Genomic DNA, 72,089 nt, shown 5'->3' on the forward strand with positions numbered 1-72,089 from the left:
ACCAACAGTAAAAAGGAATCCCTCCTTCAGCTAAATTAGTTTCTGCTTATCTTCCAGACAGTTATAGGCCAAAAAATCAGTCGTCAGAAGAGTCGATTCATATGCTCAAGAGATTTAACGCCAGCCAGGATTAGAACTACTGAAAGAACCCTCGGTTTCCAGAAAGCCAGGGACGATCTCATCTACTTGGGTGCCCCCCTATGTAAAGGAAGAATAAAAACTACAGCCTTTCAATCCTTGTTAGACAAAGTGGACAGGAAAACTTCAGGTTGGGTGGGAAGACTGATTTCTCAAGCAGGCAGATTAACGCTTATTCGTCATGTTCTAAGCAGCCTTCCAATCCATATCATGCCAGCAATACATATCCCCTGACAGGTGATGGATAAATTGGAAAGCAAGTTTTCAAATTTCTTTTGGGGCTGGGCAGATGGAAACAAAAAGCTTCATTGGATGCCTTGGAAAAAAATTGCCAGACCCACCGAGGAGGGAGGTCTGGGTATCAGAAGATTGAAAGATGTCTTGATGCTCACAGTCTTAAATTAGCATGGACGATCAAATATGGGGATCCTTCCAGTCCCTGGACGAAACTCATGAAAAGCATACATGCCAGGGAATCCACATTACTGATCAGATGCCAGCTTCACCAAATGCTTCTCCTCTTTGGAAGCAAGTTCGAGAGCTCTTCCCTATTCTCTCAGAGCATATTCAGTGGTCAGTCGGCAATGGGGAGCTCAATTTCTGGTCTGATAACTAGATGGGTAGGGGCCCTCTCCAGCGCCTACTCGAATGCCCTGTCCCCTCTAAGCTCCAGCAGCTGAAAGTGCGAAATGTCCTGGGTCGTTCTGGACCCTTCCCTCCATCCCAGGTTTTTTCCTTCCTCCCCCAGCACCTAATCGACGATATAATTAATGGAGAATTTTCTATTTCTGAGGAAACTCCAAAGTGCATATGGCCGCACGAATCTTCAGGCCGATTCTCCTTTTGCTCAGCCTGGACAGTGCTGCGCCCTCCCTCCCCCTCCAACCAGTGGTCTAAATGGATCTGGGTTCGTATTCTCCCTCCAAAATTCTCCATATTCATGTGGAGGGCTCTTCAAAATGCGTTACCCATCGATATTAGGGTCCAAGAGAAAGGCGTGGCTATGACTTCTATGTGCAAATGTTGTCTACAAGGTATGAACCCGTCGCCTCAGCAGGAATCACTTCCCCACCTATTTCTTTTTGGTCGCCATTCGCAGGCCCTTTGGACAGTATTCGGCTCGATGTATGGCATTCCTCCGTTACTTCACAATTCAATTGCAAGCAAAATGTGCCATTGGAGAAATGCTTCAGCTCCTGGCGCAGCGCATCGTTCGGTCAGATTTCTGTTGCCCATACTTATTCTTTGGGAAATCTAGCGAGCCAGAAACATTACAGTCTACGATAATATCCCGATGACCTTGAGCACTTCAGTAGCCCGAGTTAGGTGGTGGGCAAAATTGGTCCTAGGCGCAAATTTAATGGAAGCTGTCAATGGGAATCACGAGCTAAAACCCAGGAAGTCGACTGTTCATCATAAACGAAATGACTTTATTCTGGTGAAATGGAAGCAGCCCTCCCCGGGATGGGTGAAATTAAACATGGATGGATCGGCGATGGGTAATCCGGGTCCTTCGGGTGGGGGAGGCATATGTAGGAATGATAATGGGACATTTCTGTTTGGCTTCTCCATGGGATACGAGGTTGGATCTAATAATATGGCGGCACTTCGCCCGATTCACGATGGGATGCGATGTGCTTGGAAAAAGGCTTCGATAGAGTTATAGTGGAATCTGATTCAAAATTGGCTATTCATAGCCTCTCTAATCAGTCCAAGACCCCTTGGAAGTGGGATTCTTGATTGTCTCGTATTAACCGCTTACGCAGCCTGGGTACTTTTATTTTCACTCACATTCTCAGAGAAGGCAATGAGCCAGCGGATGGTTTGGCTCGGGAAGGGAGTCTTCTTCAACAGTCCACGATCTACCTCCATTACAAGTGCCTTCCTCCTATCATCCGTGGTAGGATCCTTTTTGGATAAGGTCGGTTTAGGTGTGCTTAGACCGATGGATTAGCTCCACTGCTTTGTTTTGTTTTACTTTTGGTGCGTCTTGTACATTTCTGCTTGCCTTCACTGTTGTCGATCGGGCCTGCGTTTTTTGTTGAGGTCTACCCTGATGGTGGAGAGCCTTGTATAGCCTTTTTCCCTGTGGAATGAAAGTTCAGTTTTTTTAAAAAAAACTGACGTAGGAAAGAGTGTGAAACAATAAGAGAAAGATCGTCGTCTTCCTTAAGTGATTAAAAACTCGAATGGCCATAAAGAAAGTTCTCGAGTCCATAAGAAAATACGAGAGAAAATTCGGGTATTTTATTGAATACGTGTGTATGGTTTCTTAATTACATAACTAACAAAAAAACCCAAACCCTAATTCAAAATTACAAAAAATAATAAAATTCTAGTTTTCTAATTTATTTAAAAGCTATCCCAAATAACAAAACTCTTCTAAATTAAGCTTAAATTTTTAAAAATAAAAATGTCCAGATAAATTTTACCAAAGCATTCCTAGCATCATTATAAACAATTTGATAAAAGACAGAAATCTTAAAACTCTAAAAATAAAGAGATGTGATAAAAATATGAATTATTAAAAATAATAATTTTTCATAAAATCACAATTTTAAACTAGAAGCGTACATTTTCTTGCAAAACAGAGGTGCATGCCCTATTGTGTAGGTTGGTTGACCCCAGAACCATCGTTACATAAAGATCGATAGGTTGTGCATTTTGTGATGATACTTGGATAAAACATTATGATTCTTTTACAATAAAAATTCAAATGATAAATTTTTCATATCCAAAATGATTTTCTTAAAACTGGATATGCCTAGGACCAATTACATTATGCCCTATGTAGGACTATGTTCGGTTTTGATGGACTACTTTCACTTTCGTTTGGGCTTCTTTTGGTCTAGTCGTGCTAAGAATGCATATGTGGCACATTTTAGATTAGTCCCCTCCACTTGGCAAAACTTGTCCTCGAGTTATCTAACGGACTTGACTCATGATACTCATGAAGGTCTACCAAATTGAAAGTCTATGAGATCTCCATGTCCTCGAGGAGATCAATACTATATGCATTATCATTGATTTTCCTGAGGATCAGAACATAGCCCATTTTCTTATTCCTCATTTTGTTGTCCCGGTTGAAAATCTTTCCTTGCGCAAGTGAACTAGTATGTTATTACCCACTTCAAACACCTTCTGGTGTGGATGTTTATCAGCATCTTCCTTATATTTGGCATTGGACTCTTGTAACTTCTTAGGCATCAACAAGGCTAGCACGACACACGAGCTCGTGGTCTCCCTAATAAGATCCATAAGCATCAATTCCTCCACTTGTTCCTATAAGATCTCGCACTCTTTCAAACTCATTTGATAATGTGAGTGATTAGACAGGCTTGTCCCTAAGACAAGATTAATATGGTGCTGGATATCTAGCATAGGGGACAACTCGTCGGGAAATCCATCGGTCATAATTCTCTCAAACTTTTACAATACTGGTTTCAACTTCTCTGAAATGTTTGTAGGTTTTACTTCTTTTTCCTTTATAATTAATTCATTAATCTCTCTTATCTTCTCAAATTCTTTAATGAAATCTTATATGGTTATGAGACACTGCTCCTTAACTTTATAAGTTTTGGTGTAAGACCCGTATCCTAGACCGTACCGTTCCATAGGCTTCCGCGGTCATCCCGGTCGAATTTCGGCAACCCTCAACTTGTATCCGACATTTGCGCGCGATCCTAAGATGAGACCTACATACCGAAGTGGGCTCGACCCGAAACTTGTACCCTAGCGACCGCGCCTTCGCCGCGATTCCAACGCCGTGACTCGCGCACCAATCCGATACCCGGGTCAGGAGATGTGGGCCCGCATTCATTCCGAAGAAATGCCGTGTGTTACGAATTTCGAGAGAATCTCTACAACATGTCTTATCAATCAATCAATCAATCAAGTCAAGTACACTCCATACCACAAGTATAAACAACCCATTCCTTCCCATTCTCAAAGTCAACTCTCTCTCTCTCCACCCATCCCTTTCTTATAACCCCATCACTCCATCTCTTATCAACCTATCACTTCTCCCTCTCTCATTTCTCAAATTCATTTTTCAAGAAATAAAACATCCCACGTCAAGCCTCCCAAGCTCTCAAAAACAACAAGTATGGCCCATCCTCTCATCTCTCATCCCCACCATCAAAACTCCATTAACCACCATCAAAAGTGAAGGCAAGGAGCGTAGGAGTCTAAGGGATCAAGGAGGAGTGCAATAGGTGGGTGATTCATCATCGATTTCGATTCCTTATGGCCCATTTATTGTGGGACCCACTTGATGTATGCATTGTATTTAGGAGGGCCCAATAGTGGCGGGGTCCCTCCCCTTCACGTGTTATCTTCTCTCTCTCTATCCTCCCCCTAGAATGAAGTGGGCCCCACCGATTCGTGTTAAATCTACTCCATCCATCAAAAGGTGTGGCCCACCACATTTTAGACGAAATCCACCGTCCACTGTTAGGACGGTGGGAAGTCCCACATGCTGGGCTAAATGATATATAATATATTATATTTATATTATATTATATATATATATATATATATATATATATATACATGCATGGTGGGCTACATCCCTGTGGGACCCACCATGATGTCTGTGTTGTATCCACTGTCCAGCATCTAGGGACGCTGGACATGGCTCTACAGTGAAGTGTGAACTGACGTGGTGTGTGTGGGTAGCAGTGAAGTGTGAAATGACGTGGGTGGGTGGCTAACAGTGAAGTATGGACTACTTATGCAGGCCCCACCATGATGTACGAATATAATCCATGCCGTCCATCCTATTTCTCAGCCCATTTCAGGCGTTGAGCCGAAAGACAAAGCTAATCCGATTTTCTTTGGCAGGCCATAGCTTAGAAATAGGGATTCTACAGTTCAAATCACCTTGATGTTTCTACCCGCCAAAATATATTGCATATTGGGCTCGTTTGGTCCGTCATGAACCATAGAACCCAACTAGTGGGTTAGATCTCTCGGATGTGGACCCCACCTAAGAAAAACCATCGGAATACAAAAAAATAAAAATAAAACAACAGCAGACGCTGCTGCTGCTGCCATCCAGAGGACGGTGCAGCAGCATCCTCTGCACGGTGGACGGTGGCCAGGGACCCACGGTCCCAGCCGTGGGCCCCACCGTGATGTGTGTTGACATCAACACCTTGCATTTGGTGGGCCCCCCCTTAGGGCAGCGAGCCACCCCAAAAATTAGCCGTGTACGTGACTCAAGTGGCCCACGTCACAGGAAACAGTGTATTGAACATCTGCCATTGAAACCCTTTTGGGTAAGAAGTTTTGGATTATTATGAAGTTTGTTTTTCCTCTTTATCCAGGTCCGTGTGACCTTATCAACTGGTGGATGGAAAAAAACATTATGGTGGGCCCCACGTGGGACCCAATGATATATGTGTTCTATCCACACCGTCCACATCACTGGACGATGGGACCCACCATGATGCATGTGTTGCATCCAAGCCGTCCAACCACTTTGAAAGCTCATTTTAAGGCTTGAGTTCAAAAATGAGACAGATCTAAGATCAGGTGGATCGCATTACAGAAAACAGTGGGTCTGAATGTCCACCATTTAAACCCTTGAGCTACAGGGTTTGGACCAAAATGATGTTTGTTTTTCCTCTAGATCTAGGCCCTTGTGACCTTATGAATATGCTGGATGGGAAATAAACCCTATGATGGGGCCCACTGGAATTTAACCGTGGAAAATCATTATCTCCACTGCTAGTTATTGTATGGTCCAGTTGATCCTTTAGATATGATTCATTTTTGTATGCTCCATAGTGATCATGGATGAATGGTGTATTGGACTTAGCCCATTCAACTCAGTCCATTCAATTTGGCCCAGTTGATTCGGCCCATTTGAATAGGCCCGATGTGATATAGGAGGCCCAATGTTGAGGCCCACTTGGATATATATATGAGGCCCATATGATGCGGCCCATTAGATGTATTTGGAGCCCTTGGGTCGACGCCCAATGGGATGTACATAAGGCCCACCTTGATGTTTACGAGGCCCATTTGTGCGGCTCGTTGATGCGGCCGACTTGATGTATATGAGGACCATTAGTGCGGCCCATCCATGAGGTCCATCGTGATGTATTTTGGCCCATGAGCGGGGCCCACCTGTTTGTATTGTTAGGCCCATGTAATGAGGCCCACTTGATATATGAGGCCTGGTATTGAGGCTCATGGGCGAGGCACATTGTGATGTATTCGAGGCCCATTGCGATGTATTCGAGGCCCATGGGCGTGGCCCATTGTGATACATGTGAGGCCCTTGTATGAGGTCCATCGTGATGTATATTAGACCTTTTGTGAGGCCATGGGCCCACTATATGTTTGGCTTTATGTGGGCCATTCCTTGGGAGCGATGTTGGTTAAATGACCATGTTGATGGGCAATGATGGTTGAATGTCCACATTGTGACCTTCCCTTAGGCCTTGATAGTCTCATTCTCATCATTCTCTTGTGGGTTAACCCTAATCAGTGGGCCCCATTCGCCATAGATGGATGGCTCCGTGCTATCGGATTTGATATAACCATGGTCGAGGGCCGATCTTTATATTATGGTTAATCGACTATTCATTTATGGACCCAGCCTAGTTTATAGTTTGATTATCGTGGCTGGTTACCGATTAGCAATCGAGCCCGATTATCATGTCCGATTGCCGATTCTGATTTTTGAGGCCGATTCCAATTTCGATTGTCGAGGTCAATTATCGAGGCTGATTCTGATTGTCGAGGCCGGATATCGAGGCCGATTGACGAGGCCCAATGTGATGTATATGCGGCTCGTATTTGAGGCCCATTGTGATGTGCATTCGGCCCGTGTTTGAGGCCCAATGTGATGTATATGTGACGTGTATTTGAGGCCCGTTGTGATGTGTATTCAGCCTATGTTTAAGGCCCAATGTGATGTATATGAGGCCTATGTGATGAGGCCTATTGTGATGCATTTGAGGGCCAGGCGATGTAGGCTATTGTGATGTATGTTAGGCCCATGTGAAAGGCCCATCGTGGTGTTAAGCTCTTCAGTAAGGCTCATGGTGTTGTATATTTGGCCCTTGTGTGAGGTCATGGGTTTACTATATGTTAGGCTCTATGTGGGCCATTCCTTGGGAAAAATGTTGGTTAAATGTCCACATTGTCAAGGTCGATTATTAGTGCCGGTTATCGATACTGATTATGAGTATATCATCCGATACCAATTATAAGTATGTGACAGTATAGCACCATGATACATGCCCATACGCATCATCTGCATGTTTGTTATGAGATGTAATTGACCATTGCATATGTCATTAGGTAGGTTGATGTAAGACTCCCTGATAAGTGGAGGTTATCTCATATAAGCGCACGGCATGCACATGATTGATGTATAACTGAATTGTATGACTCATGCATCTTGCATTATGTGTTGTGATTACTGTACGCCTTAGCGGCATCAGAGCTGTAGCCTTCACAGGCATGTCATAAATGACTAGATGGGATACCGAAAATGTTTGGTTCGAGCATCTGGGCACTTTGGATGTCCTTAGGTGAAAGTTCCTAAACCTCCGTGGCCAGGAGACGCCCCAACATCGAGACCAAGTAGATATATGAGCACCCGAGTGCCGTATACTAGTAGGCCGCATCTCCCACTATGTCGTGATCGGTTGGGAGGGGGTGTGACCTTACCCGCCTGAGTGAGGGGGCAATATCTAGGTTGAGTCTAACCAGCTTGAGAATGAGTCCGCTATCGACGAGCTGGGCCCAATATTGGCAGGCGGATAGTGAGGTCTCTTCCACTTACCTAGGTGTGTGCTCGGATAGGGGCGGCAAGCTGGCGTAGATTGTAATAGCCCCCGATGATGATCCTAGAGATGAATCGTACTGATATGTGAACTTATTGAGCAGGAGTTACATACTCATTCATTCATTCATTTACTATCCACTCGGGCTGGTGGTGCGTAACTATTTGTTACGTGTACCTTCGCAATGGCCAAGATTTCGGTTAGGGCGCGCGACTAACCTGAGATCAGGAGTTTACCACGTTGAGTCTGACTATCCAAATTTAGGTATGAGACTGGTTTGTATAGAAGTCCTTTGTGGTGGACCCCATAGCCTACGATACTACGTACTATCATCCCGATTTCACACTCCAGCTTGGTTATTTTATTCGTATCGCATATTGCATTGCATCTTCTGCACATAGTATTTGGCTTACTATCACCACATTGCATAGCTGATCTATATTGCTTTCTAAGTATATGATATTGGTTTATTATATTTTTGCATCGCATAGCCTGGATAAGGCTGATGGTATTTATGGGCCTATAGTATGTTTTTATATTATTCTGATATTATATAATTATGGGCTTATCAGTATTTTTGCTTATCCTGATTACTCTGATATTGCTTACTTGACACTTACCTTGTGCACATACTTTCACCACCCACTAAGCTTTCTATAAGCTTATGCACGATAAATGCGTGTAGGTGGCGTTAGGTTGCAGCAACGTTGAGCTTGGAGCATGCAGCGGACTTCTGGATATTTGATTTTGACATATATATTTCCCTTTCAGCATTGTATTCAAATGTTTATATTAGTGGATATGTGATGATGATGTTACCTTTGTGATTTGGGTAAACTTGTGATTATACTTTTTACGAGATAAATGTATGTTGAAAAATCCTCATTGTAGGATCCCAGGATCGGAACCTAGTGTATGGACACTGGGAGCCGAGAATGAGGTACTATGGAAGCTGTCGGCACCGGATTCTGCGATCGAAAATTTTGTGAGCCCGGTTACCGAGTTTGGAGCGTGACACTTGGGTTGGTTATTTGTTCTCATATGGGTAGGAATAAATTTTCTATCATCTTTAACAAAAATAAATATTTTATCCTGGCCTCTATGCGTGGCATCAATATCCTACTGCCATGGTCGACCAAGTAGCATGTACAAGTATCTATATCAACCATGTCACATATTACTTCGTCCTTGTAATATTTACTAATGAAAAAAAAAAGAAATATGATACCATTTAGTTACCTTTGTTTTATTAATTTTCTCGATCCATCCAATCGTGCACGGAGAGGGGTGCTTCTTTGTTTTCAGTTGCAACTTTTTCATCATAGTCTTCGATGCGATGTTCTCACCACTCCCACAATCTATGATCAGATCACATTTAAAAAAAAAATAATTTACGGTGTACTCCTTTCGAATGATGTTGCGCCACTGCAAATCTATTTCTTTCTTCAGTGTGTGCAACAACTTTTTTACGATTGAAGTGGTTGGCTGCAATTCACCATTATCAGGTAAGGCTTGAGATTCGTCACCGATGTCGCACCATGAACATGATGACCACGAGCTCTATTGTTAATCTCAGATTGCTCATTATTATAGCCACGAGTTTGTCCTGAGGCCTCCATCAAATGGTCGATTGCTGCCTACAGTCCTTGCATGGTTCGCAAATTCTCCCATTGAAAATCTTTAAATGTCGATGCTATCATAGGATTATTCCTTGGAGCACCATCTATGAGGTTGTTACTCAAACTGTTCTTAAATACCATTGAATTTAGAAAAAGCCTCACTTTGATACAAACTGAAGTAAGGAAGATCGTAAAACAATAAGAGAAAGATTTCCATATTTCTGAAGTGATTAAAACCTTAAATCCACAAGGAAAGTTCTTGAGTCCACAAGAAAATAAGAGAGAAAATTTAGATGTTTTATTGAATAACTTGTGTATGATTTCTTGATTAGACCACTAAGAAGGAAAATTCAAATCCTGATTTGAAATGACCAAAAATAACAATACTCTTTTAAAGTCTAATTTCCTATTTTGTTTAGAAGTTCCTTGTAATATCAAAACTCTTATAAAGCTTAATTTTTCAAAAATAAAAATGTTTAGATAAACCTTACTAAAGCATTCCTACCATTATTATAAGCAAATTAAAAAAAAGGGAGATAAAAATCCTAAAACGATAAAAGTAATGAGATAAGACTATAATAGAAATTACTAAAAATATATAGTAAATTTTTCTTAAATTACAATTTTGAATGGGAAGCGTGTATTTTCCTTTGAAATAAAAGTGTGCAACTTGCTGTATAAGTTGGTTGATTATGGAACCATCATGACATAAAAATTAATAAATTGTGCATTTCGTGACGGTTCTTGGATATCAAAAGTTAGGATCCTTTTATGGTCAAAACTTTATATGATAAAATTTTCATATTTAAAATAATAATAATAATAATTTTTTTAAATTGAACATGTTTGGACTCAATTAGGTCGTGTGCTCTGTAGGACTGGTCGATTCCAATGGACTATTTTAACTTTCATTTGGGCTTCTTTTGGTCTAATAGTGCTAAGAAGACATAGGTAGTTCATTATCCAAAATAATCCAATAATCAAATGAGCAGGGGTGATCACGAGAATCCATTTTAAAGCTTAATACCAATTGAAAGCATTCTTTCAACGGTCATTGCTCAAATGTAAATGCGGATGGCAAAAAGCTGTCCATTCAGCTTGAGTTGTGAACTGTGTCAGATCCACACAATAATCTCTGGAAGGTTGGACGGTTCCAATCATTTGGACATTGTTTTGTACGCCCGGCAGATGACAGATGCTCATAGGTACAAACTTAATCAGAAGCAACCCCCACTTGCAACTTGTCTCAGTGAACATGTCAAGAGGGCCCCTCATGAGTGGTGGAACACGCGTTAGATATTCGGGCCATTCATCAGGTGAGGTCCCCCGTTAGCATGCCATCAACAAAGATAATCTATCCATAACGTTGGTTTGCTAATCGGGCAGGTCAAACTCAATGAGAAGGATGGCAGGATCACAGTGCCCCTGATGAGTGACCCAGATCTTTGACACGAATACCTTCTGCATTATTTCCCACACGTGTTCCGGCCCCTTGGGCGGAAGGCTATAGCGCATTGAGTAAACTCTGTGGGGCCCACCGTGATGTATGTGTCTTATTCACTCACTCCATCCGTTTTACCAGCTCATTTAAAGGCGTGGGCCTAAAATTGGAGCGTTTCCGAAGCTCGAATGGACCACACCATGGGAAACAGTGGGGATAATGACATCCACCGTTGACCCTTTCTAGGGCCCACATTGACTTTTTTTTTTTTGTCATCCAACCTGTTGATAAGGTCACTCGGACATGGACGAAGTTTTTTTTCAAAAAAACATATCAGCTTATACGAAACTTCTGTGGTCCCGAAGAATTTTTCAACGGCAGGCGTTCAACTCACGCTTTTTCCTGTAGTGTGGTCAACTTAAGAGTTGGATATTTTTCAATTTTGGGCTCATGCCCAAAAATGATCTGGTAAAACGGCTTTACGGTGTGGATAAGACACATACATCAGGTTGGGTCCCACAGAGTTTACTCGGTAGTACTGAGATACTCAATAGGCCATCGGCTTCCCTCGTTGAGTGAGTCACGACTAGGGGTGTACATGAAGTCGAACCGGCCTCAGCTCAACTCGGCTTAGCTTGGTTGTCGAGCCTGACTGGCCAGCTCGGCTTGGTTTAGTCAGCAGCTTGAGCTAGTTCGAGCCGAGCTCAAGCTAAGATCGAGCCGAGTTCGCCATTGCGGCATTTTCACAAACACTTGGATTGCACCTTCAAAATCTCATTGTATTTGAGACAGCAGAAATGGTTTTACAGGTATTTTATCAAACACCTTCTAAGCAACATAAAAATCAAGAAAAAAAGGGTATTGATTTTATATACATACCTTCCTTGCCACCAGCCACACTTTTTTGAGTTGTTTCGTCAAACACTTCGTAAGCAACATCAACATCAAAGTAACTGAGTCACCGAATTGGTTCGATCCGAGTTTGATTCAAGCTGGGTTCGATCCGAGTCGAGTCGAACTGGGGCTAGCTTGAGCTCGGCTCAAACTCATTTTCGAGCTAAAAAAACAGCTCGACTCGGCTCGAACTCAGCTTCGAACCGAGTTGAATCGAGCTTTTTCGAGTCGAGTCGAGCGAGCTATTCGAGCTAGCTCGGTTCGTGTACACCTCTGGTCATGACCTTTGACCACATGGCCTCGACTCTTCTGATAATTCCAAAAATGGTGGTGAGCATTAAACTATACACATGACTGTCTATACTTCTTAAACCTGCGAACACAATTGCTACCGTCTGATTTCCATGGGAATTTTGGCCACTCACTATTTTACTTCTAACCATTCATTTGAAGGCCATCAGTTGATATTCACCATCCACAATCTCCCCCAGAATCTGGATGGCTAGGATATTCAAACACGAGTGTCAGGAGTGAGGAGGACGGGTCTCACCACTAGAGGTGGGCATCGAGTTGAGTTGGACTGAGTTAGGTCCAACTCGACTCGATCTTGTATTGTGAAACCTTTGACCCGAACTCGATCTGACTTGGGATTGAGTCCAGCGGGCCTGACTCAATCTGAACCGGATCTTGGCTGGGCCGATCCGAACCGAGTTCGACTCGGTCAGAGATACCGAGTTGGATCGAGTTGGCTATGGTTCGGATTGGGTCAAAAGCTCAACTAGATTGGGTCAAGGCCGGCTGCACCACAAAGCGAACCCATGCCGATCCCGTGTCGGCTCGGATGAACCGTAGCGGTCCATGCCATTCAAATAAAATAAAAATAAACATAAATTACATGTATGTTAATGTCGCTGTGTGGACGGGTGGTCAGACCTGGGCTGGTGCCTGGGCAGACGGGTGGCCAGACCTGGGCTGCTGCCTGTGTGGACAGGTGGAGGAGAGAGAGAGAGAGAGAGAGAGAGAGAGAGAGAGAGAGAGAGAGAGAGAGAGAGAGGGTGTCAGAGTCTGGGACTCCGGGATAGAGTTGGGTGTGGCGGCCAGTTGCTAGGGTTAGGGATGGGTAAGTTTAGGATTTTTTTTTCTTTTGAATATATACCACCCTATTATCGGTCTGAGTCGGGTTTCAGATAAGATCGAGTCCGATTGGATCGGATTTCGGTTCAAGTTGGGTCAGGTTACTGTGTAATCTGAACTCGACTCGGTTAGAATTCGGATCCGCGTGGGTCTACTCGATCCGATCCGAAACAGGCATTTGGTTCAGGTCGAGTCGGATTCGACCCATTCGGTCGAGTCGGATCCAACCGAGTCGGATCCAACCGAGTCGGTTGAGTCAGATCCGCCGAGTCGAGTCGGGCCCAGCTCTACTCACCACTATGTCAAACGGTGGTGAATTAGGACAGGATTGTAATCCTTCCTATTAATATCCACACCCACCTTGATTCGAAAATACACCTCCGTTTTACTTTTTTGAAGTACGATAGTACACTTGGTACTATGGTACTATTTTATTATGCTGAAAGTAGAAAGAAAGTGTGAATGTATCAATTAGGGAAAGTGTAAAGATGAGCTTCCTTTTACCGTTCTCAACAGGGAAATGATCTGATTTTGAAATCCCATTTCATCCCATGTGAATCTCATCCTCTTTTGAACAACGATCAGAGGGTCATCATTTTATACGATGCAGATCACATCAGATATAAGAAGCAAGTGGGGCCCAGTTGCCATTATTGGAACACATCATGATTCACCCATTTTCACAGGGCTATTTCAGAAAAAAAAAATGATTCCTCTTGTGCAGCGTTTCACCGTTGCATGTGCCACCGTGGCACCGGTGTGAGATCTAGGCTCATCACGTGGGCGGATCTGTGTTGTCTGGCCTAAAAGATCGGTCACCTGCTCGTCATGAAATGGTCAACCCCCAACATTCCACGCGTGCCTCTAACAATGTATGATGCATCAGGGCTTGAATAATGAACATGCTGGATCTAAAACATGTGTGCCCACACGTGGGTTCGTGGGAATCCTTTCTAACTATGATAGCTGACCACCATTTCAAAGATAGCGGACGCGGACTTCCTGTTACCCCCGTCCTAAGGGAGGCCTTTCAGGCAGAATTCTGTGGGCCCCACCGTGCTGTCTGCGTAACATCCACTCCGTCCATCGGTTTTGCCAGCTCAGTTTAGATCATGAGCTTAATAATGAGGGAGATCAAGACCTTCAACCGGGCAAGACCACAGAAAATAGTAATGGGATTGAACGCCCAAAATTGAAACTTTGTGAGCGGCGACAAAAGTTCATCATTTTTCGTTAGTCCTAGTTGGAGCTGCTATGTCAATTCAAATAAACACGGGGGCACATGTGTGATCAGCATGTATTCAAATTTCATACGCACAATGCCATGTATGTGTCAGAGTCTACTCAACGTAATGTTTACTCAGCTTAATGTTTGGTTGAACTGGTGGTATCTTTCTTGTTAAGCAAGATTGATTATAAATTTCATACGCACAATTAATGTATGTGCCAGAGTCTACTCAACTTAATGTTTGATTGAATTGGTGGTATCTTTCTTGTTATGCAAGATTGATTATAAATTAGGCTCTCTGATCTAACCATCTTCTCAACCACCGCTTACTATCAGTGATTAGGAGATTTATGAAAGGGCAAGGGTTAGCTCTTCCGAATGGATTCTTTTTATCATATGTCAATGGACTTGGACTTGAAGACTTGTTGTTTCACTACTACTTTAACTTGATATTTCTCAAAAGAATAAAGATAAATAGATAAAATAAAAGGAATGCTAAACAATGTCGATATTATTAATATTTGAATGTATGATCTATTACAATTGACAAAGTATCAAATAACCAAATAAATAAAATAAATGAGAGATAAATATCTGTTTCATTTATAAGACAGATGATCGGGATGGATGGTCAACAAGATGTGAAGGGATTTGTATGATTACCTAAATTGGAACTCGGTTGATCATAATCCAACAACTTAAGGTTGCGAATATTTAATTTATTCGAATGATACTGTAGTGGGAATCATTAAGTAGGAATGATTTAAGATAGAACTAGACTAGGCTATATTATGTTAGAATAAAAGACGATAAATAAAGAATAATTTGAAAAGTAGATATATGTGTTTGGTATAGAACCTCAAACTCTTCATCGTATTATTTTTTTATAACTTGTCGAGGTGACAAAATACTTATTGGGTTTCCTTGCTGATCCTAAATCCTTTCCATTTATGACGTACTTTACGGACAAGAAAATCTCCCGAGTGAATCCAAAACTGCTGGCTTTTAGGATTCTCTTCTCGTAGATGATCCATTTATAGAGACATTCGTAGCCCAATTGGATTCAAGATGATCAGGAGATAGCTGATTGATAATTGCCATTCACCTAGTTGACCACCTCTTACATTTCCAATCGAGGTGTTGGATGGTCCAGATCAAACCACCTTCTACATCATAATAATTTGGAGTGCTAGAGAGAATAGATGGATAAGATCCTCTTGATGCCAATCTGTTATCCGAGATGGGTCAAACCAAATCTTTCATTTAGTTCTCCGATTTTCTTGATCCCAAGCGAACTGCGACCAAAGGATTGGGTCCTCAATCTCTCATGTTATTTATTTATTTTATTTTATTTTGATCATTGTACGACTTGGGACCTAATGTAGCCACTATCTATTTTCTTTTGATTTGGGTTTGAACCATAGTTGAATTTGTTTAGAAATTAGTCCACTCTCTTAATATTCCGAACATTTTTGAATGCTATAAATTCTTTGAACATCTCTCTTATTTTTAAAGGACCGTGAGAGACAACCATTACAAGTGTATCATAACTAAATATGTGATAAGTTTCGTTCTCCCAATAGGTCTTTTATAAATTCTAGACACCTCACCTTAGGTTGATATGCTGATAGAGTTTATACGGATGGATGGACAACCACACCTTGACCTAAACCTTAAATCTAGAAGCCTAAACCCTAGGAACCCCAATCTCATCCTAAACCGTAAACCTAGAAGCCTAAACCCTAGGAAACTTAGTTCTAAACCCTAAACTCAGCCCATCCAACTCAGTCAACAAGGTCAGCCTAACCCGAAAGCCTAGAACCTTGAGTCAACTCACTGAGTCAATTCACTCGGTCAGCCTACCCAAGCCCATAACCTAGTCAACCCACCTAGTTAAGCCCAAAACCAAGCCCAATCGAAGATGGTAGAAACCTCAAAGCAGTAACCCTCACAGTAGAGCCTTCACACGCTTGGAGGATGTTGCCTGCCAAAGCAGGGAGTCCAAGTGGGGACCGTTGACAGCCATGTTGCCGCCGGCCACGTGGCACTTCTCCTCTTTCGGGTAGGGTTGTACATCGAGCCGAGTCAAGTCGAGGTGGGCCAAGCTCGGCTCGACTCGTCCATGTTGTACTCGAGTTCAAGTTCGAGCTCGAGCTCACCCTCGAGCTCAATATTGAAGCTTGGCTTTTTTGCCAAAGCTGTCGAGTCAAGTTTGAGTTGAGGTAATGGTTCGAGTCGAGTTTACCTCGAGTCGAGCTCGAGCTTGTTCATACGTCCCAAACCCTCTTGAACTCAACATTGAAGGTTAGCTTTTGCTAAAGCTATCGAGTCGAGTTTGAGTCGAGCTAGTGGTTCGAGTCGAGTTGAGTTTACCTCGAGTCGAGCTCGAGCTCGTTCATACGTCCTAAACCCCAACCCGACCCAACCCAGCCCCCCCAACCCGTCCCAAACCCCAATCCAACCCAACCTAGCCCCCCCTCCCACCCCCGCATCCAACCCTACCCAACCCAGCCCCCCCAACCCATCCCAAACCCCAACTCGACCCAGCCAAGCCCCCAATCTACAATAAATCTACAAGTTAAATAAATAAAAAATAAATTCAACACCTATCTCAGAGAGATTGGAAGAGAGAGTGATCGGGCCGAGTTGGGATTGAGCACGGGTTCTCTTGGAGAGATCGGGAGAGTGAGAGAGAGAGATAGAGACTGGTGGTCCGGTGGAGTGTTGGCTGTGCGGGCGTGCGAGCAGCGTGCTGAGCCTGGAAGTGGTGGAGTGTTGGCCGACGGGCGTCGGCTGGGTGGGGTAGTAGAGAGATAAAGAAGAAAGGGAAAGGGAAGCTGGTCATGCAGGTAGGTTTAGGGTTTTTTTTTTTGTTTTGTTTTTTTAAAAAATAAATTTAAGTAACTTAAGTGTGTGTGTGTGTGTGTGTGTGTGTGTGTGTGTGTATAATATTTAATATAAATATAATATATATAATATTAAAAATTTTAAATTTATTAATCGAGCCGAGTTGAAACGCACCATGCTCGAACTCGGTTCGAACTCAACTTGAGCTTCACAAAATTTGCTTGACTCGACCCGAATCGGCCGTTCAAGCCAAGTTAATCCGAGCTGACTCGAGCCGATTCGAGTGAGCTTTTCGAGCTAGCTCGATTCGTGTACAGCCCTATTTTCGGGCAACATCTCTCAAGTATATGAGTTCCTCCTTTTTCGAACCTTAAGTGTGTGGTTAATGTGCATTTACTTCGATGTCCATCTCCTTACTTAAAATTACCATCTTACTAACTCATCTAATCCATGAGATGATGCCATATGACAATCTGTAATTCCAGCCATTTAAACAATTTTACCCCTAGGATCACCAGAAATTATAATAAAACCGGGTTGGGAGACTATAAATAGCACCCCATCCTTTCTCATTTCACACACGCCAATCCTTTTTATCCTTAAAAATTTACTCTCATTTCCAACAATCCATTTCCCTCCTTAAGCATCCCGTAGCCTTAGCTATTCCTCCACTTAGGAGAGTGAGAGTGAGAGTGAGAGCCAAACCCTGGTTTAGCCTAGCCTAGCCAGAGTCCAAGCCTCCTGAGTCACCTATGTTCAAATCTGAGTCACTCAATCTAGCCTTCTGACACTACTGTTCATCCTATTATCCAAACCTCTATTAGTTTCATCAAATTAGTGCATCAGCGTCATGCAACATTCATTCTCTTTTGCTCCTCATATACATAAACATCATAGTATATTTTATCATTTTCACGCATTTAACTAACAGACGTATACTTTGTGGCTTGCTAATATAATCGCATCTTTCCCATCAGAAACCTTAGACAATTAGCTGTCATTTTAGCATATACATTGCATTTCATCATTTTCACCGTATCTAACTGGCGGGGCGTATGTTTTGAGCCCTGACAATATAATCGCAACAGGTCCACTAGAAACCTTAGCTGGTTGGTCGTCGTTCTATCATAAGCACAATATCGAGTATCCCATACATACACCCTGCACGTGATCATTTCGAACGTATAATTTACGGCTTGTCGACATAGTTAGATGCTGCCCATCAGAAATTTAGATTGATCAAACACCTCTATCATTGCATTACATTACATTTATATCACGCGAGAACTATCCCTTATTCTTCAGAAATTAATCAGATCTTGTGAAGTAAAGACCGTACATGTGCATAATACCTTTCCTCTCTGTAACCGCAGTTCTTTACTTGGATTCTCTGAAATGTAAATTCACGAGTCATCTTAGGATTAAGAATTATCGAGTTCTCAATCTTAAGCATTTCTATGAGATCTAATTGACTGTAGAATCATAATAATAGGTTAGTGGTGACTCTTATCAAATATAATACTTTTACCCTTATAACAAAAGCGTTTGAGCGAAGCACCCAGTAGAAAGAATAGAGTAGATCTCTATACCCTAGTAGAATCCGCTCCTTCCAGCATCCACATAAATATATTGGGTAGGATACCTTATTAATTGACACATTTAATTGTGGCCCCTTGACATTAGACAATTTATTCTTCTAAAGATACATGGACGATTTATTATTTCACGCCAATAACAAAATGTGCAACGCTAAAGAAAGATAAGCCAAAATACTCAGCCAACGTGAGTATAATTTTTACCAGTAGTAATCCCTTAATTTCAACGCTTAGCGGGTCCCTGTTGGTCCACGGCATGTGTCGAAAATGGGCGTAAACAGGAATAATCGTACCAAATGTTGGGATGGAAAATACGCATCACGGTTAACCCAATGGACGGACTGGATTTCAACAGACATTGCTGCGATCCCCCACAAGCTTCCGTTTACAGAAAATTCACGCCCGCGGTGAGTCTTGAACGGTACAGATGCCATAGTTGGATGAAGATCCAGATCGTCCAGCTTGCTGATTGAATTGTGGATGGGACATGGCTAAAAATTGCCCTGAGAAGACGACGGCAACCATTTGATTTTGCCCTTCGAATTTGGACCGCCCACTATTTTGCTTTCAATCATCCATTTGATGATGCTTTGGATTTCTAGATCAATAAGATTTTAGACATACACCCCACCCACAACCCGCCCGGCAGTTTGGACGGTCTGGATAGCAGTACATGAGGGCCACATGTGAAGAGGAGGACAAGCCATAATTTCCAAAATGGTGGTAAACTATCACAAGAATCTATCCCTCATGGTATGGGATGGCATGGCATGACATACCAAACCAACCCATAAATAGATGTCGGATGAACACCGGACGAAACCTAGTCGGTACTTGTTACGCACCGTAATCCCGTACTACACATACACCACACAAAAAAGATCCATCACGTGCGTACCACTGGATCGGCAAGTCTCGCATGCAGAGATTCAAGTACAAGTCGGCCGTTGAGATGCCTGGGTCCCACGGTTTCGACCATTCAGGCTGAGGGGAGTATTAAAACAGTGGTCCTGCAGAGCACGGAAGCGGACTCGAAACGATTATGAAATAGAGGAGAGATAGGGGTTTGTGTGGTGAGGAGTGCGTTGAAGGAATCTGTGGTGTTGGGCAGCAACAACTTACGCCCGCGGTGGTTAAAGGGAGTTAATCGCAGGTGGCCAGAAAGCCAAAGCGCGATTGAATGCAGATGGGGACAACGATAAGCGGCTGAGAGACCCTGACGTCACACCCTAATCATGAACAGTAGTGGACCCCACCTCCACCGGACGGACCCTAGTTTCACAACCCACCCCCAGGTGTTTGCACTTTCGTGTGCCTGCGGTTCGCACGTGCTGACTTGTATCCCGTGTGAAAGATCTGAGCCGCTTGTCTGATTCGCCACGAACAGTCGAAATTCATTACTGTAGTTGTGGTTTGTCGAATGTGGACCGTTAGTCAGTTTTTACTCACCGTCCGTTTCTGTTTTTTTGACCATTGCTGTTGATCAGCAATCTGGCCGGATTTTTTCCCATGACGTCTTCACGGTGGGCCCCACCTGATCTCGCACCGTTGGCCAACTTGCACGCGTGAGCGGCGGAGTGCAAGGAAATGTGCGGTCTTGCGGCTGCAGGTTCTGGAGTCTGTTCTTCCGTTCTGAGTAGACTACAGAGATGGTGGGGTCCACCTATACTTCCGTGGGAATATGCGCATGCAGTAGCTTACGTACCGACGAGGCCCGACTATAATGTAGGCGGGGCCAACCGTGAGAAATCCACTCCGTCCATCCGTTGTTCAGCTCATGTTAGACGATGGGCCTAAAATGGAGGTAGATCCAAGACTCTCAAGTGGGCCACACGATAGGAAACAGCGGGAGGGAATGCCTCCCGTTGAAACAGTCAAGGTCACAGAAGTTTCGGATCAGGGTCGTTGTAAATTTATGTTTTGACTTATCTTAGTGGAAATTACCTTATGAACGGTTTGGATGGAATATAAACATCACGATGGAACCCGCGAAGGTTTCAACGGCAGGCATTCACTCCCCACTATTTTTCTGTCGAGTGTGACCCACTTGAGTTTTCGTTTTTGGGTTCTTGCTCCAAAACTGGTCTGAACTGGCCAAACGGATGTACGGAGTGGATTTCTCACAAATATCATGGTGGCCCCACCAAAGCAATCTGCGTCCCTACATGCATATAAGACAATGCGACCCTAACCGTGGGCCACATCTTGATGTATGTTTAGTATATCCATACTATCCATCCGTTTTTGCAGATTATTTTACAGCATAAGACCAAATATGAAGCGTAACCACATATCAAGTGGACCACATTCAGGAAACAGTGCTGTTGACCATTAAAAACTTCTTGTGGGCCAAAAGTTTTATATCAAGATGATATGTGTTTTTCCTATGCGTTCACATCTGTGTGACCTTATCAACATGTTGGATAGAAAATAAAGATTAAGGTGGGCCGTAAGAATTTTCTAATGGTGGGCATTCAATCAGAACTCTTTCCTGTAGTGTGGTCCACTTGAGACTTGGAATTTCTTTATTTTTTGTCTAACGCGCTATGATGACGTGGAAAAACTAATGGACGGCGTGGATATACTTCACATACATCAAGGTGGGCCCGACGGTCACGGCCGCACCGTGCTGGGTGAGAGCCGGGCCACACCTAAACCGCTCCCCGTCTGGTTTTCCGGCAGTGCTGAACGTGTCGGGGCGGCTGACACGGCATCAGGGTTTCAAAGGTCACGTGACCTATTTAAATATTAAAAATTAAAATAAAATCACCGAAGGTGGCGCTCATTTCCACAACTGGGTTCAAGTTTCACGGCCGAGGAATGTGTTTCAGCAAATGTACACTTTTTTCAGATCCCCAGCTCCGTACTTGTGGGTCCCAGGGAACGATTGATGCTAGCCGTTGATCTGATGCACCCGATCGTGGATTAGGAATGTGAAAAAACTCACCAGGTTGGAGGATTCCAAATCATGGATAGTTGGCTGCATTCAACCGAACAAAAGGACAGAGGGAGATGGTGAACGGTCTCCATCTAGATTGGGGCCCATCAGATATGCGGTCTAGATGATGAACCATGAAACATGCATGCATGCATGCATGCAGCTGGGCGGCTAGCAATCGCAGATGGGAGAGGAGTGTTGAGCTCTCTTAGCCTACGGTGATGTTTACGTAACATCTACTCTGTACGTCAGTTGTGGAGCCTCGTGTTAGGGACATGGCCCGAGTAACCTGATCAGTACAAGAGTCAGGTGGGCCACACCACTCCGAAAAGTGGGGATAGGACACCTACTATTGTGAACTTCGTGGGTCCATCTTGTTATTTATATGACATCCGAACCATTCATCAGGTGAGCCCTGTAAGAACGAGTAGACAAACGAAAAACCAGTCTTATCCAAGACTCGAGTGTACCATAAAAATGGTCTGAAGCGTTATTCGATATTGTTCCTTAAAATGGTCCACCTGACATCAAATCAAGCTGATTTTTGATAGGTACGGTGAATGAATTCATCGGAAAAACTGATTGATGTGGTGCATCCCACACATCATTGTGGGCCCCACAATCCACTTCCTATCGTTTTGTAGTGGATGGAAGAGGATCGGGTGGTGACCTATATTGAGGGGCCCACCATGATGTATGTGTTTTATTTCCATTCATGTGCTTTGCCAGCTCGTTTTAGGGCATGAATCAAAAAATAAAGTAAGTCTAAGCTGAAGTGGACCACACCACGAGAAATAGCAGGGACAGCGACACCTACGATTGAAAACTTCCTAGGGTCCACCATAGTGATTATTTGGCATCCAACATGTTTACAAGGCTAGACCTAAATGAGGGGAAAACACAACCATTAACTTAGATTCAAAACTTCTACTGCCGAAGATTTTAATAGTGGGAGTGCAACATCGACTACTGTTTCCTATTTCATTTTCAACTCATGCCCTAAAATGTGCTGAAAAAGTAAATGAACGGTGTGAATAAAATACATTTGTCACGGTGGCCATCCATTCTACATCTCCCTTTCCTTTAGTGTGTCTGTTTTTTTTTTTTTTTTTTTCTCTTTAATTTCTCATAATTTTAAATAAATTAGTATGTATGATACTTTTATTGTGATTACGAGGACTAGCCAAGGAAAGGTATTCTAGTTACATGGAACATGTGCAAATGTGATACATGATCTTAATTACCACCTAATGAGTAGGCTTGCTTGATTTTCAGGCCAAGTGATTTTCACAGTTGTCACTTTTAAATGCCCTAACAGATCTATAACATCATCCAAGAATATTAGTGTGGGCCAACATCAATAAATTCATCTATAGCTAGCAGAGTGACTTTGAAACCTTTGTTATTTTTTGTTCGAAAATCAAGGTTAGTCTTGATGTGAGTGGATTGAGAATTGAATGGATACACATCCATATGAGTACCAAAATCTGCAAAATTCAATGGATAAAAAAAAAATCAACAAGAAGAATGTAATGATAATGAGTCCGCTCTTCGCCATGTGTGGTGGACAGTGGTCCACACTTGCATTTATCATATCTATCAAACGAAGAATTATAGCTCGGACATTAAGTTTGTTGACATCTATGACTCCGTCCATGTGGGGCCTGGAAAATTGATTTAATTATATACACATCATATAGTGGCTGCCTTGAAATCATCAGATCGAAGATCTTAACCTTTAGATCAAATTAGGATGACTTTACTAGGCAGGGCTTCATGCAAGGCAAGATAGAGAGGTAAAAGAAGAAAGCTAGGGCTTCAATTTCCCCATCCAACTTAGAACTTGACTGGCTTTGGGAAAGCCCTAGTTTTCCACTAGAATGGGAACTAGGTTTACTAAATTCCAAACAGTGTATAAGGGTCCCACAGAAATGTGTTTTCTTCAAAATGATTGATGGTTTTTTTTATACCATAAACCAAGATTAAGAAAATCAACCAACCTTCTGTCTATTCTAACATCATTATCATAGGTTTTATAGTCCTTCATCGCATTTAAATTCTCTAACGACATTTTAAATAGAGATTAGGACAATATATTAGTAAAACTCGAAATAGATGGAGATTAGTTGGGTTTCACCACAAAATGTTTGGTAGATGAAAGCAAAATGTATTAATAAGAAAGTGCCCAAAGAGTGCCCGATGTGCTTTAATGCACACAACGAGAAGTTGAGTCGGTAAGCATGTTATCTACCACCATTAAAAGACGGTTGACGAGAACCTAGCAAGCATTTTGAAATGCTAATTACAAAATGTGCATTTCAATTTGTGCATTGAGATTCTGCCACCCATAGCTTGGCCTTTTGCTTTTGTTAGTCGCGAACTTAATAATAGCAGGTGAGATTATTTAAGCTAAATATTAATTTACTTCAAGAGAAGAGGTCTCACCCAAATCAGTCCAAGCTAGCTCACAGGTCTCTCAACTTGTTAACTGTACAAAACATCCAATCTGGTCGATAGGTTGTTCATACCATGAAGAACATGCCATTTATAAATTAGGCTGATACACTCATCATGTGGACCACAACGTAGGAAACAATGTAAAGCCATTGATCTGATTCCAAGTACCCTTTTAGCTCACCTCATAGGCGAATGGGCCCGATTTTTTGTGGTGGGTGATCTTCATGGTGGATTCTAACCTTTTGGATGGTGGGCCTCTATACCAGAAGAAATTGAAAATAGATGTCTCTCTCACACTTCACCACTTGTGAGGGTGATAATTCTATTTATATTTTAAAAGTATAGCTATATACGGTATATTGATCTTATCTGGAATCAATAGAAGATAATCCAATAGATATAGATGTGGTTCACACATGATATATTGTGATATGTACTCGCTGGACGTGTACGTCCACTTCCATTTTTAGGTATGCCCAAGCTCACAACCATCATATCTAACGGTCATAGTTCCTACTCATGAGAAAACATAAAGCTTGTTGGAACCCGTGATATTGTACATGTGGGGCCATCTGATGACATGCATAACTGATGGGGGCAAACTCAAAACCTTCAAGATTGGTAGATCTTAACCTTTCGGTTAATGGCCCACAAAATGATATTGTTTAAATTAAAGTCTGTAAAGTAGTTCAATGATCATATGGGTGAAATATCCCAAAATGCTTTTTTTTTTTTTTTGGGTGCGTCCCACATTCACTGGGACACTGTTCTTTTAGTATCTAGAAACATTCTCCAACCTAATGATAAAGTACTATTTTCTATATTTCAAAATCATTTTATCACATAACTTTTAAAGCTGTTGGTGGTGCTATCCACCCCAAGTTAAATCAATAGATAATGGGCCCACTTTGCTGTGAGTTCTTCACACATTAAAGGAGCGTTTGCAGCGCTGAAGGACACCAAAAAGTGAGTTGTTTGTGGACAAAATATAGTAGTGATGGTTAATCACCGGATTTTTTGTCTTGCTGTTCCATCCACCGTACTTGTTGAGGGATATGAGGGCAACTTTCACCATTCAAACAATCTCAACCATCCTATTGGTGGATATCAAATGCACGGTTGAAGTTAAAATGTTTGGCAGTCCATGATCAACTATGCTAGTAGGAATTTTCTGCTCTCATTGCTAGTTTCGAACGAGGATTATACAGGCAATCAAACCATGCCACAGGCATATGAGCGGGGTCGTTTGGCACCTTGGATTGGAGGGGATTGGAGGGGGTTTCAAATCCCCTTGGTTGTTTGGCAGTATAAAGCAATTGGGGATTGCCAATCCAGGGGGTTCCCAATCCCCTCTTTGAGGGGGTTTGTAATCCAAGGTGAGAGCTTGGATTACACCTAAAATCATTTCAATAGTTGCAGGTATAAATGTATGTCACTGTACACTATCATTCTACTGGGCACATGGCCCACTAACGATGATCAGCACCGTCCAAACATTGTTCATGTAGATCAGCACCATCCAAATATTGTCCAGCACCATCCAAACATTGTCCATATTAATCAACGATTAAAATCGTTGGTTAGTCACTTGGACATGATCTTGTGCTTGCGGTCCATCTGAGACTTGGAATTTCATCATTTTTAGGCAAAGCATATATTTTAGCAGGCTTATCACAACCATATTGTCAAAAATTATATATCTCACTAATTGGGGATATTAAAGTTGATTTAGTAATTAAATTCAAACCCCCGTAAATATACCATGTATAGGTATTTTTGAATTAAAGTTGATTCACACTCCAGGGTGCCAAACACACCGAGAGGATTGCCAATCCAGGGGGTTGCGAATCCAGGGGGTTCCAAATCCACGCTCCCAAACAGGCCTAAGCCTCTTTTACGTAGGTTGTAGAGGTATATGATCGGCGACTCATGACGGTTTTTGTGCTGTCAGGTTGCCCGAATGTGTCTCCCTTTCTTTTTTTTTTTTTCTTTTTCTTTTAGCCCCTTCTTAATAAAATTCCTATTTTGAAAAAAAAATAAAAAATATAAACCATGCCATATGTAATAGAATGCAAACCAAGGAATGTAACTAGTTTGCATGAAAAAAAATATTTGCACTTATTTAAGAAGTTGCTAATGCTATAAAAAAGTGTTTGCATTTGCTTCTCCCAATAAAAGGGTAAGAAGTTATTAATTTTTCTAAAGATTAAACAAAGGGAAAAGAGTTTGCTCTTGTATAATGCTTTAAATAACTATTTTAAAGGGAAAATGATTTTTCCTTTGTACGATTGCAATCTAAATAATTATTTTTGTAAATCGGATATCTTAAATCTTGGTATTACCGCGCGGCTCGACCAGTCGAGGCTTGCTCGACCAGTCGAGGCTTGCTCGACTCGAAGTCTAGCGTGCTATATTTTTTGGTCTCGACCAGTTGAGGGTCAGGCTTGACCGGTCGAGGGTGCCCTTCGACCGGTCGAGGACTTAGCTCGACTAGTCGAGGGTTACGCAGATTCTGCTTGGATTTTGTGCGGACTGCGTAAATTTGAGGCGGTTTCGCAGAGGTGCGGAAGAGGAGTTTCCTAAACTATAAAGAGGGGTCCCTAAGGCTATTTTAGGTCATTCTAAGGCTTTCTAAAGGGGTTCCAAGGGTTCCTAAAAGGGTTTTAGAGTTTCTAAAGGGTGTAACAAGGGTGAGATTCAAGGTTGTTTGAATTGGGTAAGTCCTTTCTCTTTGTAATTTCTATTTTCATAGTGAAATTCTGTCGCTTTGTGTCGTAATTTTTTCCCGCAATGGTTTTTCACGTTAAATCTTTGTGTTCTCTTGTAATTGCTTGTTGCTCTTAGATTGTTATTCTAGATATAGATCTGTGTAATTCCGCAATAAAAATCCTCAACAAGTGGTATCAAAGCAATCGTTGGGGTACAGATCTGAATCTAAGGGATTAGTAATGATGACAAGTAATAGGTATGAGATTAGAAGTACTCAGGAAAAAATAATTTTGAGTTATGAAAGATCAAGATGATTAGTTCCTTAATCAAGTAAGGCGAAGATGGTGCTCTTGAGAAGCGAAAATCTACCATGATTGATGATGAATGAAATACTCTTGATAAAAAGGTTTTATCATCGATCCATTTATATCTCACGGATGAAGTTCGATCTCTACAATGTCATGAGGGAGAGAACTGCGACTAAGTTATGGGCGAAATTAGAGGATGTCTATGTTAAAAAATTCTCTGAAAATCGCCTACACTTGAAGCGACAGTGGTATAACTTCAAGATGGCGGAGGGTGAAGATCTGAAGGCTCACATCAACAACTTTAATAAATTAGTTTGCAGATTGCTGGATATGGAGGAAGTGATGAAAGACAAAGAACAATCATGTATGTTGAATTCTCTTCTTGTGACTTATGAGTCTTTCAAGGACACAATGTGCTCCACGAATAAAACCATAAGTGTTGACACTGTTATCTCAACCCTTCAAGGGAAGGCTATGAGAAAGGTTAACGTCGACATGAGGATATTTTCTAATGCACTGGTTACAAGGGGTAGAAATTTTGAATAAAGTACATGTTTTTCAGGTTCTAGATCCAAATCTAAGGGTAAGGGCAAAGGAAAGGTAAAATGCTAGAACTATAGGATGGAAGGACATGTGAAGAAGGATTGTACAAATCTTAAATCTAAGAGAGAGATTCTGAGGCTTCGTACAGGGTGGCCAATGCTGCCACGTCAGATGGATCGAGTGGATGTGATGGTAATGTTTTGTCTGTGTCTACGATCAGACAGTCATACGATGATCGTAAGGACAAGTGGATGCTAGACACATGGGCATCTTTTCACACGACTCCTCATCGGAGTTGGTTCACCAGCTAAAGGGAGTGTGATGGTGGACATATATTTATGGGCAATGGCTCTGCCTGTAATGTTGTGGCTGTTAGTATGGTGCGCATCAAGATGTTTGATGGGGTGGAGCGTACCTTGACTAATGTCAAGCACGTTCCTAATTTGAAGAAGAATCTGATTTCTCTTGGTATACTTAAGGCAATGGGCCGCAAGTTCATAGGTATTGATGGTACTCTTAAGGTATTTAAGGGGGCACCGGTAATCATGAAAGCACAATGACTCGGTAATATGTACAGGTTGATCGGGAGCACTGCAAAAGGTGGAGCTACAGTGGCTGTAGTGGAATCTACCTCTGCACGTGTGAGGCGTGTTGGGCATGGCCAGATGAGCGGGCAGGGCAGGAAGGCTGAGATGCGCGGACAGCGATACAGAGCAGGTGGAGCAGCCACCTGTGTGAAGAATCATACGGCATAATCGCATGATATCAGCGAGGTACATGGACGACTCCAATATCGTAGGAGATTCATCTTCTATTTAGATAGCTCTAAGTGAGCCTGGTGCTGAGAAGTGGAAGGCGACTATGGGCAATGTGATGGATTCGGTGTACCAGACCGACATATGGGAGCTGGTGGAGCTTCCAGTGGGTTGAAAAGGAGTTGAATGCAGGTAGATCTTCAGGAGGATACAACATAGATACAGAGCGAGGTTGGTGGCGAAGGGTTATACTTAGAGAGAAGGGATCAGATTCTTAGAGAAATTCGCGTCGACGGTATAGCAGGTGTTTATTAGATCTGTGATTGGCGCTGGTTGGCCAATGTGATCTTGAGCTAGAATGATAGATGTGGAGTTTCCACTTCTGTAAGAAAAATTAGAAGAGCAGATCTACATAAAGCAACCAGAGCGGTTCAAAGTTAATGGGGTTAAGAAAAGACTTTATAGGAGGTCGTGGTACGACCTGTCGCCTAGGCAATGGTTTGATTCCTTCATGGTGGGTCAGGTCAGGTATTATATGTTGATGACATGTAGATCGCCAATTATGACATGTCTGAAATCAATATACTAGAGACTCGGTTAAGTGGGACATTCACGATGAAGGATCGGAGGGCTGCAAAGATGGTTCTCGGCATTGAGACTGGAAGAGGAGTAGGCTTTGATTATCTCAGGCAGAATACCTTGGGTAGGTATTGATCAAGTATGTGATGGACCCAGCAAAACCGGAGAGCGTTTCCTTCGTGTCTCTCCTCAAAGTTTTTCTCAGAACATGTCCCAAAACAGATGAGGAAAAGCAAGATATATCTCATGAGTTTTATTCGAATGCGGTTGACAATGTATGCTATGGTCTGGATTAGATAGATTATTTCACAAGCTATCAGCGTTGTGAGCAAATACCCTGGCAAGCAATATTGGGTAGCGGTGAGATGATAAGAAGACTATGTCTTTACTTTTTAAAAGACAGGAGGAAGGTGGTTAGGCATGTGGATTCTGATCCGACGGACATGCTCTCCTAGATCATTCCTGTAAAGAAGTTCAAGGTCTGTGCAACTTCTCTGGGCTTGGCAGTGGCGGAAAAGAAGGACGGAGTATGCACGAGAAGCTATGATGTGATACAGATATAAGAGAAGTTGTCAAGAAGCTACACGGTTGAAGATTGAAGACATGATGGAGATTGTTGTAAATCAGATGTCTTAAATCTTGACATTACCGCGCTGCTTGGCTGGTCGAGGGGGCTGCTCAACCAGTCGAGGCTCGCTCGACTCGAAGTCCAGCGTGCTATATTTTTTGGGCTCGACTGGTCAAAGGTGCCCTTTGATCGGTCGAGGACCTATCTCGACTAGTCGAGGGTTATGTGGATTCTGCGCGGATTTTGTACGAATTGCATAAATTTGAGGCAATTTCGCAGACGTGTGGAAGATGAGTTTCCTAAACTATAAATAGGGGTCCCTAGGGCTATTCTGGAGCATTCTAAGGCTTTCTAAAAGGGTTTCTAAAAGGGTTTTAGGGTTTCTAAAGATTGTAAAAAGGGTGAGATTCGAGGTTGTTCGAATCGGGTAAATCTTTTTTCTTTGTAATTTATATTTTCATAGTGGAATTCTGTCACTTTGTGCCATGATTTTTTTCCGTAAGGGTTTTCCATGTTAAATCTGTGTTCTCTTGTGATTTCTTGTTGCTCCTGGATTGCTATCATGCCTCTATGCTACCATGACACATGTTTTCTATCCACGCCATTCATTCATTTTTCCATCTAATTTAAGGAACTGAGCCCAAAATTGAATCATATCCAAAGACCAAGTGGATCATACCACTGGAAAGAGTATGGATAATGATTTCCACCGCTGAAACCTTGCTAGGCCCGATGGTGATGTTTATTTGTCATTCAAACTTTTCATAAGATCATACAGACATGGATGAAGGGAAAGAGCAAATATAAGCTTCATCCAAAACTTTAATAGCCCCTAAGAATTTTTCAACAGTAGACATTCAATTCAAATGTTTCCTGTGGTGTGGTTCATCTGAACATTTTATATGCTTCATTTTTTTATGTCTCAAACTTTAAAATTATCTGTTAAAATGGATGAACGAAGTGAATAAAATACATGAACAATGGTGGACCTCGCTGAGTTTACTCAATAAGCTAAGCACAGTAAGTTACTACGCAGTCCGCTTCCCCCTAAGGCAGGGGCGTATCAGTTCGACTTACCCAAGCTGGGTTTGACTCGAAAGGACTACCCGTCACGTCCAAACAGATTGGGCAGAGTTCAATACGAGTTGACTCTTAAAACCATGATGTCACATGTGGTGGCATGTACATGGGCTATCTTATCCGTGCATGCAGGATTACAAAACGGAAGTGGATTGGCTGGTGTACCACGCCACCGACCTACCTCAGTGGTGTGTTTACCTAAATAAGTTCTGTGGGCCCCACCATGAGGTATGTTTTATATCTAAACGGTCTGTCTATTTGGTGAGATTGTTGTAAGGTTTGAGCTCAAAATAAGACAGATTCAAAGATCAATTGGACCGCACTGCATATAAAGCAGTGGGAAATTGAAAGTCTACCATTGAAACCTTCATGAGGTATTGGATTAATCCAAAGTAAACATCATGGTTGGTCCGATCAATGCTTTAGCCGTGGGAATCTTATCCCACTACAATGTGTGGTGGTCTACTTAATCTTTAGATATGACTTATTTAATTTTGGGCTCATTTTCTAAAATGATCTCCCCAAGTGGATGAACGGTGTGGATTTAATAAATATATCACTGTGGGGCTACCTATCTTTGATCTTCTTTCTACCATTAGTACATTGTAAGGCTCACCACGTATACACCGCTTGGTGTATTTACAATTTCATACAAAAGATTAGAAGATTATGATACAATAATGTCATTGGACAATAAAATATCTAAACAACAGGTTTAGCTAAATCCATGTCCGTGGGAGGCATACTCATCCATACGTGGGCACCTATATTACAACATTAAATATGTGAGATCTGACAATTTTACACTGGTTATATTCTCTGCCATAATAATCAGGCCATTTCACACCTTGGGTGGGCCACATGATATCAAAACAAACGAATGGCTAGAAAAATTCAACCGTCAATATTTTTTGTACTTTGTGTCCACATGAAGAATAGAAGATTTAGCCATTATTCGGAGCCCTATGGAAAGTTTGGATCACACATACGCATTTCGTATACGTATTTGCACATGTGCCCTATCGTGGATGTATATGGATCTATACACGCGACCGTAATTAGCAAACCATGACAAACAAACAGCAAGAATAGAAAAATCCTCTCTCTACTCATTCATCCTTTGTGTTGAACCTTTGCCAAATTCCCTGTGATTGCCGAACAACTTCACCTAATAAATCCAATTAAATTTCCCCATCAAAGCCTCCATTAAACAATCTTCTATTAATCCCCTTTAACCAGAAGCCGAAGTATGTGTTATGTCCACACCGTCCATCCATTTTGCGATATCATTTTAGGAAATGGACCCATAAATTAGGCAGGTACAATCCTCAAGTGGACCACACCACACAAGACAGTGGAGACTGAACAATTACCATTAAAAACACCACGGGGCCTATAGAAGTTTTGGATCAAGATGATATTTGTATTTTACCTTTTGATATATCTAAAAGGATAATTCTATTTCAGATTTAAGAAAAATGTATAGACAAATACACAATTAGGCAACACAGCAAAAAGAGGAAAAAGGGCCAGCCTATCATAACTACCGCCTTAAGGCTGAATCATGAAACTAATTTACCTTAACGACACCGAGGCCTGTCCTATCAAGGACAAGCTCTCCGAGAGAGAGAGGCACGAAATACTAGAGACCGCGGAGAAGATCTTGCTCAGCTGAGTGGCACTGCCTAAACGGGATAAGACCGTCCGCCACTTTATTAGCCTCGCGCGGGATGTGCTCCATGGAGATGTTGACTCTGACCGAAAAAAGTCAAACCATTTCTTCCAATAATAGATGTTCAAAGGGGCTCGCCTTTCCGGTATTTGTGTTTTACCTACACCCCGTGTGACCTCATGAACAGGTTGAATGACAAATAAACATCAATGGTGTCCTAGAAAGGTTTCAACGGTGGATGTTAATGTCTCCATTGCTTTACATGGTGTGTTCCACTTGAACTTTGGATCTCGCAGAATGAATAGATGGTGTGGATATAACACATACTCGATCAACATGAGAAAATCCGCTTTTTTTTTTTTCCACAAACAAGATATCTTTAAAACGAACCAAGCTCCAGATTGTGATGTTCTTATAAAATGAACCAATCCTTCCTTATGAAGCTTTGGTGGAGAGTCCTGAACGAGCTTCAGGGATTGTGGGTGGAGTGCATGAAATCAAAATACTTCCCAAACACCAGCTTTCTCCACCATAAGCTCCCACACCCGACGTCCCCATTTGAAAAAAGATAGTTTCTTGTCGGAAATGACTCCTAGTCTCCTTCACGTATACCAAAATCCAACCTACGTGTACGAATTAATCAACCCCAACACGAAGAGTTCGTGGTTGAAATCCTCCAAACACCCATTGAAAAACATGACCCTTTTACCAGACCGTCGGGTTTGGAAATTTTATTCAAATGGCTATTTTGGTTCTATTACTCTCTGTCACCTCAACCTAACCTTTGAACCATCATCAGCTGAATGTTCTCAGATTTCTCCGAGCTGGAAGGTAGCTTCTCTTCTTCGATGGTGCTGGATCATGCTCGGACAGACTCTTAACTGGATGCTGCTGCAGACCTTTTGGCTTTTTCTGTAGATAATCAGTATCAAGAGTGGCGAGACGATATCCCTTATCCATCTTTATGGATGCTAGTCTTCGTCCATTTTTGTTTATGTATAAAGAAAAGAGTGTGGTCCCGATTACGATTTGGACGGTCCTGATTGCTGCACAGAATACTGCTTGTACGCTCAGGTGCAGTAGCCTTATGAATAATCAGTGCACGGCTGTAGTTTTACACTTTTACTTTTACCGCATTCCGTGGGAAGCAGACTCGTCTGCAGCACCTGCCAAACCAAGTGCAGAACACAACCAAATTCTGTGGGGTTCACTCGGTCCGTCAGTCATGACCCATCTGTGCACCCGTACATACAAAAGATCAACCTCTAGAGAGCTTGGATGGACAACTTTGTGTGATAAATATGGAAAATTTCACCAAAAATCTTCAACCCTGATTTATTTGATGGATTATCAAAATAATATAAAATAATATAAAAAAAGGCAATGATTATAAATTATTTTTATGTCTCCAAACAATACATAGGGCTTATTTAGAGCAAGGACTACTAAAGTAACTTGGTGATGGGGTTTTCCTCCTCAGGTCAAAGGAGATGTGGTACGGTTCGGATGCCACGAACAGTGTAATCACTGCGTTGCTCGACTAGTCGAGAGCACTGCTCGATCGGTCGAGTGGTGCTCGACTCAAAGTCCAGCGAGCAAATTGATTTGGAACTCTATGGTGCTCGACCAGTCGAGGGACGCGCTCGACCAGTTGAGGTTACGTAGATTTGAGTCCGGATTTTGTGTGGATTGCGAAAATTCGAGGCGATTTTGCAAGAGGTGCGAAAGGGAGTTGCCTAAACTATAAATAAGGGTTCCTAGGGTTTTTCTAAGCAATGTAAGAGAGTTTCCTAAAGCTTTGCAAGAGTTTGCTAAAGGGTTTAGGGCTATCAAGGTGTGTGTGTGTGTGTGTGCTCGTGAGAGAGAGAGAGAGAGAGAGAGAGAGAGAGAGAGAGAGAGAGAGAGAGAGGAAGCTTGTGAAGGGAGGTTCTGGTCGTAGAGGTGATCTACTATGCACTCAACATCTCATCGCTTTTACGTCCTCGTGATCGGTGAGATCTCTCCATTTTTCTTTATTCTCCTATTGTTTATCCACTCTTGCGTGAGTGAAGAAGGTTGTAACATTCTACTACATAGTGGATTGTTGATCTGGACTAGGTCCCATGGTTTTTACCTCTTTGAGGGTTTTCCACATAAAAATCTCTTGTATCATGTGATTTATGCTTTGATTTATTTCATTTCCTTATTATCTCATAATTCTGTTATTTTTAGGAGGCTAGATCCTAAGGTTTTATGCAACGGTCCCCAACAAAGTGGTATTAAAGCTATTAGTTTATTGAATGGAGTGAGATCGGTTTGAATTATGGAAGGTGGCTCATCAAAGTAGATCAGTCTCAATGGTTATAACTGGACCATATGGAAGGCTAAGATGGAAGACTTGCTCTATTGCAAGGACTTGTATGCTCTAATCTTAGGCATATCAACAAAAATAAAGGATAGGACAGATGATGATCGGAAGAAATTGGTCCGGAAGGCGGTGGGGTTTATTAGATAATGGTTGGACGATTTCGTATTCCATCATGTATCTACGGATACCTCAGTCACTAGCCTATGACTGAAATTGCAAGGGCTGTATGAGAGGAAGATAGCCGGTAATAAAATTTTTCTGATAAGACGACTTGTGATTCTCAAGTTCAAAGATGGTGGTTCTGTTGTTGAACACATGAATAAAGTCAGCAATCTTTTGAACTAGCTCTCCACTATGAAGATGGTCCTAGACGATGAATTACAAACTTTACTATTACTTAACTCATTACCTGATAGTTGGGAGACATTGGTGGTGTCTCTAAGTAACTCCGCGCCAGACGGAAAGGTATCCATGGAACAGGTAACTAGCTGTCTCTTCAATGAGCAGACGAGGAGGAAGTCTTAGGGGTTTACTTAGCAAGAGGCCCTTGTGATATAAGATCGAGGGAGAGAAAAGAACAGAAAGGGCGGGAAGGCCCGAGATAAATTAAGATGCAAGACGAGTACCAGGAAGGATGTTGAATGCTGAAATTGTGGTGAGAAGGGCTACTACAAGCATGAATGTTGTAATAAGAATAACGACAAGAAAGGAAAAGGAATGGAGAATGAAGATGAATCAGATTCCACTGCGGTCACTTCAGATGGTGAAGTTATAGTTATTCTTTCAACAGATTGTGATATTTGTCTCACGGTTACGAGTCAGGACACCAACTGGGTGATAGATTCGGGAGCCTCGTTTCATGCGACTCTGCGCAGGGACTTCTTCACAAGCTACAAGTCACCTGACTTTGGGACCATGAAAATGAAAAATTCTAGAATATCAAAGATTGTAGGGGTCGGTGATATTTGTGTGAAGACCGATGTGGGCTGCACATTAGTTCTCATGGATATGAGACATATCCCAGACCTTTTCCTTAACTTGATGTCGACGGGAAGGTTGGATGATGATGTCTATGAAAGCCGGTCTACTAGTGGGCGATGGAAGCTCATTAAAGGTTTGTTGATCGCAGCCAGAGAAAAGAAGTGTTGTACCCTTACGAGGCAAGTGTTAGTGTGTGCAAGGGTGAGTTGAACGCAGCGAAAAATTCAGCTATTGACATGTGGTACAGGCGTCTAGGTGACATGAGTGAAAAATAGCTTCAGCTACTAGCGAGGAAGCGACTCCTTCTAGACGTGACAGGTATACCTCTTAAAACTTGTATTGATTGTTTATCAGGGAAACAACATAGAGTTTCATTTGTTAAATCTGCTTCTCATGTTAATAAAGTGCATACATTAGATTTAGTTTATTCTGATGTTTGTGGTCATATGAGGATAAAAATCTTAGGTGGGGCACCGTATTTTGTCACTTTTATAGATAATGCATTTATGTGGGTTTGGGCTTATGCTTTGAAATCTAAGGACGAGGTCTTTAGTGTGTTTAAATTATTTCATGCTGGTTGAGAAAGAGACAGGTAGATCATTGAAGTGCATTCACACTGACAATGGTGGTGAATACATTGGTGACTTCCATGAGTATTGTAAGTCCTTGAGTATACGACATGAACAGAAGGTTCCCAAGACCCCCCATCTTAATAGTGTGGCTAAGTGAATGAATCGCACCATTGTAGAGAGAATCAGATGCATGTTATCCCATGCAAAGTTTTCCAAGACGTTTTGGGGAGAAGCAATGCACACGGCAGTGTATTTGAGAAACAAGTCTCCATCAGCCCCGTTATATGGAGAGGTACCCGAGAAGGTGTGGACTGGACAAGATCCATTGTACAATCATCTCAGGGTGTTTGGATGAAGGACATTCGTTCACGTACCAAAGGATGAGAGGTCCAAGCTCGATATGAAGATCAGGCAGTGTGTGTTCTTGGAGTATGGTGATGAAAAGTTCGGTTACAAACTGTGGAATCTGACTAAGAAGAAGCTCGTCAGGAGTAGAGATGTGATATTCTTTGAAGATCAGTGTATAAAAGACATTGGTAAGTCAGAGAAGAACCAGCCTAGTTCAGGTGAGTTAGAGGATATAGATCCGGTTATTCCTCCAGTGGAGCCTAATGACGGGGGAGTACAGCAAGATGCAGAGGATGAGAGAGTTCCTATAGAAAATGGACTAGGGGAGCAACCCCCACTTGATCCACCTATTGAGCCACAGGTGAGGAGGTCATCTAGGGATAGACAGCCATCCAAGAGGTACTCGCTGCATGAGTATAATATTCTCACTGATGGGGAAGAGTCAAAAGATTATTCTGAGGCCCTAGCCGATGAGCATAAGGGAAGTGGTTGAAAGCTATGTAAGAGGAGATGAGATTCTTACATAAGAACCACACCTATGATATGGTGAAATGGATACTGCGATATCTAAGAGGCTCATCTAGGTTGAGCCTATGTTATATTGATGGAAAACCTATGTTAGAGGGTTACACAAATGCAGATATGGCAGGTGACATAGACTCTAGAAAGTCTACATCGGAGTTCATGTTCACATTTACAGGAGAAGCGGTCTTTTGGTAAAGCAAGCTACAAAAGGTCATAGCATTGTCAACGACAGAGGCTGAATACATCGAAGTCGAGGGCAAAGAGCATATAGTGTGTAGGCTAAGGAAGAGCTTGTATGGGCTGAAACAAGCTCCACAACAATGGTACAAGAAGTTTGACTCGTTTATGTTGAAGCATGAGTATGACAGAACGGAGTCGGACCACTGTGTGTTCACCCACAAGCTCTTAGATGGCGGATTCCTCCTGAGTCAGAAAGGGAGAGATTCGATGGAGTTTTTCTCCTCATGTTAGAGGAGATGTGGTGCGGTTCGGATGCCACAAATAGTGGAATCACCGCGTTGCTCGACCGGTCGAGTGGTGCTCAACTCAAAGTCCAGCGAGTAAATTGATTTAGAACTCCGTGGTGCTTGACTAGTCGAGGGAGGTGCTCAATCGGTTGAGTGGGTCGCTCAACCGGTAGAGGACCCTGCTCGACTAGTCAAGGTTATGCAGATTTGAGTTCGGATTTTGTGCGGACTATGGAAATTTGAGGCGGTTTCGCAAGAGGTGCGAAAGGGAGTTGCCTAAACTATAAATAGGAGTTCCTAGGACTTTTCTAGGCAATGCAAGAGAGTTTCGTAAAAATTTGCAAGGGTTTACTAAAGGGTTTAGGGCTATCAAGGTGAGAGAGAGAGAGAGAGAGAGAGAGCCTGTGGAAGGGAGGTTCTGCTCGTAGAGGTGATCTACTGTGCACTTGACATCTAGCGCTTCTACGTCCTCGTGATCGGTGTGAGCTTTCCATTTTTCTTTATTCTCTTATTGTTTATCCACTCCTTCATGAGTGAAGAAGGTTGTAATGTTCTACTTCATAGTGGATTGTTGATCTGGACTAGGTCTTGTGATTTTTACCTTTTTGAGGGTTTTGCACGTAAAAATCTCTTGTGTCGTGTGGTTTGTGCTTTAATTTATTTTATTGCTTTATTATTTCATAATTCTAGTGTTTTTGGGAGGCTAGATCTTAAGGTTTTGTGCAATGGCCCCCAACACTTGGTGTAAAAATTACATCATTAGATCTTACTTTTAATTGGATATTGTCCATAGTCAAATCATGATAATCGTTTTGAATTACAATAGAAAAAGGATTGGCAAATATGTGTTGACGTGGTATAGTTTGGTGGACTATACTATAATGTATGTATTATATCCATACCGTCTATCCATTCTGCATACTTATTTTATGGAATGAGATGAAAAATGAAGCAGATCTAAAGCAAAAATGGATCATACCACAAAAAGCAATGGGATTGAATGGTTGCCATTGAAAACTTTTGGGGGTCCATAGAAGTGTTGGATCTTCCTCATTTTTAGGACATTGTTAATGCCCTCCCATGCACGAGTACATGTGGCAGAATGAGGCCCTTACTTTCTTAGCTTTTTTTGTCTACCGATTCTGATTTTGATTTTATTTAGATACAAGGTTGACTCAGATATACAAGTATGTTTGACTTTCAGTCGCTACTAGCCAAAAGAAGCTTGGAATATATAACCAACTAGAAACCGTAGAATCGCTTAAGGGTCGATGAATCATAAGATTTTCCAACTCAAGTGACTTCAGCGGTTAGCTTGCGATTGTAAATTCTGAGTAAGGGCCTCAGTTAAAAGAGATAAAGGGATTAGGCATACCCTCATGCTTATACTAAGTGCGGTATCTACTTCAAGGAATGTGTGACTATTAGGAGAATTATGGTATTGTAAATATGTTAATCATGTAGCCATGCTTCACATAACCCTACGAGTGGGTTAGGCAAGTGAAAAGGAAAAGAAAAGAGATTCTAACATTGCTTTATAAAGTTGAAAGACAATGGGCTAACAAACAGAAAAAATAAAGGCAATAGAAAGTAAATATAGTAAAGAAAAAAATAGATCAAGAAGCAATGTTAGGTATAATGGAATGTGCGGAATGGACTGCGTTCTGAGGTTGATTAAGATATGAAAAAGAGAAAATGGAAGTCAAACATCCTTTTCTTGAGACAGAAAAGGGATAATCAGACATCCTTAATCTTGATTCTACTCTTGAGTCGACAAGCTAGCTTTGGTGAGTTAGACTGTTGTGGCTGATCGAAGTATAATCTAAGTATGGTAGTTGTAGAGCATCGTAGGTGGCAAAATATCCTTTTTGTTGGGGGGAGAAAGCTAAGGAAAGCGGGTGCTATTTATATAGGCTACGAAAGTGTCAGCTAATGGATGTCCGATGGACACTTGAAAGTTTTTTCCCATGTAGGATCTGTTAGAAATCCTTGGGTGAAAAAATGCGGTGCCAAGTGTCTTTCAGCTAGTGAGAAGCCAACAATATCCCTTCTTGCATTTTCTAGATAGGTAGGGTGTCTACAGATGTCCCTCTTTGGCAGAGGTTGCTGGCAACAGAATGACAAAGCAAGTGGACACCCCCACCCCTTGGGATGGTGTGATTAAGCCTTAGCTAATAATATATAGTATCTTGATCAAAATGCTCATCTGATTGAGGATTAATTTGAATGGTTCTTGAGATTGGAGGAAGATGCTACGATTTATCCTTGCTTTTTCTACGACTTTATAGGCCATCAAATCGTAACTCCTCCGTGTCATGACTGATATACATGCATCGAATGTGTTGGTAAGTTAGATTTATAAGCGGTTACAGCCCATGTGCTTTTTGCCGCCTTACGAAGATAACTATTGGATCCGAAGTAGTTGCCTAAGATGCATATATAGTCCCCCAGAGTCACCTGGGGGCAGGTATGGGAAACAAGCAGTTGCTTGCATATTTTGCTGCTTAACGGATCTCATGCATTATCACATGCCGATCTTGAAAAGTGGCCCTGACTGAAGCCTTTTCAAATTATTCTTCTGTCACATAGGGTTTCGAGCTTAATACTTTGGTTGGGCTATGACCTTTTCATCGTGGAAGTGTAGTTGTGACATCTCAATCATTGTTTAGTATGCGATCCAAGACATCCGGTTTGATGCTGATGGTTCAGGCCAACTATCCCATGTTTCGCATATGATTCCAAGGAAGATTGAAGATTCAAAAATTTCCTAAATCAATCATTGCTTGTACGTTGGTACCCACTAGAGAGTATGAGGAACTACCTAGTTGGGGGGGGGGGGGGGGGGGGGGGTTTGTTTCTTGTAATAAGTCCCCACCTATAGGACGTGGTCCCATGGGGCTTTTATTGCAAATATTTTTGAACATTTTTTCTAGGCCATTTTATTTTGAAAATATCCGCTTTATCTCGAAGGTGGGAGTTGTCAATTGGCCTTTTTTTTTTGGATTTATTTAATTTTCAAATTAGTTCGACTTGCCCTTTTTGCTTTATTCGGGATTTTAATAGTTGCGATTGGAGTTGGACTTTATTGCTAGGGCACCACATAGTGTTGTTCATCTTCAGGTGTGCTCTTAGCCGACACACCGATCTTGTGGGCCATCGAAGATTATTTTTGTCATCGATGGGTCTTTTAGTTCCTGTAAGGAGATAAAAAGAGTCTTATATATGAGAATTGAAGAATTGATGAAGGAGCATAACTTACTAAAGTGGGGGCTCAGGCTGTTGTCTAGTCGGGTGTTCTGGAGAAGCACCCCTGGCTTGAATGATGCAACCTGCAGGGATGGACATTTTTTGTGAGTTTTTATTTGTTGAGTGCCATGTTTATTATATCCATGTGTACTTCTTTTTTGTGTTTTTTAAAAAGGAAAAAAGAGTTATTTATGAAAGAAATGAAATTAAAAAAAAAAACCTTTTGTGTCAGCCTATCCGTGCAATTTATGGTTTAGATTTTGGTGCTTCGGATTGCAGGATCAGACACGTAACTGGTTTAAAGTCCGTCTTCTATGATATCTAAGCTGATTCCTGAGGGTTTTTTGAGACATTTAGAAGTATGTGCTAGAAGTTCCCAAATCTAGCCTAATTTAAAGTTCTTGAAATGTCGCAGTTTTCACGCTTGCTTTCGAAATACGAACCCATCAAGGGGTCATAGATATCACATTCCCTTTTCTTTTCTTCCCCCCCCCCCCCCCCCTCTCTCTCTCTCTTATTTATTTTTTTAAAAACCATTTTCCCCCCCTTTTGGATTTTTAATGTGTCTGGTTTTGCCCGTCATTTTTGCCCGTGACACCTTTTTGGGTTTTCACCACGTCATGGTTATTTGTTCTTGCCTGCCCTTTGGCGGCTTTGCCATTTTAACCTTGACGCCCTTTCGGGTTTTCACCAAGTTCACTGTGCATCCGCTACATTTACTCGAAGTGCCCTTGTGGTTTTTCATCTTGCCCATTTTTCTATAGACACACCTCTCTCTCTCTCTCTCTTCTTTTATTTTTTATTTTTTATTACTACGGTTGGGAATTCCATCATTGCTGGCCGATGGAAGTTTCTAGGGAAGAAGGAAGCTTTGAAATGAACTGCATGAGGTTGGGATCTTTTCAGAGGTAGAGGAGGTTGTTGGGTTTTACCCCCAGGGATGCTTTTTTTTTTTTTCCCTTTTTTCCCTTTTTCTTTTTCTTGTATGCCCTTATTGTTTTTTGGTAATGTTTTTGGGCTACGTGGTATACATACATACATACATACATACATATATATATATATATATATTTATAAACATTCTCTCTCTCTCTCTCTCTCTCTCTCTCTCTCTCTCTCTCTCTAGGGCATCTTGGTAAAGCGAGATGGAACTCGACCTCAGGTGGCTTTTTATAACCATCTTACTACCCATGGTGAATTTTGATGTAGTTGGCAGTGATTGACTCATGAAGATCTTCACTCTCCATACTGGTGAGGTGGAGTACACATCCATGAAATACTTCTCGAATGAGGAGCGGGACTTCTTAGGTAGGATTGAATTTTTTCCTTGGATTGGGCAAGTGAGGATGTAGGATCTTCTTCATCATCATGTCTCCTACTTTGAATGTTCTGGTGCAGAACTGCTCATTGTAAGCTCTTGTGATCCTCTTTTGGTAAGTTTGGGAATGGCATAGTGCTCGCATACATTTTTTGTTTGCCAAATATAATTGATCATAACGAGCCTACAACTTTGCTTTTCAATAGTATGCGTATCAAGGTAATCTTTACCTCGACTGGTAGGATAGCCTCCATTCTATATGTAAGCTCGTCTGGAGTGATGCTCATTGCAGTGCATATAGACGTTCGATAAGCCCAAAGTGCATAATGTTTTTACCATCTTTTCGAGGATGTGAATTAGCATCTTGTTAGCAGTTTCAACCCCTCAATACATTCGCGATCGATAGGGTATTGATCAGTGCCTCTTGATTTTGAATGTTTTGAAAAATTTGTTAACCTTTCGGTTTACGAAGGGTATCCCATTATCTTTGATGATGACTTGTGGAACTCCGTATCGACTAATGATACTGTTCTTTAGAAACTGTAACACATGTGAGGCTGCTATGGTGGTATAAGATGTTGCATCCACTCATTTGGTGAAGTAATCGACCGCCATCAGGATGTACTCATAGCCATTAAATGCATTGGGCTGATTTTACCGATGATGTCGATACCCCATATTGAGAACGGTCAGGGTGTCGTCAGGTTGTATAATTCAAAAGCAAGTGAGTTGATCCAATTAGTGTGCTCCTGACATTTAAAACATGTCTTGACATGTCGGCTACAGTCTGTTTCCATAGTCACCTAATAGTACCATAGCCGTTGGATTTTCTTAGACATCATGTGACCGTTCATGTGCAGACCGAAGATTTCATCGTGGACTTCAGACATGATTTTTGCCACTTATGTCTCCTCCACACATTGTAACAGGACCCAGTTGAAGAATCGTTCGTACAAGATGCTACCATTAATTGTGAATTGTGCAGTCAATCGTTAAATAGTGTGGCAGTCCATTGATGTGACATTTTTTGGGTATACCTGATTTTTAGGTATTTTTTATGTCGGTATACCAAGGTTGTTCACCAGGGAGCATTTCGACCTCTTCAATTTGTAGGCAGAAGGACGATTCTTCCTGAAGTTTAATCATGAGTTCCCATTGGGGTACTCCTTTGGGAATTTCTAGCATGATTCTAATGTAGCTAGAGCATTTGGGAATTGATTCTTAGTACACGACATGTATGTAGTGTAACTTTATGGAATTTGTCGATAAGATTTTTGAGATAGATATGGTATAGAATCAACTCCTCATCATTTTTTTTTTCTAATCACCATTGGTTTGATTAATGATTATTTGAGAGTCACCAAATGCTCTTAGCTTTTTCAGTCCAATAATGACTGCTTTTTTTTAATCCACTATACATGTTTCGTACTTGGTTACATTGTTCGTGCATCCAAAAGCTAGCCTTCTTGAGATAGGGATATGGGTGTCATCTGAAGAGTAGAGGATTGCCCCTACCCCGCTACCATTGGCGTTAGCTACACCGTCGAAGTATAAGGTCAACTCGTATGCCTCTGGTCCTTCTCCCTTGAGGAATAGGATGTACTCATATGGGAAGAATGTCTTTAATGGATGGTAGTTGGGTAGTGAGTGTGCTGAGAGGTGATCAGCCAGTGTTTGCCCCTTGATTACTTTCTGAGTGACACATGTAATGTCGAACTCAGAAGGCAACAATTGCCCTTTTCTTATTCTGCTAGTTAGTGCCGGTTTTTCGAACATGTACTTCAATGGATCCATGAGTGCGAGCAGGAGGATATGATAAGCGATCATATCCTAATACAGGCGTTGCATGGCCCAATACAAGGGAGATGCACGTCTTTTCGACTAGGGAATATCTGGACTCATAATCTGTGAATCGATGGCTGAGATAGTAAATTGATTTATCTTTTCTTCTTGTGTCATCTATTGGCTAGGGACACATCCGATGACATTTGTAGCTACTGAGATGTAGAATAGCAATGGTCGTCCTTGTACTGATGGGACTAATATTGGTGAATCCAACAAGTACTCCTTAATTCTGTTGAAGGCTCTCTGACAATCCTCATTCCATTCTTTTGGTATATTTTTATGGAGCAACTTGAATATGGGCTCACATATGGGTGTGAGCTGGGCGATAAAGCGGTTGATGTATTGGATTTTTCCCTAAGAAGCCTCAAATTTCTCTTTCAGTCTTTGGGGTTGCCATTTTGATGATTACTCTGGCTTTTGATTCATCAACCTAGATGCCATCTTCGCTAACAATAAATCGAAGTAGCTTGCCCCCAGTTGCCCCAAAGACAAACTTTTGAGGGTTGACGCGGAGCTTAAATTTCTTTAGATGGTCAGAGATATTTTCAAGATCTCTAAAATGCCTCTTGATTCTTTTGAGACTTGATGATCATATCATCCACTTAGACTTCGAGCTCTTTGTTCATCATGTCATGGAATAATGTCGTTATGACTCGCTAGTAAGTTGCTCTGGCGTTCTTTAACTCGAACAACATAACTCGGTAGCGAAAGGTTTGCCACAATGTAATAAATGATGTCTCTTCAAGGTATTCCATAACTATCTTGATTTGATTGTAGACAAATAATCCACCCAAGAAAGAGAAGATTTTGTGCCTTACCGTGTTGTCGACCAGAGTATCGATGTAGGGCAGTGGGAAGTCATCCTTCTAATTGGCTTTGTTGAGGTTACGAAAATCAATGCACATTCATACCTTACCATCTTTCTTGGGAATTAGAATGATGTTGGCAAGCCATTCTAGGTGGTTGGTTGTTACAAAAAAGTTCACGTTGTATTACTTGATAACTTTTTTCGTATCTTAAGGATCCATTCTGGTCGCATTTTTCTCAACTTTTGCTTGACTGGCATGATTTTAGACTTAGTGGGTAGATGATGTATAATCAGGTCTTCTTCAATCTTTGACATATTTTTGTAAGAGAAGGAAAAAAAATTAATAACTATGGTTTCAGGAACTTAATCATTCTCCGCCTATCATTAGGGGTAGGTTCTTTTCAATGTGTACTTCTAGATGATTCTCAGGAGTTCTGAGATTGATCATCTCAAAGTCGACGGGTGTGACGTTGGTTTTGGAATCAAACTTTTCAAGGAGATCCTAAATTTCGAAAGTTGGATCATCATTTCCCTCATCATTGAGCTCTTACAAACCCATGAGTTCAAAGTCTAGTTCTATATCAAAATCGTAGACATTGACTTCGACTTCGTGTGCTGTTGAACAAGTTTGACACTTTATTACTTGGGGTGTGATAGGGTTTATTTATTTATTTATTTAAAAGTTTTATGATTTTTTGGATTTTTGAAAAATTTCAACTATTTTTGGCTTTTCTAATTTTTTTTACTATTTTTAGATTTTTGAGTTTTCTTTTTTTTGGAATTTTGAATTTATTTTTTTCCGAGTAGGATGTTGACACTTTGAACCAAGGACTGCCCTGATTCGGCTCGGGATGCCGATGACTATTTAAATGAGCTTTTTTTTTTTCAGGCCAACATCGTTATACGTTTGGCAGAGCGATTCAATTGTCATGGCTATTGTGGACCAATTAGTTCCCTGCAATCCCTCCCCTCAGGAGGTAGGGCCTAAGAAGGTAGTGGGTGGATCTAATCCGTCATGCCTAATATATAATCATGATGAAGCAGGGGCTGGGCTTTGACTCAATGTTAAAAGGGGCAGAATCTTCTTCATATATGAGGTCTTGATACTCCTCGGGCTTTTACAACTCTAATGGGACCATGATCGAGGTCTAATTAAGGTGGGACAACTCTTGTCCCTTGTCCACATGTTCCTTGGGCAACTTTGTGAGGGTGGGATGGTGGTTGTGGTTTGGTGGGATGGAACTCAAATTTTTATCTGGGTGGATGACTCTGGTGCTGGTGAATTGGACTGACATAAGGGAAAGAGGGTGGCCCATCTCCTGGCCCGTTTGTCTCTTCTCAAGGTGCGTTTCCCTTGGCTCGTCTTCTTATGTGGAATCATACCTCAGTCCTGCCCTACTTATCTTTTCTCGAACCTCAATCACCTTAGCGGTATCTTGGTGTTCAAGCCAATAGTTTAGGATTTGATGCTTGGCTAGGGTGAAGATGTACTTTGATCCGAGAGAACATGTAGTCAGTACATGATTTACTACCTCAAATTGAAAACTTTGGACTGTCTTTCTTTGGATGCCAGACGTTAATGATTGAGATATTTGGCTCCCTTGAATGGATGGGAAAGAGGTGTTCGGGATCTACTAAGATGGAGAGCACTTTATCGTCAAGGACGTACTTGATCCTCTTGTGGAGAGTCGAAGGTATGGTTCTAACCTTGTGAAGCCAGGGCCAACCAAGAAGGATGTTAAATGAGGAAGGGATGTCCAAGACTTGAAATATGATTGTAGATATGTTTGGACTGATTTGCAGTTTAATGTCAATCTCCAATTGGGCTTGTCTTTAGGAATTGTCAAATGCTTTAACGTTCATGTTACTCGGCTTGAACATGGACGGTTCCAGTCCTAGATATGTGAAAGTCCGAAGCGGGCATACGTTCAAACATGAATCATTGTCAATAAGTATGAGTGGGATATTACAATGTTTATTACAAACAGTCATATTTAGCAATCACTCACGCTTGCAACCTTCTATTGGTAACTCATCATCATCACTCCGGGGGCTCTCCTCATGAGAACTACTGGATAATGGGTCCAAGATTGGTTGTGACTCATGACTAGTGACTAGAATGGTCGCCAGGCACACCCTTGTATAACCAATAGTTGGTCCTATGATTGATGTGCATTGTAGACTAGATGACGGACTAGCTTGGGGTTTTTTCCTTGGAGGATCAGTGGAGGAGGGAGTGGTTCCCCTTGTAGGATGAGAGTAGGAAATTCTTGGTCATAACTCAGGGACAAGTTTACCTAAAAGACATGGGGTGGATAATCTCCCTAGATGACATTGACTGTGGGGGTTTCCGATGTACTGGGACTTGCCTGATGCTATGGTAAGGGATTTTGGAGGATGTTGTTGTTGTTAGAGGTGCTGGGGTCTTGATTGTGATTTTCTTTTGATCAATCAGATCCTGGATTGCATGCTTTAAAGAGAAATATTGTTCCATAGTATGACCCATTCCTTAATGAAATGCGCAATATCCGCTTTCATTATAGTTCAGGTGCAGTAGGTTTGATAGAGGTCTAGGCTAGAGAAGAGCCAAAAGATGCCTCTAAATTAAGGTGACCAAAATGTCAGTATATGACTAGGCCAGTGGAGTGAACTGCCTAGGTGCCTGTGCCACCCCTGTCTCTCTATTTTGATTTGAATATCGCAGATTTCATGTGTTGCTGCTGTTGCAGCTATTGTCCCTATTGAGGAGCGATCTGCCCCCTATGTCAAAGTGATGCGATTGTTGACTTCCATTGGGTAAGGAGAGGTCTTTGTTTCTGGCTCTGTACCTACTTTCCTTTTCTTTGGCCTTTGCTTCTTCTTCTTCTCTCTCTCTCTCTCTCTTTTTTTTTTATTTATTTATTTATAAATGTAGGGATGGATTAGTGGGGGCAATGGTGCAATTATCTAGTTCTTATTCCAACTTTCACATATTCCCTTGTATGAATTAGTTGGGCGAAGTTCGCATACGAGTACGAAATCAGACATCTTGATATGTTTGGATTGGTCGAGTGGATGATCATAGAGATTTACTACTTGTCGTCGATGAGCATTTTTATTATTGTCACCATGGCGTTCCATTGCCCAATGTACGTGGATAATGTCTCATCGTTTCTTTGCCTAAGTTTGGCCAAATCCTCCCTTCGAGGTGCCACATTCAGATTATACTTAAAGCAGTTTATAAATGCTTGGGATAGGTCTTCCCAAGTCAGGATCCTGTGATAATCAAGTGATGTCTACCATTCGAATGTGTCACCTCTCAAGGACTTCTGGAATAGCTGAATTAGGGCTCCATTATTCCCCACCATGGTATCGAGCTCATTGCGAAAAGCTTTCAAGTGAGCGGTGGGACTTCCCATGCTGTCATATCTTTGAAACTTAGGGATTTCAAAATTTTCTAGTATCCTAGCGTCCAGGAAAGAACAAAGGTCTCTGAACTTAGTGGAAGGGAGTTCCACCCCATGTTACTTCTCGAGCTCATTCCTCATGGCCCTAAGTTGGTCTTTGAAATGCTCTCGTAGTCAATCGATTTCAATGGGTTGTTGAAGAGGTGGTTGTGCCCCTTGTGGAGCCTAATTTACCTCCTTTTTGTAAGGGTTGACTTCCTCGACTTGGTCGTATGCTATGAAGGGTTAGCATGCTGGGGGATGGTTGGTTGGTTGGAGATTCTGACCACAGGCTAGACTGGTATGTCCTAATGTGTTTGGGTAGCCATCGAGGGTCGACCCTGGCTTGGATGGAGTTGTGAAGATAGGACGGGGATGGAGTATGGTGTATGATCTAGTTGGAAATAGTTTCTGTTAGGGAAGGGTTGTAAGGGAGGATCAGATTGAGATTGGTCAGACTATTGGTTGAGACACATAGGGTTCTTTGTTCGGAGGATGGTACATAGGCAAGTATTGAAATTGCACCTGGTTTGCAATGTGCTGGACACGTTGGTATTGATTTATGGTGGGATCAGAGAGTTCTAGATGAGTGGTGTGTGGTTGTGTGTTGTGAATGGAGGGGACTTTTCTGGCTTGTAGAAGGCGATTTATTAGTCCCTTTATTCTACTCATGTTCTGGGCCAGGTCGACTAGTGATGGAGTAGTGACAGGTGGCAAAGCCTGTTGCCTGGGTGAGTCGAGTGGAGAGGTTTGGTTGTCTTCTTGTGCTAACATGGCGGTTTGGTTACAAGTGCGAATAACGCTTTGATATGTAAGTGCCAACTTTGCAGGGCAATGAACTTACAAGTTGCTTTTAAGTGCAATGATTGACCTCTATCTTACCCTATTTCATCTATCAGTCTTTCTTTCTATCCCCTATTTTGCTAATTAATTGAAAACATGTGCAACATGCATGGGTTAGCGAATAAGGGGACCAATGCACATTGGACTATTAAAATATAGGCAAGAAAGTAAAGGACCAGTACAAATTGGAGTGCAGGAAAGGAAATGGACCAGTGAGTCTAGAATGCAGGATGCTCATAGGAAAGTATATGGACTAGTATGTACTGGAATACAAGATTCTCGTAGGAAAGTAAATGGATCAATATGCACTGGAAGGTTTGTGAGTTAGTCAGTTAGTGTAGGACTAATAATTACCAGATAGTAGTTTTGCAGGTAGCCTAATTTTCATGAAGGTCACACATCTCTTGTTTCAAGTCAGGCCTAGACTAGCAAAGGCTAGCCATTATTGTCCCTAGTGGAGTCACTATTATGTGAACACCCTCTCATGCATGAGTACACACGATAGAATGAAACTCTCACTTTCTTGTCAGTTTTTGTTTATTGGTTTTAGTTTTTATTTGATTTAAATACATGGTTGACTTAGATATAAAAGTACGTTTGACTTTGAGTTGATTGCCATTAGCCAAAAGAAGCTTGGAATTTAAAATCAGCTAGAAACTGTATAATTGCTTAAGGGTTGAAGAATCATAAGATTCACCAACTCAAGTGACTCATGCAGTTGGCCTGTGATCGTAGATTATGGGTAAGGGCATCGGTTACAAGAGAGGAAGGGATTAGGTACCTTCTCTTACTTGTGCTAAATGCGGTAGATACTTTAAGGGATGTGTGACTATTAGAAGAATTATGGTACTTGCAAATATGTTAATCATGTAGCCATGCTTCGTGTAACCCCAGGAGAGAGCTGGATAGGCAAAAAGAAAAGAAAAGAAAAATAATAAAAGAGATTTTATCCTTTCTTTGCAAAGTTGAAAGACAATGGACATGCAAACAGAAAAATAAAAACAATAGACAGTAAATGCAGTAATGAAAAAAAGGAAACAAGAAGCAAGGTTAGCTGTAATAGAATGTATGGAATGAACTGCGTTATGAGCTTGATTGAGATGTGAGAAAGAGAAAAGAAGTCTAACACCATTTTCTTGAGCAAAAAAGAGATAATCGAACGTCTCTATACCCGACTCTACTCTTGACTCGACAGGCTGGCTTTGGTGAGTTGGACTATTGTGGTTGACTAAAACAAAATCTAGGTATATGTATGGTAGTTGTAGAGCATCCTAGGTGATAGAATCTCCTTGTTGTTGGGGAGCGAAAGTTAAGGAAACAAAAAATTTCTTCGAGTTTCTAGACTATTCTCTCAGTAATTTTCTACTTCCTTTGGGTGGGAACTGTCGGCCAATGGATGGCCGACAAACAATTGACAATTTTTCCCATGCAGGATGTAAAAAATCCCTAGGTGAAAAATCTTTGGTGCTAGGTGTCTGTCGGCTAGTAAGAATCCCACAATATCCCTTCTTATATTTTCTAGATAGGTGACGTGTCCACAAATATGCCCTAAAATGATATTGCAAAATAGATGTACGATGCACATATAATACATATAACAAAATTACATCCACGTATAACTATAACCACTGGGAATTCTATACTGGTTAGAAGTGGAGCTACAAGAAAGGGGTATTATGTACAACTACCATCCTAGTCTACCTCTGACTGGTATGGTAATAATAATCGTTACTCATTTACCACACATTATTGCATATTAATGTTGTAGTTGGTGTGTAAACCAAACAATCCCTTACATGGACTATGGATTCTCGAATTTGATTTATCACCAATAAAATCATAATGATGATATTCACATTAATATCTAATTATTCCTAAAATGCACTGATGTCATTGTTCAGATATAAGATTTTCTCAATAACAACAATTAAAAGTAAAATTATTATAAATTTTTATTACCTATCTTTTGAATGCACTACACTTTATTGTCATTTTCTTTGTTTGGTTTGATAATGATAAGTTATAATGATGACACTTTTGTTGGGGATTTGTGCTGTGGAATCACACAGATCTAGGTTTAGGATAGCAATTCAATAGTAACAAGCAATCATAGAAGAATACAAAGATTTAACGTGGAAAACCCTTGCGGGTAAAAAACTACGACACAAAGCGACAGAAATCCACTATGAAAATAGAAATTACAAGAGAGAGGACTTACCCGATTCGAACAATCTTGAATCTCACCCTTGCTACACTCTTTGATAACCCCAGAACCCTTTAGGAACCCTTGAAAAACTTTTAGAAAGCTTTAGAATACCTTAGAATAGCCCTAGGGACCCTTATTTATAGTTTAGGAAACTCCACTTACGCACCTAGTTCGGAAACCGCTTTAAATTTACGCAGTCCACGGAGGAACTACGTAACCTCGACTAGTCGAAGGGGGGCCTCGACTGGTTGAGCAACTCGCTCGACCGATTAAGCCTGACCCTCAACTTGTCGAGCCTGATGGACACCCAAAAACCCAGCTTGCTAACTGGTCGAGTGGAACCTCGACTGGTTGAGTGGTCCGCTCGACCGGTCTAGCAGTGGGACTTGAAAACTTTCTGACAATAATCTCCACCAAGTCTTCAATCATCAACCGTGTAGTTGCTTGACCTCTTCTCTTATCTCTGCATTTCATCATAGCTTTAATCAACGCTTCTCGTGTACACTCCGTCCTTCTTTTACGCCATCACCAAGCCCAGAGAAGCTGCACAGAACTTGAACTTATCTATACGAACAACCTTGGTGAGCATGTCTGCTGGATTCACGCTAGTATGAATCTTCTCTAATGTTACACCTCCTTCCTCAAGCACCTGTCAGATAAAGTGGTGACAAACATCAATGTGTTTAATACGTGAGTGATAAACAGAATTTTTAGCCAAATAGATAGCGCTCTCGTTATCACAGTTAATCGCCATGACCTCCTGATGAAGTCCCAACTGATTTATTATGCCTCTAAGCCAAACACCTTCTTTAAACGCTTTTGTCACTGCCATATATTCTGCTTCGGTCATGGAAAGAGTCACTACGGACTGAAGCTTCGACATCTAATTAATTGCTCCACCCGCTAGTACAAATGAGTATCCTAAAGTAGACTTCCTGGAATTTATACTGCCTGCATAGTCAGAATCCACATACCTTACTAACTTTGTCCCTGTTTTCTCAAAAGTAATTAAGACGTAGTCTTTCGTACCTTGAATGTATCGAAGTAGCCATTTCACCGCTTCCCAATGGTGCTTACCGGGGTTTGACATGTATCTGCTTATAACACCAACTGCCTGTGAAATATCTGGTCTCGTACAGACCATGACATACATTAAACTGCCAACCACATTTAAATAGGGTACATGCGACATAACCTACTTTTCCTTATTTGAATTAGGATATTGTTCTGAGAAAAGCTTGAAGTGAGCAGCGTGGAGAATGCTCACCGGCTTTACCTGATCCATCCCATACTTGATCAATACCTTTTCAAGGTATTCTTCCTATGATAACCAAAATCTGCTCCTCTTCTCGTCTCTATGATTATCTATGCCGAGAACCCTCTTTGCAGCCCCCAGATCTTTCATCTCGAATGTCCTTGATAACTGAGTCTTTAGTACGTTGATTTCAGACATATCATGACAGGCGATCAATATATCATCAACATAGAGTACTAGGATGATGAATTTTTCATCACTCAGTGTCTTGTAATAGACACAGTGATCGTATTCACTCCGAGTAAATTTCTGACTCACCATGAAAGAATCAAATTTTTTATACCACTGCCTAGGTGACTGTTTCAGGCCGTACAACGACCTCATTAACCTACAAACATTTTTCTCTCCCCTTTAACTTCATAGTCCTCTGGTTGCTTCATATAGATCTGCTCTTCCAATTCCATATACAGGAATGCAATCTTCACATCCATCTGTTCGAGCTCGAGATTGTATTGAGCAACCAGCGCCAACACGAATCTGATAGATACCTGCTTAACCACCAGTGCGAATATTTCTGTGAAGTCAATCCATTCTCTCTGAGCATAACCCTTCGCTACCAACCTTGCTTTGTATTTATTCTATTTCCTTTTGAATAACCACTTGCATCTGATCGCTTTTCGGCCCACAGGAAGCTCCACCAGCTCCCATGTGTGATTTTTATGCAACGAGTCCATCTCATCATCCATAGCTGCTTTCCACTTTTCTGCATCAGGCTCATCAAGAGCTTCTTGAATTGTAGATGGGTCCCTCTCATCTGTAATGAGGGCATATCCAATATTAGAGTCATCCCTGTATCTTGCTGGTAACCTGCAATGTGGTAGATTCCTTCTCATAGGTGGCTGCTCCACCTGATCCTGTACCTCTTTCTTCACATCTATCTCTACCTAAGTATTATTTATGTGAATCTAGACGTCTATGATCACCCTTTCTGATTCATCTTGCTCCTTTTGATCATTCTTACGAAGTAGAAAACTTTCATCGAATCTGACGTCACGGCTAGTGATGACCTTGCGTGTAACCTTGTCGAATAACCTGTAACCTTTTACACCAATGCCATAACGAACAAATATATACTTTTTGACCTTATAGTCTACCTCATCTCTCTTAACTGACGGTACATGAGAGTAAGCCTCACAACTAAATATGCGTAGATCTGAGTAGTCGATTTTCTGACCACTCCATTCTTCCTCTGGGATTTTACAATCATTTGCCGTTGAAGGAAACCGGTTCACCAAATAACAAGCCGTGTTAACGGCCTCAGTCCATATGTCCTTGCCCAACGTAGCATTACTTAACATGCATCTCGCCCTCTCCAAGAGAGTCCGATTCATTCGCTCAGCCACACTGTTTTGCTTGGGCGTGTGGCGCACTTTGTTGTGCCTAATGATCCCTTCATTCTTGTAATAATTATTAAATTCAGTGGAAATAAATTCTCCACTATTTTCAGTCCTTAAAATCTTTATTTTTCACCCTGATTGTTTTTCCACAATTGCCTTCCATTGCTTGAATATGATTAAAACTTTAGATTTACGTTTCATGAAGTAAACCCAAACTTTCCTGGAGTAATCGTCAATGAACAAAACAAACCATGACGACCCCCCAATGGATACTTCTGGCGATGGCCGCCATATGTCAGAGTGCACATAATAAAGCACTATCTTACAAACATGTTTTTCAGATTTAAAAGACAGTATAGATTATTTACGATATATAGAATGTTCACATATATCTAAATCAGAATTTTTAAAAGCTGAAATCAAACATCGATCAGAAAGTACCTTTATGCCTCGTTCGCTTATGTGGCCCAGACGAGCATGCCACATACGTAGTAACATGGAGTTTGCAATAGCTACTACCGCTCCACCTGCTGAAGTGCTCCCAATCAACCTGTAAATGTTTCCATGCCTCCGCGCTCTTATAACCACGAGTGCCCCTTTTGAAACTTTAAGGACACCAACAATACCAGTGAACTTGCACCTTATAGCCTCGTGTGCACCGAGAGAATTCAGACTTTTCTTCATATTAGGAACGTGCCTGACGTCAGTCAAGGTACGCTCCATCACATCAAACATCCTGATGCTCACCGTGCCAATAACCACAACATTACAGGCATTGTCATTACCCATAAAAACCTGTCCACCATCGAATTCCTTGTAACTGGTAAACCAACTCTGATGATGAGTCATGTGATAAGACGCTCATGTGTCAAGTATCCACTCGTCTTTATAATTGTTATGTAAGTGACCAATCATGAAAATAGACAACATCACCACCACTTGATTCTTCATCAGATGTGACCACATTGGCCTCCTTGGAAGAAGCCGCTGAATTTTCTTTCTTCGTTTTAGGATTTCTACAATCCTTCTTCATGTATCCAGACAACCTACAATTCCAACACTTTAATTTTCCTTTGCCCTTGCCCTTGGATTTAGATCTATGCCTTGAGGATCCTGTACCTTGCTCAAAATCTCTGCCCCTCGTAATTAGTGCATCGAAAGATGCCCCCATGTCACCGTTTAGCTTTCTCATAGCCTTCTCTTGAAGGGCTGAGATAACAATGTCAACACTTAGGGTTTTATTTATGGTACACATCATGTCCCTAAAAGACTTATATGATGCACGAAGAGAATTCAACAATATACATGCATGTTCCTCATCTTTGACCACTTCCTCCATATTCAGCAATTTGTACATCAATTTATTAAAGTTGCTGATATGGGCTTCTAGATTTCCACCCTCTGTCATCTTGAATGTATAACACTGTAGCTTCAAGTGTACGCGATTTTCAGAGGACTTCTTTGCATAGATGTTCTCTAACTTCGCCCAAAAACTAGCGGCAGTTTTCTCCCTCAAAACATTATAGAGAACCTCATCTGTGAGATATAAACGGATAGAGGCAAAAACATTATTATCAAGGTTTTTCCATTCATCATCTTTCATGGTAGATTTCTGCTCCTTAAGAGCCTTAATCTCACCTTGCTTGGTTAACAGGCTAATCATCTTAACCTTCCATAACTCAAAATTATTTTTGCCTGAGTACTTCTCAATATCAAACTTGCCATTTCCTATTAATACTAATCCTTCAAATTCAGATCTGTGCCCCAACGATTGCTCTGATACCACTTGTTGGGGATTTGTGCTCCAGAATCACACAAATCTAGGTCTAGGATAGCAATTCAATAGTAACAAGCAATCACAGAAGAACACAAATACTACAAGAAATAATGCTTTTTCCGACGTCATTTTTGCTGACGAAAAAAATTTCATCGGTAAAAGTACTTTTTTACCGATGAAATTTTTTTTCGTCGGTAAAACAACACTTTTACTGACGAATTTTTTTTTTCATCGGTAATAATCTTTTTACCGACAAAAATTTTCATCGGTAAAACAATTATAATTTTTAAGAACAAAAATTTTCGTGCTATTTTAAAAACTTCGTGGTAAGAGTTTTACCGATGAAAATTTTCGTTGGTAAAACTATTATAATTTTTAAGATAGAAAAATTTCGCGTTATTTTGAAAACTTCGCGGTAAGACTTTTACTGATGAAAATTTTCGTCGGTAAAAAGCACAAAACGACTTTTACCGATGAAAATTTTTTTCGGTAAAAATATTATAATTTTTAAGACAGAAAAATTTCGTGCTATTTTGAAAACTTCACGATAAGACTTTTACTGACGAAAATTTGCGTCGGCAAAAAGCACAAAACCACTTTTACCGATTTTTTATTTTCGTCGGTAAAAGTGTTATATTTTTCACGTAGAAAAATTTCGCCCTGAGTTTTACCACGAACAGAAATCGTCGGGAATAATGCTTTTATCGACGAAAATTGTCGTCGGTAAAAGTGTTATATTTTTCACGTAGAAAATTTTCGCCCTAAGTTTTATCGATGAATAGAAACCGTCGAGAATAATGTTTTTACTGACGACAACTTTCGTTGGTGAAAGTGTTATATTTTTCACTTAGAAAATTTTTGCCCTGAGTTTTACCGACGAGCTAAAGCCATTGGGAATAATGTTTTTACCGATGAAAATTCTTGTTGGTAAAAGTGTTATATTTTTCACCTAGAAAATTTTCGTCCTGAGTTTTACCGACAAACTAAAACCATTGGGAATAATGTTTTTACCGACGAAAAGTTTCGTCGGTAAAAGTATTATATTTTTCACTTAGAAAATATTTGCCCTGAGTTTTACTGATAAACTAAAACCGACGGAAAAAATTTTCGCCCTGAGTTTTACCAATGAACTAAAACTGTCGGGAATAATGTTTTTTATCGACGAAAATGTTTGTCGATAAGAATGTTATATTTTTCATGTAAAAAATATTCGCCCTGAGTTTTACCAACGAACTAACACTGTTGGAAATAATGTTTTTATCGACGAAAATTTTCATCAGCAAAAGTGTTATATTTTTCACTTAGAAAATTTTCGCCCTGAGTTTTAACGACGAATTAAAACTATCAGGAATAATGTTTTCACCGACAAAAATTTTCATCGGCAAAAGTGTTAAATTTCTCTTAGAAAAATTTTGCGCTATTTTGAAAACTTTCGTGGTAAGAGTTTTACCAACGAAAATTTTTGTCGGTAAAAACATTTTCCTGCAACTAACCACTTTTATCGACGAAAATATTCGTTGGTAAAAGTGTTATATTTTTAAACCAAAAAATTTTGGCGTGGAGTTTTACTGACGAACTAAAACTGTCGGGAATAATGTTTTTATCGATGAACACTTTCGTCGGTAAAAGTGTTATATTTTTCACTTAGAAAATTTTCACCCTGAGTTTTACTGATGAACTAAAACTGTCCGGAATAATGTTTTTATCGACGAAGATGTTCATCGGTAAAAGTGTTCTATTTTTCATGTAGAAAATTTTCGCCCTGAGTTTTACCGATGAACTAAAACCGTCAGGAATAATGTTTTTACTGACGAAAATTTTCACCCTGAGTTTTACCGACGAACTAAAACCGTCGGGAATAATGTTTTTACTGACGAAAATTTTCGTCGGTAAAAGTATTATATTTTTCACTTAGAAAATTTTAGCACTATTTTGAAAACTTTTGCGGTAAGAGTTTTACTGACGAAAAACATTTTTCCTGTAAAAAACCACTTTTGCCGACTAAAATTTTCGTCGGTAAAAGTGTTATATTTTTAAGGCAGAAAATTTTGGTGTTGAGTTTTACTGATGAAAATTTTCATCAGTAAAAAGAACAAAATATCAACTTTTACCGCTTGTCCTGATGTAAAAAACATAGGGGCTATATGAAAAGAGAAGTGGTCTATATAAGAACAAACTAATTAATTCAACAATCCATGAATTGGCATCAAGGGGTCTCCATGTGGAAAATAAACTCATTAATTCAACAATCCATGAATTCATAAAAAGAGATCTGTATAAAATAAATGCTATTGCATATCTTTGCCAAAAAAAAATATAATTGCTAATTTAGATTAAAACAATGTTGCTCCTTTATCTAACAAATGCTCTCCTAGTCTAAAAGTCTGCTTTTAATGTTTTCCTAATAATATCTAAGAGCATATAAAGATTCTAACCTAGTAAGTAAATGGAAAATAATTAAAACAATGTTATTATAAATTAAATTTATAAGGCTACTCATAAAATTAATATACTAAACTCATTGATGTACAGCTACTCATAAAACTAATATACTGAACTCATTGATTTGCTTAACTTGGACAATACAAGTTAATCCCACATAACAAGCTGAGAATCCAAAACTATGATAGAGGCCTGATCTACTCCTAAAGTATCTACACCCCAATTTAGTACGTGTTTCAATAGAAAACACGACATTCACATTCATATTCATTATTGGATTCCCCATTGATGACATGCACACAATTCTAGCATATAATGTTTTTAAAATATACATTTTGAAAAGAATATGTTATTTTTAAATGGAAATTGAAATTTATCTGTGAAAAATAAAATTACTAAATTATTAGGCACAACCACTAATTGAACCTTTAATCGTTTTTGGACAATCTAATCAGTACAGATTGAAGAGTAAATAACTTCAAATGTTTAAACCAAATTTCACTGAAATTGTTGATCAATCTTGTATACCCAATATCTTTCTCATATGTAGCCTGATTGAGGTGAGTAATTAGTCAAATTGAGAGTATTGATCAGTAAAATAGAGTGAATGGAGACATGTAAAATGGGCCAAATATTCTAGTCAAAATTGTGACCCAACTTACTAACCTCGTGAGAACTTAAGAATTGATACTAGTAAGTTTTGTGCGCCCCATCATGATGTGTGTCGAACATCAACACCGTGGATTTGATGTGTCCCCTTTAGCTTATGAGATATCTCAAAAATCATCTGTATACGAAACTCAAGTGGGCCATACCATCTAAAATTATGTGAAGACATCCTAAAAAATATAAAGCACTTGGTGGGGCCCACATGAGTTTTGGATGTGGTTGAAACTTGGTCTGACCCCTCATCCAAGTGGGACACACATAATGAGTGGGTTGGATATGTGAATCACATTTAGGCAGGCCCAATATATGATTATGAATGTTTTAAGGAAACCCTTCTCCACTACGTTTATGTGAGTTACTCGTTACCCTTACCAGACTAAACTCTGTGGGGTCCACCATTATTTATTTATTTTATCCACTCCATTCATCCATGTTAATAGATAATTTGAGGTCTAAAGAACAAAAAGGAAGCATATCCAAAGCTCAAGTGGACCACACCACAGGAAATAGTGTGATTGAACCTCTACCATTTAAAATTTCTTAGAGGCCATAGAAGTTTTAGATCAAGCTGATGTTTATGTTTTCTATTCATTCATATATTTTTGATATTATGAACAACCTTTAAACATTTTTGGACAATCTGATCAATCCAGATTGAAGAATAAATAACTTCAGATGTTTAAATTAAAATTCACTCAAATTGTTGATCAATCTTGTTTGCCCAATATCTTTCTCATATGTAGCATGATCGGGGCGAGTAACTAGTCAAATTAAGGGTAATGATCAGTAAAATAGAGTGAATGGACCAGACATGTAAAATGGGCCAAATATTCTGGTTAAAATTATGACCCAACTTACTGACCTCGTGAGAACCTAAGAATTGATGTTAGTAAGTTTTGTGGGGCCCATCATAATGTGTGTCAAACATCAACACCGTGGATTTGATGTGTCCCCTTCAGGTTATGAGATATGTAAAAAAATCATCCGTATACGAAACTCAGGTGGGCCATGCCATCTAAAACCATGTGAAGACATCCTAAAAAAATATAAAAGAACTTGGTGGGGCCCACGTGAGTTTTGGATGCGGGTAAAACTTGGTCTGACCCCTCATCCAAGTGGGACACACATAATGAGTGGGTTGGATATCTGAATTACATTTAGGCAAGCCCAATACATGATTATAAATGTTTTAAGGAAACCTCTCTCTCCACTACATTTAGGGCTTGTTTGATTTTCCAATTCAGAGGTAAATGTAGTGTAACTGCATAATGATCGTTTCCTTGTGTATTTACGGCACTATTCCCTGAATTTGATTTGACCGCTTACTTTTTGTACACAAAAATCGAAAAGGCTGTAAAATAGTTGTGGCCCCCACCATGATGCATGTTGCTTATCCACATTGTTTATCCATTATGCCAGATGAATTTATGGCATGCGCCAAAAAATGAGACATATCCAAAGCTCTAGTGGACCATGCCACAGAAAAAAAAGTGAATCAAATACTTATCGTTAAAAACTTCTTAGGGCCATTGTTTCTTTTGGTGTGGGCCACTTGAGTGTTTGAGCTACATAAATTTTCAGCTCATGTCTCAAAATGTTGTGTTAAAACAGATGGATGGAATAGATATGTCATATATGTCACAGTGAGGTCCAAAAATTTCAACTAGCACTTTTGAATGGTTTCCAAGGCAGGAATTTCCAAAATTTTCCAAACAGGTGAAAGGGTCATAATTACCCATTCACCCGATATTTACACTTGCAATGAGAAATCAAACAGGCCCTTGGGTGAGTTACTCATTACCTTTACTAGAGTAAACTCTGTGGGGTCCACCGTTTTTTATTTATTTTTATCCACTCCATTGATTTATGTTAACAGATAATTTGTAAATATTTTTACCTACGAAAAAACTCGTCGGAAAGAGTTCTGTAAATATTTTTACCTATGACAATTTTCGTAGGTAAAAGTATTGTGAAATATTTTTACCTACGAAACAAATCGTCGGTAAAAGTTTCTTACTTATTTTTTATCGATGAAAAAATTCGTCGATAGAAGTTTTGTAAATATTTTTACCTATGAAAAAATTCGTCGGTAAAAGTTTTTTACTTATTTTTTACCATCGGTAAAACTTTTGTAAATATTTTTACCTACGAAAAAAATCGTCGATAAAAGTTTTTTACTGACGAAAAAATTCGTCGGTAAAAGTCTTACCTTTGCCGATGAAAATTTTTTCGTCGTTAAAAGCCTTTACGATCGATCTTTTATCGACGAAAAAATTCGTCGGTAAAACCTTTTACCTACGAAAAATGTGGATTTAGCAACGAAAATTTTCATTGATAAAAGTGGGTTTTCTTGTAGTGAAAGATTTAACGTGGAAAACCCTTGCGGGAAAAAAAACCACGGCACAAAGCGATAGAAATCCACTATGAAAATAGAAATTACAAGAGAGAGGACTTACCCGATTTGAACAATCTCGAATCTCACCCTTGCTACACCCTTTAATAACTCCAGAACCCTTTAGGAACCCTTGGAAAACTTTTAGAAAGCTTTAGAATACCTTAGAATAGCGCTAGGGACCCCTATTTATAGTTTAAAAAACTCCACTTACGCACCTAGTCCGGAAAAGTCCGAAAACTGCCTCAAATTTACGCAGTCTGCACAGGAACTGCGTAACCTCGACTAGTTGAAAGGGGGCCTCGACTGGTCGAGCCTGATAGACACCCAAAAACCCAGCTCGCTGGACTTTGAGTCAAGTGCTGGACCGGTCGAGCAGCGGGACTTGAAGCCTTCCTAACAACAACTTTTCCTTCCAGCTGCTTACTAAAATAATTGGCTAAACAAGCAGGCGTTGCGCCCCGCATGAGATTTGCACTGGGATGATTTTGCAGGTTCCTTCATTCTTATGATTTACACCAGATGAACAGTTTTAATTAGAGGGAAACACCATGGTGATCCCACACACTAACCTATGGTTGAGTCCGGCCTTTTTGTTATCCGTGGTATCCCACCTTAGGTAGTCAATTAGCGTAAGGGAAGCCCTAACAGCTACTGTCGTTGCCATTTTACGGCCTATTTCTTCTTTTGAAAAAAAATTTACCTCGGATCTGTAACGGACTGTTAGAGAGCGATTATGAGCCATTTTTTCTATAACAGCCGTTGCATATCATTTTTAAAGACCTTGGTCCCACATGAGTTGTCCATCTGGATGATTTATGGCCTATGGCCTAGTAAGAAGGAGCGCACCTGATGGACGGTGTGGATTTCGAGTATGAAATGGATGGACCCCAAAAGGCTTGGCTGTGCAGATGATTGCAGTCCATTCCTGTTAAATAGTTTCTGGACGTCCGTACCGGGTGGGTTGCCCTATGCAAGCTGCTGCTCCTTACAAGTAACGACATAAACGATGCGTGCGCAGTACGCACCACGCGCACAGTACAAAGAACCCTCCTCCAACCTATTCCATGTACAATAAACCATGCAAAAACAAAAGAGCAGCAGCATGCTAAGTACGTACGAAAAGCCAGTCCAGCCTCTTACGTACGCAGCGTGCGCATTGTTCCGTTTCCTCGAACCGGGAAAAACACGGGCATGAAGTCTGATGCGTGCGTGACGTCAGCGTACATGTGAACTATCGTAGGAAGAGTCTGCGGTCTATCCATCGAGCATGGATTGAATCCCACATCCATCTTTGAACCATTTTCTGATGGCTGAGTCACTCATACAAGGCAGTTTTATACTCTGGTGCATTATGCTGTTTGTACACGTTCACTCAAGACGTGTACACGTGGTAAAAATTTAAACTCATTTCAAGCGTCCAAATCCTGGGACCAACTTTAAGTACGCCATATACCAAAATTTAATATTTATTGGCTGATCCTAACCGCTGATTACTGGACGCTTACATGTCTACTGATGGAAGCAGATTGGCTGATGTACCGTACACCAGCGATATACCTGGTGTGGGTACGTGTCGTGCGAAGCCAAGCGCTGACGCTCCTCGAGCCCCCAGTTGTACGAACGGTTCAAATGAGATCAAAGTTACATGGCCGCAAAATGATGTATTTATTGTATCCACACCGTTCATCCATTTTTCGAGATCATTTTAAAGCATGAGACAAAAAAACGAATCATATCCAAATTTCAACTGGACCACACCACAAATAGCAACGGAAAACACTAGTAGGGCCGAAATAACTTTTATTTTCCATCCAATCTGTTCGTAAGGTCACAAAGACCTGGATGAAGAGGAAAAACAAATATCATATTGATCCAAAATTTCTGTGACCCCAAAAGGGCTTCAATGGTAGACGTTCAATCCCCTACTGCATTTTGCAGTGTGGTCCACTTGATATTTAGATCTGTCTTATTTTTAGGCTCAAGCCTTATGACTAGCTCAAAAAATGGATAGACCGCTTAGATATAACACATACCTTATGATGGGACCACAGAACTTGCTGACGTCCACACACAGCTCGCTCGCTGGCTGGTGGTACACAAGCCAATCCGCTTCCAATTTACAAATGCATGTCTACGTACAATGCACACTCTCCCAAGAAAATTATCTCCTAATGGCCAGAACTGATCGCCTAGTAACACCGTACCATATTTCGGCCAGGACGTTACTTTTCAGGTCATCAGTTGCATAAAAAAAGATATGGCCCACATATTAACTAGGATAAAACTGGAAGCAGAATGTGTAACTAAGTACACTAGGGGTCTTTTTGATTTTCCAAGTTCAGTGTAAATGCTCAGTGAATAGCTAATTATTATAGTTTCACCTATTTGAAATTATGATGGTATTTTTGCTTCAAAAAATAGTCTAAAATGACTAACATAAATTTGTATGCCCCATCATCATGTATATGACATATCCACATTGTTTATTCATTTCACCAAAACATTTTAACCCATGAGCTAAAGAACGAGGCAAATCTAACATTCAAGTGGCCCACACCAAAGTAAACAGTGGGCCTAAGAAGTTTTTAAGTGTGAGTGTTTGAATCTATTTTTACAATGGTGTAGTCTACCTGAACTTTGAATCTACCTCATTTTTTGGCTCATGCCCTAAATTCGTTAGGCATGATGGATGAACGGTGTGGTTAATCTACATACATCATGGTGGGCCTCACATATATTTGGCAGCATCTTCAGGTTTAGCGTTAGAAAAAGTAACAGTTAAATCAATCATAGGGAAGGGTGCAGTAATTATACAGAGAAATAATTATTGCTTATTTCTTGTGCATTTACCTTTACTCTAAAAAAATCAAACATGCCCTAAAGCTAATAAACTTTACATGGCCCATCATGATGTATGTGTCTTATCCAATTGTCCATCCATTTCACCATTGAAATTAAGTGTACCTGTAAAAGTGTGAATTGAATTTCTATCATCCAAAACTTGCTAGGGCCACATAAGTATTGGATTAAGATATGTTTGTGTTTTCTCTTCATTTAGGTTAATTTGACCTTAAAAATAGTTTGGATGGCAAATAAATATTACTATGAACCTTAGTAATGTTTCAATGATATTATTCCCACTGCTTCCCATTGAAATTTGTGATTTTTTAAAAAATTAAATTCGAAAGTTTCAGAATTTTCATTTTGCTGTCAAAACATTTTTTAAAAATTTCAAATTGAAAAGTGCGGTTGTGCTTTTTTCCCACATCAGAAATGGAAAAAAGAAAATTATGATTTATATATAGAGGTGTGTGTAGTATTCTTATTTGAAGTTTTTGAAAATTGAGACACTCAAGTTGCGTGTTCCAGTGCCTATATAAACTAGACCATTATAGTCCAAATTCCATCATCTCAAACTCACATCTCTCCTCATCCATCAAATCCTCCGGATTATATTTCCATTTTAGAATTCAGTTAACACATCCTCTGTTTAATTTTGCCAAAAGATCTATTGCGTTGAATTGTTCTTATGTGGACCCCTCGTGATTGCTGAACGCGGGATCCAAATAGGCATGTGTTATCTTAGAAGCAATTTGTTTGAAACCCATTAACAATTTGATAAGGGGGCGACATGCTTTAAAAACATCGTATATTTTACGTGATTCAGCATGGTGAAACAAAAATAATTTATTTTATTCTATTTTTAATTTTCGGTATTTCCAACACATTTTACCAACACTTCATATGGTGTGGTCCACTTGAGCTTTGGCTATGCTTCAATTTTGAGTTCATGCCCTAAACTAAGCTCAAAAAACATGGAGGACATCCTGGATAAGACAAATATATCCACAGTGGGCCCCACAGAGTTTACTCAGTAGGCAATCTACCTCTTGGCTGTTCTGCTTATCAGGTTGGCGACACCACTGGAATCAGTGGGCCACCGATGGTCTGACTCAATGTACAGATATGGCCCACCTAGTGAGTGGATCATGCTATCCTTGGAGAAGGGTGATTTTCACCATGGGGCTTTCATTTCTATGGTACTGCTGTCCTGCATAAGTGTCACATTGGAAGGAAAGATACTACTGTACGTAGTACGAGCTGTGGTACCGTTACCTGTATGTGAACGGTTCTCATAGCCAGCTCCCTACCTTCCTAAGGACCTAAACCCGTGCCAAAAGTTTTTAATCTTTTCTTTTTTATTATGGGATAATTAGAAACACCTTCCTGTGCTTATGACTTATAAATACCTCCTCTTAGGTTTGGATTATTGCAAGTACCTACCTCAATTTACATATTCATTGTAGATTCCCCCACACCGTTCGTTAACACCTTGATCTTTGGCGAATTGATCATTTTACTTTTATCGTATGTGCAAGTAGTCATACGTGTGTGGTCGTGAGTTTAGAGGTTCTTAGGGAAACGGATTGGCTACTCCCCCACCACTAGCCCGGTGGCTGGTGGTCGGTTCTCTGTGGGCCCAGCCGTGATGTGTGTGTTTCATCCATGCCGTTCATCCATTTTTACAGATCATTTTATGGCTTGATACCAAAAATGAGATGGATATATATCTCACGTGGACCACACCAAAAGAAAACAATAGTGATTGGATATCCATTATTAAAATCCTCCTAAGGCCCACGGTACTGTTTATTTGAAATCCAATCTGTTGATTAGGTCGACCTAGATGAAGGGAAAAACCAAAGATCAGCTTGATCCAAAACTTTTAGGGGCCCCAAAAAGTTTTTAATGGTTGACGTTCATTCAGCACTCTTTCCTGTAATGTGGTCCACTTGAAATTGGGATATAACTCATTTTTACTCATTACCTAAAATGATCTAGAAAAATAGATGGATGGAATGGATGAAACATATACATCATGGTGGGACCCACAAAGCACCGACCACGGGCCATTGGCCGGTGGCAGGGGGAGCAGCCAATCCTCTCCTTGGGTGGTTCTATGTTGTTTTTTGTGTGGTTGGGCCCACCTGATATCGAGAATAGCTTGATTATTTTGGCTTCTAATATTTATGATGAAGAGACTCTAATGGAAAGCTTGGGTCCCATTTATACATTTTGTGGGCCCTGCACAGGGATGAAACAAACTGATCCTCATATGAAGGTGATTTTGTCGTTCCATATAGACTCCTATATGTAATAATCCAAATCAGAGGAGATGTGTTTTTAATTGTGATGAAGGCATTTATAATCATTCCTTTATTTATTTGTTGATTATTTATATTAATCTATTATTATAGTAAAATAAGGCTTCCTATTCCCACAATCACCTGACAGCTAGCCAGCATAAGGGCCAACTTGGCTAGCTTGTGGAACATTTGAGCCGTGCATAAGGTGGCTTTTAAAATCATTGGCAAAATTCAGGTGGGCCCACACATCATGCGGGGTGCATCTGTATGTGGAATGTGGTATACACATTACTGGCCCGCCCAGTGGGGGCTACGTTTTGAACTGCTCAGATGTAACATGCTTGTGAAGAGAAATGAAACAAGGTCACTCACATTGCTTGATCCTTCCACCCCGCCATACGATGATCTGGATCATTCATCCACAAGGCCATTGATGGGCCATACGGAAAGAAATCTCATTCATTGGAGATCGAAGCCACAACACAAAGTAAAATATTAATGTCAAATTATCATCAAAATTCACTGAAGTTGCTGTTGGGATTCTAAATTAACTTTTAAAGTAACGTCATGAAATGCACCACGATTACATATTCAATTACTTGTCTCTTACATATATCTCATTTAACGATGATTCTCCTGTTTTGTTTGCACGAGGTAAAATGGTAATAATAATACACTTTCTTTACATTTTTGGCATATATATATATATATATATATATATATATATATATATATATATATATATATAACAAAAATATTTTATTCCGGAACAGAGACTGTACAAGGAAAGGAGACTCTTTCAGGAGGCCCGATGGCTCAAGAACAAAAGCCAAGCCTCCCATCATATCGATAGACACTTCCTTTTTACATTCCCCAGTTCCACAGTTCTAAGAACATATCACCACGAACTACATATGTTAGGCAGCACCAACGCATCCCGATGAATTCTGCAAGCTTGCAACCCGTTGTCTTGTCTGACTAAAGCATTGGCAACACAATAGAGAGGTTATCTATGTTTACACCTAGCCTGTCGGAACCATATCAAATTACTCAAAAGATGCCACGTGGCAGCCATGCATACGACGTGGTGTGGAAAAAAAACACATCAAAGTCTGGATAGAGTTGTGTTTGTGTTAGGAAACATTAAATGGTAAAGTTCTAATAAAAGATTATTTTTTGCAAAGCAATTCTTCAACAAAAGCAACTCTTTAGTAGGCGTTAAATGTCAGAGATCAATAAAAGGAATTCTCTGCAAAGGTAAGAGTCTAATAACGTGAAAATTCTAGGAAAGCTTTCTATGCACATTCTTTAGTTGAAATAACTAGAGGAAATAATATATAATTATGTCACTTCTTAAAAATGTGTTCTCTTTTGTACATGTGGCCTAATGAAATAGGCTACACTTACGTGATATCTCTTATACACGTAGTTTAATGCAATGAGTTGCACTTACGTGGAAGGTCAAAAAGAGTTATATGTAGCTTCTATATCTTTCACGCAACCGAAGACCTTGCAAGGCTACCACCTCTAGAAGTTTGTAAAAGCAGTACAAAACGAGGAGCTTCAGGCCACACACTAACACAATCAACATAAATTCTTTTTAGTTCAATGCTGCCTATCTTTCATCCCTGATGAACGCTTATATCTTTATTTTGTTTTAATCTAGCTCTCCATCGTTCGACAGTGTAACACTACTCATTCAATCGAGGGAGGGAATCCTCGAGTAATCCCGATCGACCGACTCATTCAATCAAGGATGATCAAATTTGTCCAGCGAGTAAACTGATTTAATCTAACCACCCTCAATCGATCGACGAGTAGGGTTCGATTGATCGAAGGTGGCTAAAAGTGTCTAAAGACTTAAGGAATTTAATTCAAATTTTATCGAGCTATGGTCGATCTATAGGAAGATCGATCGAGGGCCCTCGAGTTGTCACAATTGATCTACTCTATTGATTGAAAAATCCCTGTTGTGCTTCTAAATTTAAATTTAAGAATTGCTGTTGGGTCATCTTGCTTGAATCAAATGTGGACCCCACTTATTGGAATAATGTGATTGAATTTTGGTGTGGTAAATAATTTTATTAAGGATTTAAAGTATAGTTTCAATGTGTTCAATTATTTGAAGGATTCGACCCTACCATAAATAGGTAGAGTAAATTCCAATATGTCTTATATCTACATGATTAAGATAAATGATTTGATCCCTAGTGGGGGTGGCTAACACTGAAGTGTGAACTGACAGTGGGGTGTACTAACAAGCTAACAAAAAGAAAGAAAAAAAAAAAGATAGATGATTTGATAGTTGAAATTGTTCTGATTGATATGGTTGCTATATGATTGTTGAAACGTTGTGTAATTATGATCCTTACTTTATGATGTATGACTTAGAAGATTCTGATGAATGCTAAACATGTACATATGCCAATCATTGATATCATGGATCCATGTTTCCTTTAGGAGAGAGATGCATTTGGTTGTTTGTACGTATCGATGCATAAATATTAAGTATACATTACATACATCCATGGAGAATGCATGCACACTTTGTGCCTTGAGTTCCTGATCTCCCTGGATGATTTTACCTGGTAGATTCATTATCAGATGTCTCTAATAGTGGAAGCCTACTCATGAAGTAAATGTATGATTACTTATGCCTATTTAGGTGGATGTCTAATAGGTATACTGCACATGCTTACTTATGGTGGATGTTTGGAAGGTATAATTTTTGGGTTGATGGATATCTAACCCAAGCAAGTTGATGATCATCCTACTTGACATGCATATCATGACATATCTGCATCCATGCTCATACCACATACACATTATTTCAGTTTGATTGTGCTATCTTATATTGTGTTATGTATGAACCATGCTGGGTTTACTCACTAGCTTGGCCCGCTAACATTTTGGATTAACAACCATAAAGAGATGGATGATGCCAGGCGGTCTAATCGGGTACCAAACAATGAAGCTGGGTTAGTGGATGAAACTCAAGACCAATGACTATATTTGGTGGAAGTCGAGATCGTGCATTAGATGACTGGTTTGATTTGAAGATTTATTTTAGGAGTTTTAGTTTCCATTCATGTTAATTGCTGGTGGTTTAATTTGAATTATGTTTATAGCCATAATCTTATTATACGAAGGTTAATTATTTTAGTTGAATAAAGTCCTAAATGGGTGGACTTAGACTGGTTTTGATAGTTTATTTTATGAACGAAAATGTTAGGAATGAAATTATTAATTTGATGATAATCTAGAATACATGTAATTGTGCCTCTTAATAACTATATGATGGATGGATTTATGTGCATTTAGTGTACTAGTCGTAGATAATAACTCGGGTCTGAGGGTATACACTTTATATTTAAAGTGCGGGGCGTGACATAAGTAGCTAGGCAATATTGATCTATGATAAAGTTAAAACTTGACTAGGCTATGCTAAGATAAATGAAAAATGTAAATATAAAGTAGATAGATGTGTTTGGCGAGGGCCTTGGGCTCTTCTTCAATTGCTCATTTTATAGTTCGTTGAGGCAGTAAAACCCTCGCTAGGTTTCCTTGCCGATCTTGGATCTTCCGCACTTTCTGGATATGGAAATCTCTTGAACGGATCCGGAATTGCTGGTTTGCATTGAAAAGAAAGAACTCCAGTTAAGTCTGAGAGTATTGGCTTATCGAATCTTCTTATCGTAAACGATCTCTTCTATGGAAGATATTTGTGGCCCACTAATCAGATTCGATCATCAAGCCTGGGAACACCAAGATTCCTATGATGAAGACAACCAGCCTAAGATTAAGGAACCCCAAGGGCTCACCCTGAAACTCAAATTGATCATGACTGCTCATCTGGTGGCGCTCCACTTTTGATCGATGTGTTCGATGGTCTAGATCGAACCGCCTCCTACATTTAACCATTCTTTGAATGGTTTGGAGTGTTGGAGGGATTTGAAACCTGATATTGATCTGTTATCGGACCAAATTAGATCTAGCTCTCCTATTCTCTTGATCCTAATCGAACCATGGGTTGGGACCAAACATCCGATTGATGTGTCTATCTCTCTTGATTCAAGACCAATCCGTAGTCAAATTTGTTTGGATATTGGTCTGATCTGCCGATATTCAAAACATTTTCGAACAGTATAGAAACCTTGGACATCTCTAGGAAGATCTTCCATTTTGAAAAGACTATGAAATTTAGCTTTGAAGGTATCATCGTCAAATATATGATAAGATCCATTCTCTTAACAAATCTTTTATAAATGTGCTAGTCACGTTACCTCATTAATTGGTACTATAAATATGATCAAGTTGAATCATTCTACTGGCAAACGTTATAAAGGCACACCCCACACACTCACGCTTAAAGCTGTATACGAGTAGAGTAAGCTTGGTTACTCGCTCGACTCGACTCGACTCGGCTCGAAATGAGTTTGAGCCGAGCACGAGCTGATTTTTAATACTCGAATGGATTTCGAGCAGAGTACGAGCTGGGCAATACTTGACTCGATACTCGACTCAGTACTCGACTCGTACTCGACTTGGTACTCGACTCGTACTCGACCAGGGGTATATATATACCCAAAATGAAAATACCCTAACTCTAGTCGCTTTCAGCTCACCCATTTAAAAAAACCCTACGCCCCTTCCGCCCCTTCCAGCACCCGTTCAAAACCAAAATACCCATTCCCTGTCTGGTGCCGTTCGGCCCGTCCCTCTTCTTCTTCTTCTTCTTCCTCTCTCTCTCTCTCTCTCTCTCTCTCTCTCTCTCTCACTCCCCTGTCCGGTGCTAGTCCTTGCCGCTCGTCCCTGCGGCCTACCCAGTGCCCCTGTCCGGTGCCGCAGCTCTTCCCTGCCGCTCATTCAGTGCCGCAACTCGTCCTTACCACTCGTCCCTACTGCTTATCCCTGCCCTGTACGCACGATGTCAGTCGTTCCTGACGCAGCTCGCCTGGTAATGTGGTGTTGATTTTTTTGGTATAAATTGTTAATATGAAAAAATAGATAGCAGTTCCGATGGATCAGATGACAATACAGGAAGGCACTCCTCTTATGGAGGTTATTAGTTGTAAATTGTCATTTTGAGCAATATAAATATGTAATTATCGAAGTTTTTTAATCATAAATTATGCATTTTATATATTTTATTACTTTGTTCAATTTTGAATTCCAATTGACAATCAAATTGAAATTCAAATGAATCTCAATTTATAACTCGAACTCGGCTTAAAGCTCGAACTCGTAACTCGTAACTCGGCTCAAAAACTATGCTCGAATTCAGCTCAAATTTGGACTCGGACTTGAACTCGACTCGAAAACTCGGACTTGACTTGATATCTGCTCGAACTCGGATGAGTAGAGCACGAGCAGGGCATCCATGCTCGATGCCCGAGCTAAGCTGAGTACGAGCTGGGACTCGGGCAATGTGAGCCGAGCACGAGCTGGGCAATACTCGGCTTGGCTTGACTTGACTCGTATACAGCTCTACTCACACTAGTGGGATTTCACCACATATGGGATTTCACCACCTATGGATACTCAAACCCTTAACCCCCTTGACCGTGTGTTGAAACTCCTAGGAGTCTACCACCCGAGCAAGAGTAAGGATCCAGGTATGGACAGTTCTGACAATCGGATTACGTAACATGCAGGGCCACAGATGCTAGATCGTGAGTTGGGCCAGAGGCTAAATAAGCTTATAAAAGAGTGTTTGACTGGAATTTCCGTCCACGGACCGGAATCGTCTGCAACACTCACTCGGTTCGC

The sequence above is a fragment of the Magnolia sinica genome, chromosome 18 (genome assembly GCF_029962835.1).
Source record: "Magnolia sinica isolate HGM2019 chromosome 18, MsV1, whole genome shotgun sequence".
Classification (NCBI taxonomy): domain Eukaryota; kingdom Viridiplantae; phylum Streptophyta; class Magnoliopsida; order Magnoliales; family Magnoliaceae; genus Magnolia; species Magnolia sinica.